At 43.9% G+C, this 72,089-nt stretch overlaps 2 protein-coding genes across 2 annotated transcripts; both read left to right on the top strand.

The window, feature by feature from the left end:
- Window positions 1–47,729: 47,729 nt before the first annotated feature.
- LOC310753805 (transmembrane protein 256 homolog) lies at window positions 47,730–48,489 on the top strand. The gene has a single exon (XM_083595144.1). The coding sequence runs from the start codon at window positions 47,831–47,833 to the stop codon at window positions 48,206–48,208; it is 378 nt and encodes a 125-aa protein (XP_083451270.1). The 5' UTR covers window positions 47,730–47,830; the 3' UTR covers window positions 48,209–48,489.
- Window positions 48,490–69,810: 21,321 nt separating this feature from the next.
- LOC310753681 (transmembrane protein 256 homolog) lies at window positions 69,811–70,408 on the top strand. The gene has a single exon (XM_083595033.1). It carries the CDS (start codon window positions 69,829–69,831, stop codon window positions 70,174–70,176), a length of 348 nt encoding a protein of 115 aa, XP_083451159.1. The 5' UTR covers window positions 69,811–69,828; the 3' UTR covers window positions 70,177–70,408.
- The last annotated feature ends 1,681 nt before the right edge of the window (window positions 70,409–72,089 follow it).

The raw sequence follows: 72,089 nt of genomic DNA, 5'->3' as shown, positions 1-72,089 counted from the left end.
TTTGCCAGTTTTCAAGAATTCCACAGCAGGAAAGTTAGCAAGGAAGGGAGCAAACTAATATATTTCTCCTTAAACAAGAAAACATTGAAATAAAAAGGAGTACTCATTAGCATGGCACGGTACAGAGCCAACAATATTCCCATTATTGCTTATTATTACTATTACCGAGACTCTTTTCAAAAATAGATTAGAGGTTTGGAAGAAACTCAGCTGACAAAGGAATTGTGAGAAGCAGAAAACTCCATCATTGTACCCATTATTTGCTTTAAAGGAAAACTAAGCACCTCTAAGTAATCATCAGGTATACTTTATTCATCAGCACTAACTATATATGAAGCATCCAAGTATGAAACTAAGGCATTAATAATGGAAAAACTAACTCTAAGAGAATGGTTTTCAGGACTTTTTTTCCCCTCAGCCCAAATTTGCCTAAGTCTGCAGCCCAACAAATTCTCAGGATCGTTTTACAAACATTTACCTTTACTGCACACTGTTTATGGTTTCTTGCTCCAGTCCTTCCCACTGTAGCCCTCACAGGAGAGGATCCTCTCGGTGTTTTTTGTGGGCTTTATCCTGCTGCATGGGTCCTCCTACCACCTCAAGAGGGCTCAGCTTTCACAATGGCAGAAGTGGCTCTTTTCAGGTGTAGCCTATCAGAAGGCAGAAGAGGCACATTTCCCAGATACACTCAGTAGAGGACCAGACCTCCTTGGACAGAGACCTTTTCCGTGGCACAGGAGCGTCCTGGATAAAGCCTATTTGCACAGACATCTTTAACGCCTGCTTGGCCTTGTCAGTTAATAGCGCAGTTTACTTTGCTACTGTTTACTTTGCTACTCCTACTCCTACTTGAAGAACTATGCCAAGGAAGCCAACGACAAACTGTTTGGTGTTGATGGGTCACTATTGGAGAGGTAGCTCAAAGCTTAGGTGGTGTACCCCCAGATTTTTGAAGAAAAATTCAGTGGTGCATCCCGGGGTATCAGCCCACGTGTAGTTCAGATTCTGCAGTTTGATTGCACCCACATGGCAGAAAATGCAGAGTGCTCTGTCTCGGAGCTGGAAAATCAATAAAAAAATTTGAAAACCCCCCAAAAACATTGAAAATCTCATTTTCTTTAGGAAAGCAAGGAGAACAGGGGATTAACCTCATGCTCTGAAAAGGCTGCAAAACAAAGATCATGCATAAATTGTGCCTAAGTGAAGTGAAGGCCCAAGAAAGGTGTTGATCATGATGTGAGCTGCGCACAGGTGGTCTGAAGCGAGCGAGCGAGCTACCACCATTCCTGTGGAGCCTCTTTTTATTAAGACAAATATGCAAGCCAGGCAAAGACATTTTTGGGCTGTGACCTTTACACATCTTCCGTCCCGATATCGTGGGGTGGTACTAAGCTATTTTGGCACCTGTTCCACAGCGTCATTTTCCCCTTGCACAGTGTATGACGTAGGAGACAAAAGTCTCGTGGAAAAGGATTACAGACAGGACACCGCAAACTGCTGAGATCGCAAAAGGTCATGCAGAGGTGGAACGATGTACCAGACAGCTGTGGCTTGTCTGCGGGGGGGGGGGGGGTTCCCTGCACCCCAGGGTCACGCGTGCAGGCAGACTGTGGCTGCCTGCTGGTGGGGAAGTGTGCTCCCTCCGGACCCCACTCCCCACTCCGCGATATCCCTACATCTAAGGAAGGTTCTAAACAGCTGAGGGGTGTAGGTTGGTCCTGCTGCTAGTACCCTTCTGGCTTTTAAGAGCCGCAAAACTGCCGCAACAACCGCAACAAACGAGGGTTGTTTAAAAGATAGGGAATATAGAATGCAAAATGGTTGACAATTCAGACTGCCTGCTCTGGTCCAGTCCTGTACTGACAGTACCTTCCCAGAGTATGATATTGTGATGTTTCCTACATCTCAGCCGTTCAAACAGTGGCTTGGGTGGGTGGCACCAGTCGCAGATAAAGTGCCTTTGCCCATGCAAGTGGGAGTTGGCCCCCTTCACACCTTTTGGACTTGGGAGCTTTTGGTGTGTTAAAAGGTCATTGTCCGCCTAGTCATAGGAGGCGATAGCAGTGGGGCAGCTACAAGAATTCTTGGAAAACAGAGATGATTTAAATCCATGCCCATCTGGGTTCAATCCTGGCCGAAGAACTGAGTCAGTCTTGGTCGCCCTGATGGATGACCTTTGCAGACAGCTGCCTATGAAAATCTAAGGGTTATGAGAATCGGAGGCAGTGTATCTTTACTTAGTTGCTTCCATTTTAAGGGGGGAAGAGAAGCATGCATGTGTGAAAAACAATGTTGTCGAATGAAATTTGATATTGTGTCACAGATGTTTGAAGAAAAATTCAGTGGTGCATCCCGGGGTATCAGCCCATGTACCCTTAGACGGCATGAACACAACATGGGGTGTGCTGAAATTGCATGACCCCAGGGAATTTGGGGGGGGCACTTCAACATTTTGGGGCCCTCAGCCGATGCCCCCTTAGATGCCACAAGAACACCATGTGGTGTGCTGAAACTGCATGACCACAGGGAATTTGAGGGGGCCCTTCAACATTTTGGGGGCCCTCAACCCATGTCCCCCTAGATGGCACAAGAACACCATGTGGTGTGCTGAAATTGCATGACATGACCCTAGGGAATTTTGAGGGGGGCCCTTCAACATTTTGGGGGCCCTCAGCCCATGTCCCCCTAGACGGCATGAGCACAACATGGGGTGTGCTGAAATTGCATGACATGACCCTAGGGAATTTTGAGGGGGGCCCTTCAACATTTTGGGGGTCCTCAGCCCATGTCCCCCTAGACGGCATGAGCACAACATGGGGTGTGCTGAAATTGTATGACCCCAGGGAATTTTGAGGGGGGCCCTTCAACATTTTGGGGGCCCTCAGCCCATGTCCCCCTAGACGGCATGAGCACAACATGGGATGTGCTGAAATTGCATGACCCCAGGGAATTTTGAGGGGGGCCCTTCAACATTTTGGGGGCCCTCAGCCCATGTCCCCTTAGATGGCATGTGCTGACATTACACCGCTCCAGGGCATTTTGAGGGGGGCACCCCCTTCAAAATTTGGAGTCCTTGGCCTCCCCATCCTGTATATGTCACAAGCACACCATGGGGGTGTGCTGACATTGTGTGATCCCAGGGAATTTTGAGGGGGCCCACGCCCATTGAAAATTTTGGGAGTACCTTGACCCCCTAGATATCTCAAGCACACCATAGGGAGTGTTAAAGTCTCACTGTCCCAGGGAATTTTGAAGGGGCCCACCCCTTCTTTAAAATTTTGGGGGTCCTCAGTCCTTGGCCACTATAGGCTGTGCAGTCATGCCACAGGGTGTGCTGATGTCAGGCCTCTGGATTTCCCTCTTGCATAGATGCTGTATTGGGTCCCTGGACAGCAGGTGGAGGATATCTGCAGGATTAGGAGCAACTGAGGAAAGACACAGTTGTTGAAAATTAGGCTTCGGGGTACTTACAGAGGAGAAGGAAGGGGTGAGGCATACAGAACTTGGCTGGGAGTGGGATTTGTGGGGCTGGCAGGGTGAGGTTTGGGGCAGGGCTGGGGCTGCAGCAAGAAACTGCTAGGGTGTTTTCCTTGGGGGAACAGTTTGCGATATAACACTGGGGAAAGAGTTTGTGGTGTAAAAATCCTTTTTTAAAAAAGTTTGTATTTATTGATTGATACTTATTCTAAGACAGACAGAAATAATATTCATTATAAATATATGTTTTATAATATACTGAGTTAAAACAGCTACTTAAGCTAAGAAAGAGCAGAAAGAAAGTCAGAAGGAAGAAAATACAAGAAAAAGAGAAAACAAAAGTAGAAGACAAAGGGAAAGAAAGAAAACAACTAAAGGGAGAGACTAGAATAAAAGGACTTCTGGGTCTCAGTAGCTACGTATGATACTGGTTGATAGAAAATAGAATGTTAAAGAGAGTATTTTTTTTTTTCAATCTTCAAATTCAGATACTGCAAGTTCATTTTCTCTTTCACACAAAAGGTCCATAGGAAACTTCCAATCCTTAACAAATGCTAGTAATGATTTTTCTCTAATTAAACATGTTAGCTTAGCCATCTAAGGCAATGTGGGGTAAAACTCCTGTGGTTGTAGATATTTTTATTTTATTTTTTGCAGCAAGGGAAGGGCTGGGAGCAAGGTCATTGAGGCTTTTCCCAGTCCATGAAATTCAGAAGCATTATAAACAAACATTACAATTCAACTTTAGCTTAAACACATTCCTACTTTCATCTCGGGTTTCCCCCACCTTAAAAAAGAAAGAAAAAAAGCTTTCAGTCAGAAACTGAAAAGACACAACTTAAGAATTACCGTCCCATCTCCCTTTTAAATGTGGATTACAAAATATTTGCAGATGTTTTGGCACGAAGATTTAAGAAAGTTTTAAGTGAGATAATCCATAAAGACCAGGCAGGCTTTCTCCCGGGCAGACATATGTTTACTAACACAAGGAACATTATAGACATATTGGAACTTTTACAAACAAACATAAACACCAAAGCAGCTTTAATTTTTATAGACGCGGAGAAAGCCTTTGACAACATTTCTTGGAAATTTATGAAGGGGAACTTAAAAGAAATGGGAGTGGGACGGGGGTTTGAGAACGGGATTGAGGCAATATATTCAGAACAAAAGGCTAAACTGATAGTTAACAATGTGGTTACAGAAGAGTTTAAAATTGAAAAAGGTACACGACAAGGCTGCCCGATTTCCCCATTACTGTTTATTTCGGTTCTGGAAGTGCTCCTGAATATGATTAGGGGGGACCGGTTGGTGGAAGGGATTCAGGTCGGAGCGAAACAATATAAACTTAAAGCTTTTGCAGATGACCTAGTTCTGACATTACAGGAGCCGGAGTCTAGTTTGAAAAGAGTACTACAACTGATTCAAAACTTTGGTCGAGTGGCAGGATTTAAGTTAAATAAGCAAAAAACTAAAGTTCTGGGGAAAAACATGACAGATATTGAGTTGGAACAGCTTCAGAAAGAGACAGAACTAAATGTGGTTAAAAAAGTTAAATACCTAGGGGTAAACATAACAGCAAAAAATCTGAGTTTATTTAAAGATAATTATGAAAAATGTTGGTCAGAGATTAAGAGAGACTTGGATAGTTGGTCAAGATTAAAACTTTCATTGCTAGGCCGAATAGCTGCCATCAAGATGAATGTATTGCCAAAAATGTTATTTTTGTTTCAGACACTGCAGATTGTAGACAAGACAGAGTGCTTCCGGAAGTGGCAGAAAGATATCTCTAAATTTGTCTGGCAGGGCAAAAAGCCCAGAATCAAATTTAAAATATTAACAGATGCGAAAGAAAGAGGGGGCTTTGCCCTGCCAGACTTAAAGTTGTATTATGAAGCTGCAGCTTTCTGCTGGTTAAAAGATTGGTTACTTCTTGAAGATACGGATGTCTTGGATTTGGAAGGTTTTAATAATGCGTTTGGATGGCATGCATATTTATGGTATGATAAAGCTAAGATAAATAAGGCCTTCAAGAACCATATTGTCAGAAAATCAGTTTTTAATGTCTGGACAAAATATAAAGACTTACTGGAGAATAAAACTCCGAGGTGGCTGTCACCCCTGGAGGCTAAGGCTCGGAAAAGAGCCAATATGGAGGCCAATTGGCCAAAATATTGGGAGATAATAGAAAAGGATGGTGACAACTGGAAATTGCAGAGTTTAGAAAAGATGAGAGACAAAGTGCGAGACTGGTTACACTATGCTCAGATTAAAGAAGTGTTTAAAAACGACAAAAAGTTAGGATTCCAAGTGGAAAAGTCAAAGTTAGAAACTGAACTGTTAGAACCTAAGACTAAGGTACTTTCAAGAATGTATAACTTGCTGCTGAAATGGAACACACATGACGAAATGGTAAAATCAACAATGATAAAATGGGCGCAGGATATTGGGTATAATATTATGTTTGAAGATTGGGAAAGGTTGTGGACCTCTGGGCTGAACTTCACTGCATGTAATGCGTTGAAGGAAAATGTGATGAAAATGATGTATAGATGGTACATGACCCCTGTCAAACTGGCTAAAATATACCATTCGTCTGATAGCAAATGTTGGAAGTGTAAGGAAAATGAAGGAACATTTTTTCACCTCTGGTGGACCTGCCCTAGAGTGAAGGCCTTTTGGGAGAAAATATATAATGAATTAAAAAAGGTGTTTAAATACACCTTTACTAAGAAAGCAGAGGCCTTTCTCCTGGGTATTGTCGGCCAGAGTGTGTTAAAAGAGGACAGAACATTCTTTTTGTACGCAACAACAGCAGCAAGAATATTAATTGCCAAGAATTGGAAAACTCAGGAGCTACCCACTGTGGAAGAATGGCAGATGCAACTGATGGACTATATGCAACTAGCCGAGATGACCGGCAGAATTCGAGACCAGGGAGAAGAAAGGATGGAAGAAGACTGGAGGAAATTTAAGACTTATTTACAAAAATATTGTAATCTGGCTGAGTGCTGAATAGGATGCCAGTGCAGACAATTGTCTACCATTAAAATAGATTTAAAGTCGAATTATATGTCAAACCAAATTAAGATTATTAATTAAGATGAGTTAAATGATAATTTGCTTGAAAATAATTTAATAATGATGTAAGTGTATGCGGGAGGTGTGGGGGAGTCCCATGTAACAATTGAAAGATGTTAAATGGACAACGATAAGTGCTTATTTGATATATGTTTTATTTGAAAACTTTAATAAATATATTATAAAAAAAAAAAGAAAAAAAGCTTTCAGACTACCCAAAAAGGATTAGCAATGAGATTGTAAACTTGAGGACGGGAACTATCTTTTTTGTTTGTGTGGGGGGGAAATTATTTACTTAGACATAATATTTGTACCTACTTAACATTTGGTTTATCAGTTTTCCTACTACATAAAAACCAAATATTAATACAACTTTTATAGTAGCAAAAAGCAAAGGCAGCTTTGCATAGCCTATTGCGTTTAGGCGTTATTCAAGCTTAAGCTTTAGGCCCGGACCAAAAATTTCAAAGCCAATGTTTCCAAAAGATTGTGCTCTTTTAATATTAAGTGTGAAAACATTTAAACAATCGTCACCTACAGTTCCCATAGTTGTTTGCTAATAGTAATGGAGAATGTGTGACTCTTTTGGATGCTATTGGGACTCTAGCTGGAAGAGAAGCTGGAAAAGGAATAGCTGGGGAAAGACACAGCTGCTGATAATGAGGCTTCAGCGTTCTTAGAGGAGAAAGGGGCGAGGCAGAAAGGCTTTTGATTTTCTTTCACCCATAGAAGCCCAGCTAATACATTTATATATATTAGAAAATTTCAGTACTTCCTAATCCATGAAATTCAGAAGCTTTATAACGAAACATCGCAGTACACCTTTAGCTTAAACACATTCCTGCTTTTCTCTCTGGTACTGAATGTGGGAAACACCCTATGTGCTTTACAGGCATTTCACACAACCTTGCCATTACTTGATAAGTGTAATTGCGTGTCAAGGTCCCCAAGCCACCCCTCAAATAACTCACAACACACACATAATTTTTGTTTATGGTTTTGGGCATAATTTTGGCCACAACTTTATTAACATACATGATTGTTAGTGGTTGCTTAGGCAGTGGCGTAGCGTGGGGGGTGCAGGGGGGGCCGGCCGCACCGGGCGCAACATCTGGGGTTAGGGCAAATCCATGGGTTAGGGGGCGCAAATCCATGGGTTAGGGGGCGCAAATCCACGGGTTAGGGGGCGCAAATTACTTGCCTTGCCCCGGGTGCTGACAACCCACGCTACGCCACTGTGCTTAGGCACTGGTTAAGACAATCTGTCCCCGCCCCCCCCCGCCTGGGGACAGAACTTACTTCCGGATTCCACCGAAAGCCAGTAAGGGAAAACAATATTGGGGAGAAATGGAGCTGAGGGACAGGTGCTCACTTCTCCCCGCATGCTCCCTAGGGCTTGCCGGTCCTAGCCCCATTCCAGGGATTCGGACGAAAACATGGCAAGCCCCTGGGTTCCTTTAACGGAATTCCCTTTCCGCAGCAGCGTTGGAGGGGCAGGCCCAGCCAATCCTTGCCCCTCTTCCAACCAATTTGATAACCAATGCCTAACCGCAACTTACAAGTTGTGACGATTTGCAGTAGGCAAAAAACAAATCAGACAGATGGACAAAATTCCTACCAGTCCCCTGCCACAACAGCAGATGACCCCATGACAGGCATAGCAAGGTCAACGCAGAAAACCCTTAAATTTAGGGCGGGCAGGCGGGTGTCCCGATGCACCCACAAAGAGAAAGTTTCCAAGCTGCGTGCACAGAATATAAAGCATTAGATCCCTCCCACTGTAGCAGGAACCCCCCCACCCCAATCATTCTGTTTGTACAAACTTCACACACACACACTCACACACTACATTCGCCACATTTCTGTTATAAATTCATAGAAAATCAACCATACATCGGATTTGCACTGTTCCATTTTATTTTACTCCATATGACAAGAACTATCAAAGGGGGGTGCCTTGGTCCTGGTCAGCCATAATCCCTTCACCGTCTCAGCACATCCACAGGAGCCCTGCCCAGTTGCTATGCCAACCCTGATGATCCCAGACAGAAGACAATCAAGATCACAAAGAAGTTGCATATGGGAGTGGATTCAGCATGGACTGAAACAATGGACAATGATCAGATCTTCCCTCAGGGGGCAGGAAACTGCAAACTCCCCTTTGTCTCCTGGAAGTGACTCATGGGGAGGGGGGAAAGGAGGAACCAGCCAGGTGACAAGACACTCAGGTTACCACCAACTCCTCCCTCAACCCCTCCTTTCTGTAATGTATGCATGATGTTTCTGGGGGTGGGCTTGACCTAGAGGAGGGGAATTTCAAAAAGTTTTATAAGACCTTGCACACTATTTTTCTGGGTCTTTCCTCTCTCTTGCAAGTGAGGGGAACACCCTGTTGCAACAGTTCAATAAAGGCCAAGCCTACAGGCTGCTGTTTTGCTCCAAGTTATCCTGGCTGGTGTCTTTACTTTTTGTCCAAGGGAGCCCTCGGATATTTCCGGCAACAGTTTGGCGACCATGCTCAGGGACACTTGGTTCTCCTGCGAAGGTGAGGAGGGAGATAGAGGGGATCGGGCGCCACTGGGCAACCTTAGCCCAGGGATCCTTCTTCCTCTCCCTGCCTCCTCTTTGTGGGCGGTAATCAATCGTCACCAAAAGCCCAGCCAGGGGGAGCAAAGGCAAGGTCAAGCCGGCTAAAGGGAAAGGATCCCGGGATCTGCGGGGGACATCTTCGAACGTGAGTATGGTTTGAAGTAAATACATTGGGAGGGGGGTGGAAGAAGCAGCGTCCCCACGACAGCCAGACTTTCCTTCTTTCATTTCTGACGATTACCCCTCGGAGTCGTCCGGGTACGTCTTAAACTCTCCCCTTTTCTCCCCCGATTTTCCCCCTCGGAGTGTGGCCAGGGAGATCGCGGAACTTTACTGTCAGACGATTACCCCTCGGAGTCGTCCGGGTACGTCTAAAACTTTCCCTTTTCTCCCCCAATTTCTTTTTCGGAACGTGGCCGGGAAATTGTGGTACTTTTACTGTTTTCCGGCGTTACCTCTCGGAGTCGTCCAGGGACGTCTTATTCTGTCCCCTTTTCTCCCCCGTTTTCCGTCTTGGAATTGAGTCCGGGAAAGCGTGGCTCTTTACTGTTTTCTCTGACGTCCCTCTCTCGGAGTCGTCCAGAGGCGTCTTTTCAAAAGTATTTAACGCAAGGTCATTTGCTTCCTTTCAAACCTTGGGTGTTTTCTCGGACCCCGATCTGGCACGGCATTGCGCAGGCGTTCAGTAGGGGTCCGAACTTAGTCTCAAAGGCTAGGCAGGAGGCTGTCGTGGGTGGTAGAGGGGGAATTGGGGCCCCACACTAGGACTAGTTGTGTAAGCAGTACTGAGGCAGAATTTCAGGATCCGTGGTTGTGTAGCGGGTAGAGAGAGAGACCCGTGGTTTTAAGGCTGATGTTTGAGGTTTTATAGATGATAAGTTATTTGCGGTTCGTTGATAGGCAGGAATTGAGTTAAAGAGATAATCAAAGGTACCTTAAATACTGAAAGAATACTATTTTCTTCTTTCTACCCTTTCCCCCCTCTTTGTCTTCCCCTTGTGTGTCCATTCTTTCTGTCCTTTTCTGTCCTTTATACTAGAGGGAAATGGGAGCTCACTAAAACACCCTAGCTGGACTCCTCCTGGCAACAAAGCTTCCATGAAGCCTTTTTGCCCCAGAGAGGATTCTAATACGCCCCTCCAGCTTGTCATCTCCAGTTGGAAAAAAAAATAAAATAAAGGGGCAAAATGGTCTTTCAAGTACAAAGTACGAGACCGTTGCAACTTTTAGTGGGTAGCTTAGGCCCACCACCTGGGCCACCTCAGGGATCCTTCAACACAATCAGGGTGTGAACCCTTAGGGAGAGCTGAACATATCAAATTTGTGTTGTTAAACTATAACCTAAAACTAAACATGAAACCGTAAACTTAATGGTGCTCAGAAGGTAGTAGATATAATAACAGCCCAGCCTGAGAGCCCACACATTAGAGAACTTAGTTTCTTTAAAAAAAAAAAAAATGAATAAGAGATGTACTCAAAGATTTAGAAATATTTAAAGGGTTTGTGTTTACATTGGCTTCGGCATCCACAGACTGTTCTTAAATGCACATAGTTTTTAAAATTGCAAGCTTGCTTCAAAATTTTAAATCTAAGGAAGCCATGTTGGGCCTTGTCAACCTGAAACAAGACAAAATGGAGAATGAAGTGTGCAAATGTTTGTTCTTTGAGAGAAGCTCTAAAAGAGAGTTTTCCTCCCAAGTGGTAAAATCCTGTATACGTGCTACTTGTGTTCTGGAAGGAGGATTACCCCACCTCCTTCCTCTAGTTTAAGTGAGGAGGGTGATTTTAAGTCTAATGGTAAATGATGTTTTGTTGTAACTTTTGAGTTTGTGAGTACACCTGTGTTCCAGTCTATTTTGGAATGTGAAGTTAACCTAATGTTTCTGCTGCAAAAGCCTAGTTGAGCACAATTGCTCTCTCAAGCTAAAATGCAGTGTATGTATTTCATCAAGCATATGCCTATGAAAGTATGGTGTTCCTTCTAAGAAAAATATGTGAGTCCAGTTTTAACTTTGATTTGATTGGACAGAAGAGTTATTGTAAGGCTCCTGATATCAGTCTCTATAAGACTTCCTGGCCTCTTTTCTCAGAAAATGCCCCCCCTTGTTTCATTCTGTCTCAGTTTTTTTTTCCCTCCCTTCTTACTTCTGTGCCAGGTAAATTTACTCCCGAGCAAGCTTCCTTTAAAGGAAACTGCAAAGGGGGGGGGGGAGCTATCTTTCCTAAGGTACCCTGCATCTCACTTTCCTATGTGTGGTTATTTAAAAAAAAAAAAAAAAAATCTAAATTAGGCTTACTATTCCTCTGCAAGTTCAAAAAAAAAAAAATTGTTCACTTTTGTATTCCCTTTAAATCAAATCTATGGCTGTTTTAACTATGCTTAATAAAAGATCCTCTCCCTATCATAGAAAAAAAAAATACAAAAAACTGTTCACTTCAATCTTCCTTTAAATATCATTTCACTAGGAACTTGCATTCTTTAGTCTAAGGAAGTAAACTCCCTCAAATTATCTCAAGATCTGCTAAAAGGGTTCTGTGTAAAGTTGGGTACTTTTATTTTCCTCTTCCTTAGTACATGATAGGAGCATAGATGTTTCCTTTCTCAGTTGTAAAATCTGTACTTAAATGGGTATGTCTCTTTGATAGTACAAATCTTGCTGTGAAATCTTGCTGTAAACCCTATATTTTGGAGGGTTGGACTAGATGACCCCAGGGTCTCTTTCAACTCTCCCAATTTGTGGCTGTGTGGAAGGGACATGTGTCTGCAAGCATTGGAGGGTAATTCTTAAATTCTGGTGTGGTGATGTAGTTGAAATTCAGCCTAGCTTTGTTCTTTAGTTTTAAAAGGTGAGAGGGGAAGCCTTGATGTTTTTGAAGCACAACTGGTAATATCAAGCATTTGAGTGATTACAGTGTTTATCATTTTGTCTACTATTTAAAAATCAGACTTCAAAGTCAATTCAAAGTTTAAGCACATAAAAATACATATGCGCCTTGACCAATCCTGTAAATAAAGGGCAGAAAATATATATATATATATATTGTCTGCAAATGGTAAGGCTGAAATGACTGAGAATATTAAAAAAATAAAATAAAAATAAAATAAATCCTATGAATTTTGACTCTCTGGCCATTTTCCCCCATATATAAGGGCGTGGCATTGTTCCGCGAATGGCCAGAGGGATATTAGCCCTTTCCTGTACATAAAGGAAGCAGTCCCTTTGCTTGGGCTACAATTGCTAGCTTTGGTGAATACTTGAATTGCTGAGTTTCTCTTTTTTGTTTTAAAATCTAACCCTATTTTAAAATCTACTCCTTACCCTCACCTTCCCTTATTCAAATGGTAATTTAGCCAAAAGATTCAACATTTTCAATAGTATAAAAGGTTTACTGAGACATGAACTCTGTACATGCACAGAGGCTAGATCAGCTTAAAAAAAAACACACACACACACACAAAAGAGAGAGAGGAAGAAGGGGGGAACTGTAAGGGGGAAGAGGAGGTTTCGAGAGCTTGGGCTGCAGGGAGAAACTTATCCAAATTTCCTTATGTAAAACTTGGAACCATTGAGGGAAATTACCCTTAATGTGTCTTTTGCTCCAGGGGCTACGGAAGACAAAAGGGTAAAAAAAAAAAAAAAAAAAAAAACAACAACAACAAAACAAAAACCTAGCCCATCAAAAGTCAAGAGCTTTCCAGGTTCCAAATCTTAACATGCCAAATTCTTTTCACAGGTAAACATCAAAACGCTCCCACTGTGAGTTCCACTCTTGACTAGTCCCCCCCCCACAGGATTTAACTTTTACAACAGGCTTTGTGTGCATTATAGGAACAGCATTCCTGACAGAGATTTTCAAAGAAAGAAAGAAAAAAATTTGTTTCCCCCTTTAAAACAGGATACGTGAACTCGGACCCACATAAGCAAAAAGTTTAACAACTTGCCAATTGTGTTCAAATTAACAAAGGTTTTGTCCCTTCGTTTCTTCCACAGCCAAACTAAGTGAAGGAAAGCAAACAAACTTGGCAGATAATAACAGTAATTATATGGAAATGTGATAATAATATTGGAATGAATAAAATGCTTAATCCGCTAAGATTTTTATTATTTGCAGCTTCCCACGTAAATTGAAGGACATCCTTTTTTGCCTTTTTGCCCCTTCTAACTCTGTCTTTAAGTCTTGCCCCTTACAGGATATCACTTCTACAGATGTGTTACTACAGATCCAATGAAAAGCTTCGCCACCACAAGACTATTACCTGCAGCAACAACAACAGACACCAAAGTTTTCAAAGTGGCCACAGCAAATCCTTTCAAAGGGGAAGTGGGGCTGACAAAGGGGGGTGGAGTAGAATTCTAAGGACATCTTCTCACTTTTGAACCTCAAGACCGTGCTCCAGGATTCTAAAGATACATACATAAAATATCACAATTGTCTCAAGATATGCAACTGATACTTAATTAGTTTGTTTTGTATTATGTGTTATTATGTAGGAATGTTGAAATGTGTCTGACAAGTGTGTTATTTCCACAAATGGGAAGGGGGGGCTATTTTTGTGGCTATTTTTGTGTGTAATTGTTTTTATGTTTAATGTCTTATTCCTTACAACCCAGTGGAGGATTCTCATACATTTTATGCTTTTTAACAGACCAGGCTATTATGTAGTCCAATGTTTAGAACTAGATAAATTTATAACCACATTTAGTTGTTTCACCTGGCACTCTGTCAACTTCCCTACCCATTTTAAAATGTGCCAAAAACTCGCTTAACCAAAGAGAAGCTGATAAGATACATGAAAGTGCATATGCTTTGGTTTAGCAGGAATAATCCCTTATAGAGTTAAATTGACTTATTTGGACAAATGCCCTCTAAGTAACAGATTGGTTTGAGAAATTGGGAACCATGGGGCAAGATAAATTCAAATTGGACTCATTTTGAATCGGGCAAGTGTATCCAGGCTGCAATTAGCTTTTTGGTCCTTAAAGTGCAAGTGAGCAACTTCCCATGACTGCAAGACCAGAGCCTATAATAATAAAATCCCATAGAATGGCCAAGGCAAGGACATTTCCCTCATGACGTGCCCAAACCTGTGCCAGCTGGGGTGAGTGCCAGGCAACATGGTTAATATGAAAGCCCTAAGTGGATTCACCAGGGATTGCCACTACTGTGACACCAGGCCGGTGTGAGACCACAGAAGAGCTACCTTGACACCTGAGAACACAAAAATGGCGGGGGACAAAGCAAACTGCATTTTTCAGTCATTAGTGGACCTTCCTGCTAAATGTAAAGCATACGCCACTATTGAAAAAAATATTTCTTCCAAGGTACTAGAATGCCACAAGTAACTGAGCAACAAAATATTAATGTTACGTGATATCCTAAGTCTACTGTTACACCATTATATTTCTATGCAAATATCCTTAAGAAGCATGACATCCGAGTCCCTTTCAGGTACACATGGAAACACGCATCTGGGACGGAGAATAGCAGGTTAATATTTACCACCTTAAATTGTGCGGAGAAAAGGATTGCAAAGTAGCCACCTTTGCAATCTTATCTCCGAAGGGGGGAACTGTAGCAGGAACCCCCCCACCCCAATCATTCTGTTTGTACAAACTTCACACACACACTCTCACACACTACATTCGCCACATTTCTGTTATAAATTCATAGAAAATCAACCATACATCGGATTTGCACTGTTCCATTTTATTTTACTCCATATGACAAGAACTATCAAAGGGGGGTGCCTTGGTCCTGGTCAGCCATAATCCCTTCACCGTCTCAGCACATCCACAGGAGCCCTGCCCAGTTGCTATGCCAACCCTGATGATCCCAGACAGAAGACAATCAAGATCACAAAGAAGTTGCATATGGGAGTGGATTCAGCATGGACTGAAACAATGGACAATGATCAGATCTTCCCTCAGGGGGCAGGAAACTGCAAACTCCCCTTTGTCTCCTGGAAGTGACTCATGGGGAGGGGGGAAAGGAGGAACCAGCCAGGTGACAAGACACTCAGGTTACCACCAACTCCTCCCTCAACCCCTCCTTTCTGTAATGTATGCATGATGTTTCTGGGGGTGGGCTTGACCTAGAGGAGGGGAATTTCAAAAAGTTTTATAAGACCTTGCACACTATTTTTCTGGGTCTTTCCTCTCTCTTGCAAGTGAGGGGAACACCCTGTTGCAACAGTTCAATAAAGGCCAAGCCTACAGGCTGCTGTTTTGCTCCAAGTTATCCTGGCTGGTGTCTTTACTTTTTGTCCAAGGGAGCCCTCGGATATTTCCGGCAACACCACCAAATTGCAACACATAAATTGCCCCAGCAACTCAACCAACTAATCATTGCCACAGGCCAACTTTCCAATCCTGCCTGGCAACCAAGGGGGGGGGGTGGCCTGATAGACCCCACCGCAACCAGCGCTCTCCATTAAGGAGAACACTCTTTGTCACATGAAAGTGGTGGGGCGTGGGTGAGAAGGCAAAACCTGTTTACATCCCAGGGGAAAGAAATGACTTGGGTATCAATCATCTGTGTCCACAGAAATGCCTGCCAGTGTTTCAGTCAGTAGTTCAGTTCATGCTTACATGCCCACATGTGATTTCAGCTGAAGTCTGCTTATGTGCTAGGGAAATCAAGCAGGCAAACATTTGGCAGCAACTCGCCATGCACTCGTAATGTACAGTACTTCCAGTCCGCAGGATGGTTCAGTTAAGAGAGATGTGATGTTTCGTTTCTCTGTGCCAAGTAACTGCAGCATCACAAGCAAGTTCCCCAGAGGTTGCAAAACTTGACACAAACATTCCATAAGCCCCTCTGCTTCTCAAAAGGCTAAACTGTGCTCTCGCCTCTTTTTTTTGCTCATTCTTAGTGCCCTCGCGTATGCATCTTGCTTTGTTGGGTTGCCAGGCTCCATAGCATGCTATATTTTTCCATTTTCAGCTAGCTGGCACTTATCACTTTATTGATTGCCCTCCCCCCCCCCAACTTTGAAACGTGTCGTTCATTTAATAAATGAGGGAGATGGGAGGGGTGTGTGTAGGAAGCTAGCACAAAACTGCAGACAAACTTAGCAGGTCTGACAGCAAAAACCCTCAGTCTTGTCAAGTTTGTTTCAGAAATTCATCTCTGCTGCTACCATTGATAACCTGGATTACTAGACTATGCCAATCCAGAGAACACCAGGCTGTTTCAAAGTGAGTTTTAGGAACATAGGAAGCTGTTTTATACCAGGTCAGCTGGTTTGTCCATCAAGCACAGTGTTGTCTATTCTGACTGGCAGCACCTCTCCAAGGTGTCAAGCAGAAGTCTTTTCAATCACTTGCTATCTGATCTTCTTAACAGGAAATGCCAAGATTTCAGTCTGGGACCTTAAACGTGCAGTGTATGTGCTGTGCCTCTAAGATTATGGTCTCTTCTTAGAAAGCAGATACCTTGTGTAGCAGCTCTAGACCCTTGGTTAGGGGTACTTAAAGGGTTAAGATGTTCTACATGAGCAGAGGCTTGGGCTCACAGGGCTCAAGTTGATTATTTCTTCAATACCAAGCTGCAATCTCCTCTGAATTTTAGAGGCAAATGGCAAGTTGTCTTTTTTGAAGATTTCATTTAACTGGTGATACTGTAACAAGTTTTCTTATCCATTCTTGAATGTCTTTTGGAAGAGCATACATGAAAGAATGGTGCATGCACACACACGCGTGCACACACAAAAATGGCAGTGTAGTCCATACTTATTTAGCACCATGTAGTTAATCAGTTCCCTTTTCCTATTTGCAACCAGAACTTGAGGCATCTGGGGTTGACTTCTCTCCTGTTTGGAAGGTTAACCTTTGAAACCCTCAGAGATAGAACACTTAAAGCAAACGAATAAGAGAGTGTGGTTTCACTCATGGCCTACCGGTCCCAAGAATGTGGCCTCCAAACTACATCTCTTCCTTAAACCGGCAGGATGGCTATTATTTGGAAGAAGGGGGTAGTTCATCCCAATTCTGAGTTCTTATCTCTGCTTTGCTTTGTTGGTGGTCTGAACGAATTAGTGCCGAAAGCAGTCCTTGTTACCACATATGAGACTCTGGATAAGTGACAGGTCTTTGTGCAGATGTGAATCCTTTCTTTTTTGTAACTCACTGTCTGCATTCGGCATCCCACAGAACAAGCGTCTAACAAACCTCACCCATGCTGTGCAAAATCTATTGGAAACTGTCCCTATCTTCAAACATACAAAGACATCTTATCCTGATTTCTCCCTCTCTCTTTCCATAGACTATGATCAGGCATTCCTGAGCTAGCTTGTCTGCAACCTATTTCCTTCACTGAAACAATGCCTGAATTATATTATTGAAAGCAGGAGAGAATCATTCCCCCCCCTTTGTTTTCTTTTGAAAAGAACAACAACAAACAAGGTAGAGCAGAAATGGAGATCAAGGCAACAGATCTGGAAAGGTGCTTTGAAAGTCAGAATACGAACTATTCTAGGCGAAAGGGTGGACAATAGAAGAAAATATACAGATTGACAGGGACTGGCCTCAGGCCTGCTGACTGGGAAGTGGCATTTATTGACTCCTGCTCGCAGGGCTGAGAACTGGGAAAGGTGGTAATTCCATCATCTTGTTTCATTGATTTCCATAGGATTTAAATATGACTAAAGGAGTGGTATAACGGTTAATTCTGCAGTGCTAGAGCTAACCATGACAGTCCCAAGTCATGTCCTCAATGCAAGTAAATAGCACAAGGCCCAGTTTATTAGGATCAGTATGCTCCTACATAAAGTTTCTTGGTGCAAAGCCGCATTGAGTGCAATGAAATTTATTTCTTTTTTTTATATAAATATTTATTCGATTTTTCAATTTTATACAAACAAAAAAGAAAAAGAAAAAGAAAAATATTAAAAACAAATCAATTTCAATATCAATTTTCAATAACATATTTCCTTGACTTCCTCATGCCTCCCCTTCTTGTTTTCTAGTTCAAATTGTTTATCCAGCAAATCCTAATCTCTTAACATTCCATTTAACTAACACCTTATTTTCCAATCAACTTCTTAAATTTTGTAACTTAAACAATATTTATACCAATTCTTTTTACCATAACAGCTAGAGACCACATAAATTCAATCCAGCATCTTTCAAGGTTCATTAATTTTGCAATGTTTCTGTAAATAGTCCTTAAATTTCTTCCAATCTTCTTCTGCCGACTCTTCTCCCTGGTCACGGATTCTGTCAGTCATTTCTGCCAGTCCCATACAGTCAATCAACTTCATCTGCCATTCTTCCAGAGTGGGTAAATCTTGCGTCTTCCAGTGCTTTGCTATAAGTATTCTTGCTGCGGTTGTAGCATACATGAAGAAAGTTCTATCCTTCTTTGGCACCAATTGGCCGACTATGCCCAAGAGAAAAGCCTCTGGTTTCTTCAGGAAGGTATATTTAAATACCTTTTTCATTTCATTATAAATCATCTCCCAGAAGGCCTTAATCTTTGGGCACGTCCACCAAAGGTGAAAGAATGTACCTTCAACCTCCTTGCATTTCCAACATTTATTATCAGGCAAATGATATATTTTTGCGAGCTTGACTGGTGTCATGTACCACCTGTATATCATTTTCATAATATTCTCTCTTAGGGCATTACATGCCGTAAATTTCATACCGGTGGTCCATAACTGTTCCCAGTCAGCAAACATAATGTTATGTCCAACATCTTGTGCCCATTTAATCATAACTGACTTAACCGTTTCATCCTGTGTATTCCATTTCAACAGCAAGTTATACATTTTTGACATGATCTTAGTTTTGGGTTCTAGCACTTCTGTTTCTAATTTAGATTTTTCCACCTGGAAGCCAATTTTCTTGTCCAAATTATAAGCCTCCATTATCTGGAAATAATGAAGCCAGTCCTGCACTTTATTTTTTAGTTTCTCAAAGCTCTGCAATTTCAGTCTGTCTCCTTCTTGTTCCAAAATTTCCCAATATTTCGGCCATTTGGCCTCCATATTGAGCTTTTTCTGGGCTTTCGCTTCCATTGGTGACAACCACCTTGGGGTCTTATTTTCCAATAAATCCTTATATCTGATCCAAACATTATACAAAGATCTCCTAACAATATGATTTTTGAATGCTTTATGTGCTTTAACCTTGTCATACCACAAATATGCATGCCATCCAAAAACGTTGTTAAAACCTTCTAAGTCCAAAATGTCTGTGTTTTCAAGAAGCAGCCAGTCTTTCAACCAGCAGAATGCTGCTGATTCATAGTAAAGTTTGAAGTCTGGCAGGGCAAAACCACCCCTTTCTTTTACATCAGTTAAAATCTTATATTTTATCCTGGGCTACTTGCCCTGCCAGACAAATTTAGAAATGTCTTTCTGCCACTTCTTAAAACAATCCATCTTGTCCACAATTTGCAATGTTTGAAACAAAAACAACATTTTAGGCAATACATTCATCTTTATAGCTGCAATTCGACCCATCAAGGAAAGCTTCAAATTTGACCATATTTCAAGATCTTTTTTCACTTCTAACCAGCATTTCTCATAGTTATTTTTAAATAAATTCCCATTTTTAGCTGTCATATTAATCCCCAGATATTTCACTTTCTTCACCACAGTCAAACCTGTTTCATTCTGAAATTTCTCTTTTTCAAACAATGTTAAGTTTTTCTCTAAAACCTTAGTTTTGGACTTGTTCAGTTTAAATCCTGCCACCTGACCAAATTCTTGAATTAATTCTAAAACTCTTTTGGTACTAGATTCTGGCTCCTGTAACGTCAAAACTAGGTCATCTGCAAATGCTCTCAATTTATACTGTTTGGCTCCGACCTGTATGCCTTTAACCAACCGGTCCCTTCTAATCATATTCAGCAAAACCTCCAGGACCGATATAAAAAGTAAAGGGGAAATTGGGCACCCTTCTCGTGTCCCTTTTTCTATCTTAAATTGTTCCATAACCACATTATTTACAATTAGTTTAGCCTTTTGTTCAGAGTATATTGCACTTATACCATTTTCAAAGCCTTGGCCTACCCCCATACCCTGTAAGTTCTTTTTCATAAAACTCCAAGAAATGTTGTCAAAGGCTTTCTCCGCGTCCACAAATACAGCTTTAGTATTTATGTTCACATCTAACTTTTCCAAGATGTCAATTACATTCCTCAAGTTATCAGATATATGTCTTCCCGGTAGAAAGCCCGCTTGGTCCTTATGTATCTCTTCAATCAATACTCTTTCAATGAAATTTATTTCTGGCTGCATAAGTACAACTTGCAAAACACACTGAGCTTTAACAAAATCTTCAGCCAGTGCAAATGCAGCTTTAGTTTTAATTAGAAATGCAAACAATATTGCACAGGAGTGTCACCATTCAAATTACTAATGTGCAGTAGGAACCCCATCAAAGTAATGAAATGTGTGGCCTTCCTTGGTTACTTCCCTTGTTCTCTTGACCTCCTCCATTCTAACGTTACGAAGAAACTTGAATGAGGCAAGAATAAGGGTGTAAATTAACTGGACACCCCTGCAGATAATATCAACACTCTGGTTCTGCAAAACGTCCAGGAATTAGATGTTTCTCTACATTCTCCTTTCAGCACACCACAGGGCTAAAGTTTAACCAGTTCCATGTGTTTGTGATTTGCTCTGGTTAGCATATGTAACAACACCCAGAACTTAATCGTGTGCTTTTAAGTGGCATATTTCAAGTCTCCACCTCTCCTCAATTGCTGCTGAAAATAATGCATACCTTTTTTTTTCAAAAAAACTGCCTGATAGAGCCATTTCCTTTTCTCTCACTTTTGTTTTGTTACACACACACACACACGTAAGACAGAATTAAATGACATGGGTAAGGATATAAGGGGAACAGTTGAAGTTCTAACGAGGTCCTTGTGGATGGCATAATGACCCGCAGAGAATCGTGGTAGATAATGAGGTATGAAAAACAATAAATCACATTTTCTGCTACATTGTTAAGCATCAGGTCACCACAATTCTTGACAATTTCCTGCAATGATGGGTGCTTAGAAAGCCTATGATTCAGTTCCAGGAGATATTGGTGACAGGCGCTGTAAGGCAAATACTGCTTCAGCCTACCAAGAAATTCCTCTTGAAAGAAATTTGTCTCTCACCTGAGGGATAATTACCTCCTGTACCTGGAAATGCTTCATTTCAAATTACTGTGGACTTGACTGTTCACATAATTTCACTCTCTGTGCTTATGTGCACATTCCACATGTACTAATCCAGGGATTCAAAGGTGAAAAGTAGGCAAATAGGTAAGCAGTGGCGGTGGTGGGGGGAGAATGGTGGGGCCAGAATGCACAAACTTTTCAAGGCTAACTTTACTGAAGCTGCATAGGCAGACCAAGCAGCTACTCACAGGCAGGAGAAGGGATGGCGGGCACAATTCAAGAGGCAGCTGCTATTCTGTAATCAGCTTTTTGCCAAATTGCAGTCAAATTCCTCGGATGTGACCCAGGTGTGTCCATCCACGTCCATCGCATGTCCTACTTGGCTACCTACATCCCATGCCTCCTGTGGCTGCTCAAGACGGCCACTTGCAGTCCCATAACAACCCAGCGGTGGCCGGTGGCGGCCCCTTCGGTATCGGAGGGACTGATCCCCCTGCCTAGAAATATTGAGGGGGCTGAAGCCCCATATACCCGTTACCCCTGCTTTCTTGTATCTTTTGGTTTAGAAAGGGGTCCTTACTGTCACAGTTGCTTCTCTCATAGGAGATAGATGGTGAAGACTCCACCTGTTCTGATTCTCTCATGTCCCACTCGGCTACCTATGGTGTGTGCCTCCTGCAGCTGTAGGTGACTGTCATTTGCAGCCCCATAACTACAACCTGGCAATGGGGGATGGGGGGGGCGGGCTGAGCCCCCATGGCCAGGATTTAATCCAGCTGGGAATGGATTTAATAATCTTGTGTTTTCCGAGAATGCATGTAGCTGCCCCACCAGTTTGCCTGAGATGGGTGGGAGGAGTTATTAACATTCCAAATTCTCCTTCATCTTTCACTCACTGGCCCGTCTGTGTGGTCAAATTCCTCAATGTGACCTAGATGTCTTCATCCACATCTGTCGTACGTCCCACTCAGGTACCTACGCCCGGCGCCAAATGAATCGTTTGGTCCCGTAGGCTGCATTAAGATGGGGTGAAAAACTAAGGATTTTGCTCTAGTTTGAGTTGCCAATCATTCTGGTTCCTTCCTCTTGGTTAAAAGTTGTTTATTTGTTTGGAAACCTGTTATGATACCCTGCAGTATGCAAATGGATTAAATCAAATTTTCCCCCTCCCCTCTCCTCCATCTTCGCCTCCCCTGCCAGGCGTGGCCAGTCATATTTGTCGCATGTCCCTCGTGGCTAACAGGGCCCTTGGCCTCCCACGGCTGCTGGTGACAGTCATTTGTGGCCACAGCAACAGCCTGGTGGTGGGGGATGGCGGTCCCCTCAATACTGGGGGGACTGAGCACCCTTCCTAGAAATATTGAGGGGGCTACGAGGTCTGCCCTGCCTTGTACCTGCAGTCAGTCATTCCGGCCAACTGAGGCAACAAGTCCTCAGTAGAGAATCAGCTCTGCTGGGATCATTGGAATTCTGCAAATAGCAGGGGCATCAGTGCCTTGGTACTTCATCCTCTGTTGGGTTCCTCATCGTCTTTTACAAAGGAAATGGGGCTGCTGCAGTTGGACAGTTGCCTTATTTGGTCATATGGCACAAATGGTTGGAGGCCCATGGTCTTAAAGCTTAAGACATGCCTGCAAGGAGGTGTGGGCCAGCTCTGACACAGAGCACTCTGCACCCAAATGGCAGGAAATGCAATCAAACTTCTGAATCTGAACTACACACAGGCTAACACCAGGCAGGCCCCAGAAGAAGGATCTTTCTTGTATCTTTTTGTTTACAAGGGGTCCTTGCACAAGCTATTTCCGATGCTCCTCTGACCCGGAAATAGCATGTGCGCACGCATATGGGCAAGCACTCCCCCGCACTCTGGCCTGCTGCGCGATCGGCGCTGGAGACACTGGACCGAGGCACAGTAAGTTTGCTGACCCCTGTCCTAGACCAGTCACGGGGGAGTGGCAGGTTTGCCACCATCTTTTTACTTGAATTGTGGCCAATCCAAACAGGCCAAGTTGACAGGCCTTTAGACCCGATAAAGGTTGTCTGTATCTGAACCCAGGCTCCACAGTTGGTTGCAGAAAAACCCTCCTTATTCCCCCCCCCCATTTAATGATGCTGTGTGTTTATGTAAGCTAACATTGTCCTTCTAGGGCACTGCATTCCTTGGCTTTGTTGTGGTCCAATAATGGTTGCCATTTTCAGAGCCAGGAAGGAATTTTCCTCCAAACAGATTGACCCCGTTTGGAGGTTTTGTCTTCACCATAGCAAGAGTCATCATCATCATCAAACCTTTATTGCATTAGCATACAGCCATAGCAGGATAAGACAAAAATGCTAGAGAGAAGCAACCTAACAAGATTCAAACGATATTACTGGCATTGTGACATTTAAAATTACCCTAAAACAATAATGTAAAAATTTAGTTGCCAGCGCCGGGAATCTAAAATGCGGATGTATATAAAACATATAATGGCCCCAAAATAAGCTCGGCACATTAGGTTAAAAAGGTAATACAAAGAATTAAAACAGGTCCAGGTCTGGGACACACTACCCAGTCAGTGTAGCCCTGAGTTTCAAAGCCTGCACTATAAAGATTGCAACCCCATGTGAAATTTGGGGATTTGCATCCACAAGAAGCGATTTCAAACAGTCTTCCTTAGATGTGATGGTGGGCGGGATCAAGAGGAAGAGCTTAGTTCTTATTAGCTCATAAATAGGGCAGTAGAAAAAGAAATGTATGAAGTCATCTACTTCATTCATTGTGCATGGACATAAATGCTGAGTAATGGGGGTCTTAAAGTAAATCCCCTGCAAGAAGGCCGTGGGAATGGAAACGGGCCATGGTAAACGCTCTTCTCAAATTGGGCTCCGTCAAGTCTATCAAGTAGTTGGCCAGTGATCTTACCACTTTCACTTTAGGGGAGCCACTTGGAGAGGCGAGCTGTGGCGGACTGTGCCCGGTCCATGGCCTCGTCTCTTGTAAGAATCCAGGCCCGGATATTATGATAGTCCCAAGATGACAGCGTGTCAAGATCTGGGAGGGAGTAGCGTGCCGTGATAAACTCCATGGCCTTGGACCATTTGTTGTTATGAGCACAAGTTAAAAAGGCTTGCCTGGCTAGTAGGGAGCCTGGGGCATTGATTAATTTGCAATAAAAACTGATTATTCTAATGTGGGCTCTCGCAACAATAGAGGGGAGGCCCAGTTCTGTTCTTAACTGTGCAGCAACCGAGCCCTTGGGGAGGCCCAGTAACTTTCGTGCAAAAGAGTTTTGTAGAATCTCGAGCCGTTGTAGTGTTTTTAAATTCCACCCCCAGATTTCAACCCCATACAGTAACATCGGGAGGACTTTGCTGATAAATGCTTTTCTGATTGGAGGAACCAACTGGCCGCCTTTTGCATAGAAGAATTTCTCCAAGGCTTTGATGGTTCTACGGGCAGCCAGGATGGTCATATTTAGGTGAGCTGACCAACTAAGCCCATGCTGAAAAGTGATGCCCAAATACTTGAATGCTGAGCAATATTCAATAGAGTGGCCCTCAAATTTCCAGAATGGCTTCCGAGTTTTCGTGCCAAAAGTAAGAATTTTGGTTTTGGCGAAATTGATTTTGAGGGAGTTGGTATCACAATATGTCATGAGCCCTCTGAGCATGTTGTTTAAGCCCTGCTTGGTTAAAGACAGTATCACCATGTCGTCCGCATAGAGTAATATGGGGATCTTGCGCTGTTGTAAAGAGGGGGCAGATTGGTTTAGGGCCATCATGGTTGTAACGATGTCATTAATGTAGAAATTAAATAGAAAAGGGGCCAAGAGGCAGCCCTGTTTGACCCCTTTATTCAGAGGGAAAGAATCAGAAAGAGCTCCCAGAGGGCCAAATTTTACTCTGGCCGATATGTCATTATGAATTTCCATAAGAAGGTGGAGGAGTCTCTTATCTATGTTGGTGTAACTAAGCTTCTGCCATAGCCTATCTCTAGGGATGGAGTCAAAAGCGGAGGTCAAGTCCACAAAAGCCACGTGTAGTTTGCAGTTGAACCTGTTTAGGTATTTATCAATCAGTGTAAATAGAACAAGACATTGGCCAGATGTACTATGACCTTTACGGAAGCCAGCCTGTTCCGGATGGAATAACTTTGTTTCTTCTGCCCACTCGATTAATTTCTCTAACAAGAATCTAGAGTAAACCTTGTATGATATGTCCAGCAGGCTAATAGGTCGATAGTTACGCGGATCTTGTGGGTCCCCCTTTTTATATATTGGGATGACTATGCTCTGTTTCCAGTTATGTGGAATCTTAAGAGTAGCATTAATAGTCGTAAAGAGAGATGCTAAAATAGGGGCCCACCACGTCTGGTTCGATATAAATACCTCAGGTGGTATCATATCCTCCCCCGGGGATTTATCCCCTGATAGCATGCTAATTAGTTGTAAACATCTCTCTGGGGAAACTGGTTCCCAGGTGGGCAAGGCAGATGCTGGAAGAGAAGAGACTACGTTTACTTCAGGATCTGGGGCGGAATACAGCTGAGCAAAGTGAGAGTGCCAACTGGCTGCTGTGATATTATTAACGATGAATGAGTGGGGTCTTAAACCTGCATTAATTAAATTCCAGAATTTCTTGTCGTCACGGGTTTTAATGGCCACTGACAGGGCCGTCCAGCGTTCTTTCGCAAAGAGCAATTTCTTATGTTGAAGCAACTTCTTGTAGTATAAACGGAATTGGGCTAACTCCCTGATTTTGCTCTGAGAGCTGTCTGATTTCATATCAGACTGAAGAAATCTAAGCCAACTTCTGCACTGTTTGCATTCTTGGTCGAACCAAGTTTGATTCTTCCAGGTTAGAATCGCACGGGGAGATTTTGTGAGTGAAGGAAGCAAGTAGGCTAGAATTTGCTGGAAAGTTGAGAAATGATTCACATTCGTTGTTAACAGCTGAGCTTTCAAGGCTAGGATCTCAGGGGAATTTAGGAGGACTTTTATGTCTTGCTCCAGATAGATATCCCACTTCTTACGACCGGGGGCTAAGATCAGTGGGTCCTGGAGGTGGAATGAGCTGGGAAGCCCCAGCTGTGTGGGGGGGGGGGAAGGAGATGGCGATTGGAAGGTGGTCACTTTTGGTTCTGTTGAACACATTGAAACAATATGCCGAAGAGGACCAGATGTAGTCTATAACGCTTGCCCCTCTCGAACCTAGAAAAGTATAGAATCCCCCGGACCAGTCTTTGGGAGTGCCATGCAAGCTGTGCAGCCCGCAGTTTATGGTAAGCTCCAGTAGTATGATGCCAGCCCTATTGATGGTCTTATCATGTGAATTCCACGTAGGAAACCACTCCTCCTCTATGAATAATTGCAACTTATGGGTGAATGAGCTTATGTCTGCTCCGATTCTGGCATTAAAGTCCCCCATTATAAAGATCTCTGACTTTGGAAATTCAGCCACCGATTTATCAAGGATAAATCTTAAATCCTCCCAAAACTGATTTGAATGAGAAGGGGAGGAGGTAGATGGATTGTACAAGTTTACACATATGAAGTCCCCAACCAAGCTGTTAGTGATATGTAAAGTTTGAATGGAATTACTCTCTAACCAAAAGAGAGGAGAGATATTAAGTTGAAGCTCCTGCGAAACAAATGTTACCAGGCCACCACTAGGGCGCCCATACAAATGTGTTTTGGTCGCAGGAATCACATAAGCGTCATAGCCCAGTAGGGATGGGGGGGGGGAGAGACGATTCTAGGCACCAGGTCTCTTGTATACCCATTATCTGGAATTTCGCTAAAAACTCTTTCATATCCCCGCCATCCTGTTTGGACGTCCATCCTGCCACATTCCAGGATAGCACATTAAAGCAGTTTGGAGAGGGACTATGTGCTAGTCAGTTACTCTGGTTACTGGTGGGAGAGGCATTGCCAAGGGTCTGAGACAGCACCAGGCGTGAAGTTACCGAAGGTAACGAAGGGGTGGTAATTCGATTGATATGTCCAACAGGGTCCTCAATAAGACCTGAGCTGTCTCTTTGCACCGTGGCTTCCTCAACGTTTATGTATTGGCTTGAAGAGGTTATGGGTAAATGAGATTCTGCCAAAAGAGGTTGACTGGCAAAGGATGAGGATGTACAGTCATCTGAGTGGGCCGCACTGATTGAAGACTCCAGGTCAGGCATAGAAGAATAGGACATTGACAGATTTCCAAGATGAGGGGTGTTTGGCGCATTGCTCTTTAAGACGAAGGGCGAAGTAGTTGATTGCAGATCTATTAGTAGAGGTGAAGGGAGACTGCATTGCGACGGAGTATGAGGAGCTTCCGCCAGGCAGACTGCCATATCATCCGTTAATGGAGTCCCAATATTTGGCAGGGATTTCTGAGGTGTTAGCCCCTTCATGACTGCGTTCCTTTGATTTAGTAGGTTACTATGACCAGATTTTGAGGAGATTTTTTTCTCTTGAAGTACATGTGTAAGTTGCTGCTTGAGTATATCAAGCCTATTTATAACTTCCTGCTGTTCTTCTAATGGCAACTCACCATAGGATGAGATAAGGTCCCTCTCCTCTAAAGCAGCCAGAAGGCTGGGCCCGCTTTGGTCATGCTTCTCTGTTGCTGGAGTAGATAAACCAGGTAGCTTGGGCTGAGAGGGAGGGTGAGGTTCCCGGGGTGGCAGCTTGAGTTTCAAGACTATGTCGCGCCAGTCTGGTGAGCGGATACCTTTTTGTACGATGTTACGGAAAAGAGGTTTAATCCTGGTGTCATGAAAGACTCTCGTTGGAAAGATGCCCCAGGTGGCAAGAGTCATAACATTGGTGGAGAAGGCATTGAAGGAGCATGTGATATGATGAGAGTGTAGCTGTCGCGAATTCCTCACGGCGCTTTTAGCAGAAACGCTCAGAGTCCCAGGTTTTTCGCAGTGCAGTCTTTTTAATGTGAGCTATATACAGGTATTTACAAAAACAGTCCATACAGAGTACCTGCTCCTTAAGGCAAACGAATACTCTCCACCACAGCATCACCACACCACAGCACAACCACCATTAGTTACTGTTGAACAGGCTTTCCTTTTTAGAACAGGTGATAGCCAATCACATTAATCACACTCCTGCTGAGTCACTGTGACCCAGCACTTCACAGAGTATTGCATCATCCTGTTGAAGCCTGCAGACTTACTCAGTATCCTGCGAATCCCAACAGTAGCACCCTGCTTGTGGTTAACGCTTAGCTGGAATGAAATATTCAACGCAGCAATAGAGAAATTAAAATAATAATTTATTTGTCAGACAAATAAATGAGAGACACAGTGGTATATGGTTACCAAAGCTCTGCCCACTCCAGCCCTGATGGCCAGCACTTATATTTCCTCAGCCCAGCCCCCTTGCTCCTCCTTTGGCTGCCTCTGTCCAATCAGCCTGGTTGAAATTCCTATTGGCTGTTTGCTAGAACCAATCATAAAAGATACACCCATTTCCTATTACCTTTTATGGGAGACAAAGAGCTATATTTCCTTCTATCTATAAATGGCAAACAAGTAGCCATATATCTTACATTTGCCTCAACAAGGCACCTTAATGTTAGGATATTTCCGTTCCACCTTAAAAGGGAGCAGGATGTTTGTGTCACAGCCTGCGTATTTCCTGTTCACAGGATGTTTATGTTTGTCTGTTCCTTTCGTTTTCTGCCTGTCTTGCCTGAGCAGTCGGAGCAGACGGTCATGTTTTCTTTGTTCTGACCAACGCCAAATAAACTGTAAATATGCTGTCCTGCTGTGCAACTTTTGCTGTGTGAATTCTGCTGTTAGAGTGTGCACTAAGCCAGAGGCTTAGTGTCACTAAATTGCTGATACTGCGTGACTACGGGAGGTCGATGGATCGTCCGGCACTGAGCTTGGGGCCTCAGATGGACTTTTATCTCCCTGGCAGTATCCCAACAACATGGTTTCGGGCCCAGATTCACGGCACTTGCAGGAGAGTAAGACAGCGACAGACTGCTAAGGTATGTTGGAAAAGCGAAAGCAGAGGCTTTTCTGTTTGCCGCGGCAAGAGCTTTTGATGTCCGGCTGGCCTAATTGGCCTGGGAGCCGAGCCAAGCAGGCTTCGTGATTTATGGGTGCCAAGATAAGGAGTCTCTGAAGTGAAGAAGGCTCACGGCTGACGTTAAGAGCTGGAATGGAGTTTTTCCAAGCCTCTGAAGCTGCTGAGTGCCCAAAGTTAAATCGGAACAATTATGAGACCTGGGCAAAATGGTGTGAGAGTTTGCTGCGTCAGTTTGGAGTGTGGCAAACTGTGATTGAAGCCCCTCCAGTTCCTCTGACAGGGAGATGGGAGGCTCAGAATTCGAGAGCCATAGACGTAATAGTCTTGTCCGTCTCTCTGGAGGAAATTGCTACGCTAGCTGGCAACACGACTGCACGTCAGATGTGGAATGCTTTGAAGATAGCCCATCTGCCAGTCATCCCAGCCCAGAGTTTGACTGCATCGGAGGTCCTGGCTGTTTCCCAGAATGCGAGTGAATGCAGGGATGCCGAGGGCACCGGTTGCAAGCTGCAGGGGGAGCTGACTGTGATGTCATCCCAGGCAGCATTCCAGCCTCCAGGGGGAGCCAAGGAGTCGGCAGCTGAGAGCTCTGTTTCCCATGGGAGCCAAGGTCAACTTTGCAGAGGCCGGAAGGCCAGAAGTAAACAGAGACGGGTGCCTGCAGATGGCCCGAAGCAGAAGGGGGGTGAAAGGCCCACGCCAGTGGAAAACAAGGCTTTGTTTGCTGGCACAGCTTCACCAAAGGCTAAAGGCACGTCTGATGGCCAGGAGCAGGGGGGCAAGTTGCAAAAGCCCACGCCAGTGGAAAACAAGGTTATGTTTGCTGGCACAGCTCCACCAAAGGCTAAAGGCACGTCTGATGGCCAGGAGCAGGGGGGCAAGCTGCAAAAGCCCACGCCAGTGGAAAACAAGGTTTTGTTTGCTGGCACTGCTTCACCAAAGGCAAAAGCCAAAGCCAGGTTTATTGTGGATTCAGGGTGCACGCGCCATATCGCCAAAGACCGCCATCTGTTCATCTCCTTCACACCTCAAGATGGAGAGATCCACCTGGCTGATGGAAGGACTTTGCAAGTTGCAGGAGTTGGGACTGTGAAACTTGCAAGTCTGCATACTACCATCAGAGATGTACTCTTTGTTCCAGGAGCTGCGGACAATTTGCTTAGTGTCCCACAGCTGAATGGGCGTGGTTTTGAAATTACATTCAAGAGGACTGTCTGTGTCATCAGAAAAGGCAAAGAGGACTTTTTGCATGCAAAGTTGTTGGATGGTTTGTTCTGTCTAACTTATGATGACAATGCTGTTATACCTAATGCTGATTCTTGTTGTGTTGCACAAACTAACAAGGTTCTTCATGCAGGATGCATTCACGATGCACATAGAAGATTTTGTCACCTCTCTTGGCAAGCGCTAGCCAAGATGCCTGAGTTGGTTGAAGGTTTGGACATCAAACCTTGTAAATTTCACATGAAATGTGTATCTTGTGCAGAGAACAAGGTGAAGGTTGCTCCAAAAGGCAAGGAGTCTAGCAGGCAGGCTTCCAAACCCTACCAGCTAGTTCACGCAGACCTGGTTGGGCCTCTAGCGCCCTCTTTGGGAGGGGCAAGGTACTTCATGGTTCTAATTGATTCTTTTTCCAGGTACATTCATGTGTTTGTGCTCGAGCAGAAATCGCAAGCATTTCCTAGGTTCAAGGCATTCTGTGCTTGGTTGGAGAATGCTCATGGTAAACGTATTGGCTGTCTGTTTACTGATCGGGGCGGGGAGTTCACTTCTCAGCAGTTTGAAGCTTTCCTGACTGAGAAGGGAATCCAGCATGACTTGTCAACGCCTAGATCGCCATGGATGAATGGGCTTGCGGAGAGAGCAAATCAAACGTTGCTGCAAGGAATAAAAACCTTGTTGCATGATGCCAACCTCCCTGAGAAGTTTTGGGGGGAGGCTCTCTCGAATTTTGTTTACACTTTTAATCGCAGACTGTCATCACCTATTGGCTGCACTCCCTATGAGAAAATGTTTGGTAAGAAACCTAACACCAAGCACTTGAGAATCTTTGGTTCTGACATGTGGGTACACACCCCACAAAGCAACAAGCTTTGGAAGCGTGGGGCACATGGTTTGTTCATGGGGTACGACAAAGGTGCATACAGAGTATGGATGACTAACTCTAAATCCATAAAGTTCACAAGGAGTGTTGAGTACAATCCTAAGTGGGGGGAAAATGTGGGAATTTTCCAGAGTTACCCAGAGGAGGATGAAGGTGATGTGAAGAAAGCAGATCATGCTGAGAAAGCTGAGGAAACTGAGGATGATGATGATGATGATGGTGGTGGTGATGATCAGAGTTCGGATTACAGTTCAGTGGGCGGCGCTGCTGCTGCTGTCAGCGACAGTGATGACACAGCAGACTACAAGAGCGCAAAGGCCTCAGTCAGACCATCTGATGCGTCTGACAATGAACTGGAAGAGCCACTGTTCACCATTGGTCACTTTTCTCCTAAGAAGGAGGAGATGAGTCCTGAAGACTTGCGTCTGGTTCGCAGGTCTGAAAGGGCGACCAAAGGCAAACCTCCAAAGAGATTTGCTGATGAGTTTGCTAAGACGGCAACTGCTGTTCTTAGTAGCTCAGAGAAGGTGTGGGAACCTTCAAGCTTCAAAGAGGTCCAGGAGTTAACCTCTAAAGATGCTGAGCCTTGGCTTAATGCCATGAAGGCTGAAGTTGATTCCTTGAACAGGAACCAGACTTGGGAGCTGGTACCGGTAGTCCCAGGGATGAGACTGGTTGGCAGCAAATGGGTCTTCAAGGCCAAGACAGACCAAAATGGCAAAGTTGTCAGACACAAAGCCAGATTGGTTGCCAGAGGTTTTTCACAGGTACCAGGGCAGGATTACCACGAGACCTACTCACCCACGGTCAAATATGAGAGCATTCGGCTAATGCTCAAGATCGCTGCGGAGGAGAAACTGCATGTTTCCCATCATGACATAAATACAGCTTTTTTGTACGGGATTTTGGGGGAGGAGCTGTACATGCTTCCACCTGACGGGATGCAGATACAGAAGGGAATGGTCTGTAAACTGCGGAAATCCTTATATGGTCTCAAGCAGAGTGCCAGGTGTTGGAACACAAAACTCACTGAAACGTTGCTTTCTCTAGGTTTTCACCAGGGCAAAGCTGATCCGTGTGTGTTTGTCAAGGAGGAGGGGCAAAACAAACTGTATTGTTTATGTTTTGTTGATGATCTTCTGATGTTTTGGAAGAATCAGGCTTTCTACCAAAGCACCCTAGCTCAGCTGAAGGAGCACTTTGACATGAAGGATCTTGGTGAGGTATCCAACTATCTTTCTCTGCAGGTGGAGAGGGACCAAGCAGGTAATTTTCTGGTACACCAAACACAGAAAATTGCTGATGTATTAACCAGGTTGAATTTGGTTGATGCAAACCCAGCAGACACACCGATGGTGACAGGTTACCAGGTAGACAGTACTGCTGAAGCGTTTTCTGACACAACGCTGTACAGATGCATTCTAGGCAAGTTGAATTTCATTGCTAGATGTTCAAGACCTGACATTGCTGTGAGCACTAACCTGCTTAGCAGACATGCTAACAATCCTACTGTTCAGGATTGGAAAGCTCTGAAGCGCATAGCCCGGTATTTGAAAGGGACTATGCACTACAGGCTGAGGTTCACCAGTCAGAAGACTGGAGGTCTTGAAATCTTTGCAGATGCAAGTTTTGGAAGTGACACCACGGATGGTACAAGCACTTCTGGAGTATGCTACATGTACAACCACTGCCTGTTTGACTGGTTGTGCAAAAAGCAGACGACAGTTAGCCTAAGTTCCTGTGAAGCAGAACTCAATGCTCTGTCATTTTCACTCATGGATTGTGAATGGTTGATGCAACTGTTTAAGGACATTGGGGTTTCTGTGAAATGTCCTATACAAGTGTATCAAGACAATAGATCTTGTTTGGCTTTGTTGAACTCGGAGAGTTGCAAGCAAAGGACCAAGTACTTGCAGATTAAGCTACATCGTGCAAGAGAGTGTATTCAGAAAGAACTCATTCAGGTGTCCTACATGCCAGGAAATGAAATTCCTGCTGATCTGTTGTCTAAGGTTGTTAACAGAGAACAACTTAAGGTTTACGTACAAAGGTTGCAATTGGGTTGAACCACAGGTACTACAGGTTACACGGAAAGGGGGAGGATGTTAGGATATTTCCGTTCCACCTTAAAAGGGAGCAGGATGTTTGTGTCACAGCCTGCGTATTTCCTGTTCACAGGATGTTTATGTTTGTCTGTTCCTTTCATTTTCTGCCTGTCTTGCCTGAGCAGTCGGAGCAGACGGTCATGTTTTCTTTGTTCTGACCAACGCCAAATAAACTGTAAATATGCTGTCCTGCTGTGCAACTTTTGCTGTGTGAATTCTGCTGTTAGAGTGTGCACTAAGCCAGAAGCTTAGTGTCGCTAAATTGCTGATACTGCGTGACTACGGGAGGTCGATGGATCGTCCGGCACTGAGCTTGGGGCCTCAGATGGACTTTTATCTCCCTGGCAGTATCCCAACACTTTTGCCCTTATTACCCTATTGCCCTATTGCCCTATTCACTCCAAAACAGATGGCTCATTCTGTCTTAAACAGATCTTGGGTTCACATTCTCACACACCATCAATGAAATAAGAATCTAACATTTCTTACTTTCTAAATCCTTTGCATAATTACATTTAAGCCAATATATTTCATACATAACATATATAGATTTTTAGAAGCAAAGGCCTTTTCAAAGTAAAAAGGAACTTAGTAAAAACACTTTCCAAAAGCAACCCCTTAAATTTACACACACACCCCTTTCAAGCCAGCTGCTGTTTCTATTAGCTCTTGCCCTTTAACCTTAGGAAAATGTGGCTTAAGCCTAATGGGAGGCACATGGTATTATTTTCTGTTAAACAATAAATCCTACTATTTACTAACTCTTAATTAGTGTTTTTGCAGCTTGATTGTATTCTGTAATATGTGGGGTCAGTGTAACCTTTTTGCTCCCAGCCTATAATTCCCTTTTACAACTTTGAGAATTTTGGCTCCTGCTATAAATCAGGGGGGCCCTTGTCCAGGAGGATAAACATCTGCCAAAATCCTTAGCCAGCTGGTCTTCTGCCTGGCATAAAAACACACAAGCATCTGCAAATATATTTTTAAGCTCATTTTAAAATACAGGCCTTGATCATATGCCTCAAGAGAAGCCCATCCTTAAGTTGCACTGGTTAAACTGCTTGAAATCCACATTGTAGATGTGATCTTGCAAAGAGAAGGCATGGTTCCACATGCCCTGCTCAAAAGCTGCAATGAGTGAAAAAGGCTCTTCATACTCCATCCATTTCCTTCCAGTAAGCCTACCATTGTTGACTCTGTGTCAGCACTCTGCACTCAAATGGCAGGAAATGCAATCAAACTTCCGAATCTGAACTACACACAGGCTAACACCAGGCAGGCCCCAGAAGAAGGATCTTTCTTGAATCTTTTACTTTAAAACATATTAAAAGGACATTAAAACATGGGCATTAAAACTCTGGGCGGCTTCCAACAAAATCTTAAAATACAATAGTTCGCCAAACATTAAAAGCTTCCCTAAATTTAATGTTTTCCCTTGCTGGTTTGTTGCATTGAATTTGATTCAGAGCAATGGGCCTGTTGTGACATATTATCAAATAACATTGGACAACATTGCTTTTCACATATTTCTGTTCCCTCATTAAAATGGAAGCAAAGAACTAAAGGTAAAGGTAAAGGACTCCTGGATGGTTAAGTCTAATAAAATTCGACTATGTTTCTAATAAAATTCGACTTCAATTTCTTGTCCACAAAGAACACTGGGCTCCCCCCCTGCCGCCTTGGATTCCCTGATGAATCCTCTCTTTAGATTTTTCTCGATAAAGTCCTTCAGTTCCTTGATCTCTCGCTCCGACATGGAATAGAGCTTGCCCACCGGCAGCGTGGCCCCCAGGATCCGGTTGATCTGGCAATCATACGGTCGATGCGGTGGCAACGTGTCAGCCTCCCTCTCGCTGAACACCTCCTGTAGGTCCCGATAATACGGAGGAATTTCGGTCGTCCCTGCTTTGCATGCTGCTGCCATCCCGGCCTCCAACCGTCGAGGTAGCTCTAGGCCCAGGCAGTTCTCCATGCAGTGCGCCGACCCAAAAATCAGTGACCGTTGATGCCAGGAGACCACCGGATCGTGCAAGGCCAACCAGCTCATGCCCAGTATGATAGGCAGACCCGCCAACGTGGCCACGTGAAAGGCGATGACCTCGGAGTGGGTAGACACCCGCATCCTCATGGGAGGCGTTTGATGGGTCACTTCACCTCCCAACAGTTCTCTCCCATCAATTGTAGTGACTTGCAGCGGAAAATCCAAAGGCCTCAGGTTCAGTTGGGAATCTCCTTTCCCTTCCTCCCCCACAACAAACACTCTGTGAGGTGAGTGGGGCTGGCCCAAGGTCACCCAGTAGCTGCATGTGGAGGAGCGGAGACACAAACCCGGTTCCCCAGATTACGTGACTTAACCACTACACCACACTGGCTCTCCAAAAATGACGCCGAAGCTCCGGAATCAACCAAAGCCAACTCCTCCACCGCGTGGCCATTCGGGAGCTCTAGGACCACCTTCAACATTATGCTTGCTTTGGGGTGTCCGAGCCGAGGACTTTCGCTGTTGCTCCCGCCTGGCTGTTGCCTCGGTTCACCACCAGCCAGGCTTCCCCGTTTCCTGAAGTCTGGGTTTCCTCTGCCTCTGCCTGCTGGGTGGCCCCAACCATTCCCTGTGTGCTGGTCCCGGGGGGTGGTTACAGTGAGGCGTGGTCAGAGTCCGGTCCTGGGTCGAGGGTCTGGAGACTGTCCACCCAAGGGCAAAGCGGGGTCCAAAGCGAGGGGCCGGGCAAGGTCGGGAACTCTGAAAGAACAGGTCTGGGTGCTGGCAGAAACAGGTTTCCAACGACGTTGCTCCCGAACCTGGGACCGGGCTGACTGGCCTTTATCTTCTCTGAGGCCAGGGGTGGTCCCGGCCCACAGGTGACCCGCCTCTCCTGGCCTTAAGGCGAGCACTCCTGAGAGAACCCAGTTCCCTCCGCCTCTCTGCCCTGAGCCTCTGCAGCTCAGGAGAGGCTGGAGGGTTACTGGACCCAGGGGGAGGCTCGCCTTCCCCTGACAGGGCTGGGAGAGGCGCACCTGTAGGCACTGTGTCCTCAATCACCTCCGGAGCCAGAGTGGATTCATCTGGTGTCTGCTCCTGAGGATCCGGCACAGGTGCAGGCGCTTCAGATTCAAGGCCCTGCCCCGGCTCAGCCGGCCCTGGAGGCGGGGACTCCTGTGCAGGCTGGGATTCCTCCGGTTCAGTCTCTGAATCAGATTCCCAGGCCATCACACCCTGCCAGTTACGACGCTCCGGACACACTCTGGCAAAGTTCCCCGTTTTCTGACAGAAAAAACATCTCTTGGCAGCTTGCCAGTCTTTCTTCTCTTTGCCACCCGGCCGTTGAGCTTTCGAACCTTCCCCCAACAGGCCCATCTCCGCAGTGCACGCCTCCTGCTTCCTCTGTTCTGTGAGTAGCTAGTTCCGGGCACTGGCTCTCCCCCCTCCCTATTTCCTCCTCGGAGTCGGATGAGAGACTGCTGATGAGCTCTTTAGGCTCTCTGTAATTGCCTCTCTCCCCCCTCGGCTCTTTGGCAGCTTCCAATTCCCTGACAGGCGGCTTCCAACAAAATCTTAAAATACAATAGTTCGTCAAACATTAAAAGCTTCCCTAAACTTAATGTTTTCCCTGGCTGGTATGTTGCATTGAATTTGATTGATAGCAATGGGCCTGGTGTGACATATTATCAAATAACATTGGACAACATTGCTTTTCACATATTTCTGTTCCCTCATTAAAATGGAAGCAAAGAACTAAAGGTAAAGGTAAAGGACTCCTGGATGGTTCAGTCTAATAAAATTTGATTATGGGGTGCTCATCTCCGTTTTTAGGCCTTCCACTGAAGGAACTCCATCCCTTCCCACTGTAGCCTTTGCAGGAGAGGATCCTCTCGGTGTTTTTTGTGGGCTTTATCCTGCTGCATGGGTCCTCCTACCACCTCAAGAGGGCTCAGCTTTCACAATGGCAGAAGTGGCTCTTTTCAGGTGTAGCCTATCAGAAGGCAGAAGAGGCACATTTCCCAGATACACTCAGTAGAGGACCAGACCTCCTTGGACAGAGACCTTTTCCGTGGCACAGGAGCGTCCTGGATAAAGCCTATTTGCACAGACATCTTTAACGCCTGCTTGGCCTTGTCAGTTAATAGCGCAGTTTACTTTGCTACTGTTTACTTTGCTAAGGAAGCCTCCTACTTGAAGAACTATGCCAAGGAAGCCAACGACAAACTGTTTGGTGTTGATGGGTCACTATTGGAGAGGTAGCTCAAAGCTTAGGTGGTGTACCCCCAGATTTTTGAAGAAAAATTCAGTGGTGCATCCCGGGGTATCAGCCCACGTGTAGTTCAGATTCTGCAGTTTGATTGCACCCACATGGCAGAAAATGCATCGTGCTCTACATCTCACCCTTTTCATTTATTTATTATTTGTGTACAGGAAGGCTTAAGAGAAGAGAGGCATTGCGTCCTCATAATCTTCCGGCATGTGTTTCTGTATCACATGAAGATCTCTAGCAGACAGTCCTGAAGGAGGGCGTGGAAAAAAGGTAGTGCAAAGAGAGAACAAGGAAGGGATACTAAAAAGTCTCTGGTGCTTCTGGAACATCATGATGCTAAAATTGTGTCCTGGCATCAGAGGTCAAGGTCTTCAGCATTCACCTCAAATAACTACTGATTTACAAGATTCCAATTCGGTTTTGAAACTTTTTAACCTTCTTATAACAAACCTTACCACTTTTTTTACATCACCTCCTCAAAAGGCGAAAGTGGCGCATTGCAGTGCTGGGGCCCCTTGGTTTAACACCTCTTGCAAACAAGCAAGATCCCTTCTTCGTTCCATCTATAATGAATACAAAAACTCTAACGCCCAGGCTCTACCATCTTCCTATTTACAAGCCAAAAGAGCATACAAACAGACTTTAAAGCTGGCCAAACGCGAGTGGTATCAAAAACGTTGGCGAGCCTTGATTGCGGCCTCGAGATCCCGCAGACCACAGGAATTTTGGGCTCTGATAAACAAAAGAGGAAGGAAGTACCCACTGGGGAACAATTCTTGAGTAAATATTTCTCCTTGGCAGAGGAATCCAACTCATCCACGGAACTCCGAGCCGACCATCTACCTTTGTGGCCCTCCACTGACCCAGACCTGATAATGGACTTGATATTAGATCTGAAAACGGGCAAAGCCCCCGGGCCGGATCTAGTCCCTGCTGAGGCTATTGTTGCGCAACCGAGGTGGTGGGCTGAAATTCTGGCCAAAGTCTTTGATGCAATTAATTCTACGGGGCTTATCCCTAGGTCATGGAAGGAGGCCGTGATCGTGCCAGTCCATAAAAAGGGTCCCCCTGCTGACCCGGAGAACTATCGGAACATCAGCCTTTTGTCTATCATCGGGAAAATCTATGCAAAATTTTTGCTGTCCAAGCTGTCCCATTGGGCAAACGACTCAAATTTGATTGGCCATGAGCAAGCGGGCTTTAGGAACAATTACTCGACCTCTGACCATATGGTAATCATGTATCATCTTGCCAGAAAATATTCTGCCCTGAGTCGGGGACGCCTATGTGTCGCTTTTATAGACCTAAAGGCTGCCTTCGACAGTATCCCAAGAAATTGCCTATGGAAGAAATTAGAGAGATGGGGCATAGATAGAAGGCTGTTATGGCTTATAACCCAATTACACCATGGGTCGTCGGCTAGAGTGAGACTCACACCGGCGGGAAACCTATCCAACGAGGTCCCAATAAATAGAGGTGTGCGCCAAGGCTGCATTTTGGCCCCACTCCTCTTCAACCTGTTTATTAGCGATATGAAGCTCTTTCTGAACGAGTCTCAAGCCAACATTCATGCCCCCCGCCTAGCTGATTTTCGCTGCCCTTTGCTCCTATATGCCGACGATGCAGCGATCCTTTCCTACTCTAGAGTTGGTTTATGCAGAGCTCTAAAGATTTTTGCGGCTTATTGCAAACTTAACCATCTGACAATTAATCATGGGAAATCTAAAGTCCTGGTCTTTACCAGGTCTCGGAAAACTTACAACTGGAAGTTAGATGGAGTCCAATTAGAACAGGTTTTCAAATTTAAATACCTGGGAGTCTTTTTTCATCACAATCTAAGCTGGAAGCCACAGATACAGTATTTACTAAACAAAGGGAAAACAATACTTTATACTCTACTCCAATTTTTTGCGGCCGACGGAGCCTCTCACATCCCTTCTGCATTGAAGGTATACCACGCAAAAGTGGTTTCCACCCTCTGTTATGCTGCCCCGCTCTGGGCCCCAGGGTCCAATTTAACATCACTGGGGACATTGCAGAATCAGTTTCTCCGTCGCCTTCTGAAACTCCCCATGTGTGAGAGCAACGCAGCCATACGTCTGGAGTTAGGGATTGCATCATTGGAGACTGTCATCTGGAAGCGAGTCTTTGGCTATTGGCTGTCCAGCTGGCATAGGCTTCCCGACCATTACCTTTTTCAGTGCCTCTGGCGGGACGTCTTTGTCAATCCGTGGGTAGGAAAAATCCATGCCAAACTTCTGAGCATCGGAATTTCCCCAGCGGACTCCTTAAAGATGAACTTACGCTCAGCCAAAAGCCTTATTGAGCAAAGATTAGCGGACATTGAAAATCAACACAACCTCGCCAGGGGTGGGGGTGTCTGCTCCCCCAGGTATCACGGAATAACCCCTCCACTTGGCCTTCCATCATACATGTCATCTCTTTCATCAGTACCACACCGACTTGCATTTATTCGTGCAAGGTTCAATGTCTTTCCATCGAACCTGCTGAACCACAGATTTTCCAAGGGTTTGGTGTCTCCGCTATGCGTGTGTGACGGGGAAACTGTTGAATCTCTTTCACATATAATGTTCAACTGTCCCCTACATAGCATAGCCAGGGCTAAATTCCTGGGTCCTACTTTACTGCGCTTGGTTGGCAGGCCTGTTGAGTCACACGCCGCACTGCTTTTGCAGGATACAGATCCTTCTGTAACTCTGCAGGTGGCGAGATTTCTGAATGCGGTTATCTCACACTCAAAAACCACCAAAAAACAACAACAACATCAAAACTAATCGGACTGTTATGATGAGAGTGCATGTCGGAGTTCGTCTTCAGTTTTCCGTTTCTGTGATCCGTCCCTTGGAGCTCTCCTGGCCCCAAGCTGTCACTTGGCTCTGCTCAATGACCCACCCTTGCATCGTGGTGTTCACCTTCTGTTGTTGGATATATCTGTTTTTATGTCTCTGTGTTTTTATGTTTGTACATATTTTATGGGCTAATAGCCGTAAATAAATAAATAAATAAATAAATCTTCAGCATTCCCCATGTCACCTTTGGGCATCCCTCAGCCTTTCGAGGATGAGGATGGACACGATGGACTTTTGCACGGGGCTGCTGAGCCTGTAGAAGCGAAGTCAGGGTCATGATCCTTGCAAAGTCTGGAATGGGATTCTGCAGGCCTTGGTGCAAGCGCATGTCTTAGCCCATAGGGATGGATACAGCGACCTGGAATCCACACAGGACCTGAGGAAGTAAGAACAGTAGGGCATCCTGCCCCTAGGTAATTAAAGGAACAGGTCCCTCTCACTGCAGGTTGGGGAGCTGCTGTTACGTCACTAGAGGGCGTTCCAGAGGTACTTCCAGAGATACCTCTTTCCTACAATGGCATTTCATAGGAGAAAATTTATTAGGAAAGGAAAAAATTGATTTAAGGTAAAGTTAGCAGAAGTTAAAGCGCAGGAAGGACATCCATCAACAATATCCTTAGCTTGTGTCAGAGGAATGAAAAAAATATTTTATCAGCTGCATAGTTCCCTGATGAAAAAATGCATGGCTGTCAATTACATTAGAAAATAATGGACAGAAAGATTTCAGAGCAGAATCAGTATGTTGATTTCCTTCTGAAATTACATCTTGGAAATCCTGTATGGGAGCAAACGTGAGAGTAAACATGAGCAGCATAGAAAGGCATAGTTCTATTTGTCAAGAGATATTTCAGTGTCAAGAACAAAGAGAGTAGATTAAAATCTAGCATAGGAGAAAGAGAGGAATTAGCCAAAGGTGATAAAAAAAATCCCACTTCACACAAAAATCACAAAATGCAGTGGAAGTGTAGACTGGTCTCTGTCAGTTTCCTGATTAGCTGCAATATATATAAAATGCCAGTTATTTTCAGAATCCTTATACGTTAATCACTCTAGAGTTGTTGAATAGGAACCTGTTTTTGGACAGAAACCAAATTAAAACTAGGTGTGAATCTTTAGGAGGGTTAAAATAAACTATCCCAAGTTAGTCAGTAAATGCAAACTAATAGAAAAGAGAAGAACTCATTAGGGACTCATGCTCCTGTTTTAGAAAAAAGCAAATAACAAACAGCAATATCAAATCCAGTGTTAGGCAAATCAGAGAGTAGCCACTCTAAAATCACTATTCTGTCAGCAGCGTCGGGGGGGGGGGAGTAGTTCTGTAGGATGTATTAAGGAAAATCACGCGTATGAAGTGACCCCAAAACTCTGCAACTGCTGTAAAGTAAATTCATTAGGAATTTTAAGTTCAGGGAGGAAAGGAGAAAAAACAGTCTGCAATAGCGATGAAGAATGAGTCTCACTGTCTGAGGTGGAAATCAGACCTGTATGCTATGTCTTAATTTTATAAACCACCATAGGGAACTGGAACTGAAAAGTAGCAAGTTCTGCTGTCAGTAGATTCAAACCAGCACTGCCCTTAGCGGCATGGCGCAGATTTGTCACAGGAGACTGTGTGTTAAAAGCAAGTGTGTTAGAAGAGCCAGCTATTGCTTCTAATTTAGCTTCAGTAAAAGACTGACAATCAGCTGGCACAACAGACTTTGTTCTCCCATTTAGAGTCAGGCTGGAAGGCCACCGGTCGTGGCATTGCCTGTCTTTAGCAGGATGAGCTGAAGGAGACAAAGCTGCTGCTAGGAGGGCAGATTTGTGAGTCTCGGTGTCAATATTCTGGCAAGGCTTACTCATTTGAGCAATCTCTGTTTCTGACTTCTGGTACATCACTTTAAGAGCAGTCTTGCAATCAGCATTTTCATAAGCCAATTGTTTCATTGAAACTTCAGAGGCTTCAAGGTTTGGAAGTAAAGTACTGGCTGCTCTTAGCCCATCAAGAATGCCATGCAAGCCATTTTCTGTCACACTTCGCTTCAATTTGTTAAAAACTGCAAAGGGCAATGATTCATGGGCTCTCTGTTCCTGTGCATTCTGAACAACAGGACAGACTGCTAATAATGGTAAGGTGTCAGCTGTTTTTTCTTCACTGCTTCCTTCTGCCATATTTTGAATAACCAATTTTTGCACTGTGGTCTGAGCCCCTTGCGGGCATTGGTCCATGGAATTTACATTCGACCCAGGCAAATCTTTGGCAAAGGAAGGTGCCAGTGGAATTACCTTTGGCATGACCTCAGAGTCCTCAGAGAGAGGCTGGAAATCTAGAGGCTGAGATGGAGGGAAGAATATTATAGTATTTTTAAAAGCAGCTAGGGGTTGCAACAATGCTGCATTCACAGAGACAACTGGTGGTTGGAGCAAAGGGTTAGAAAGCTTTCCAACTGCGTCTCTACACAAATGCCAGGGGTGCAAGACTTGTACAGATGTCTCAGGATGTCTATGGGGTGCATCTCCCAGCTCATTCCATTTCTTAATGTCATAAGTACCCCCCTCTGGAAACCAGGGGCACAGTCTAGCAATCTCTAACAACAATTTCTCTACTAAGGGTGCTAAATGCTTATCATGCCCTGCCTGAGCTAGCAAAAATAACAAATTATTCCTATGCTTTTCCTGCTCATGTGAAAGCTTGCTTCCCATGATCTCACCTGAAGGGTAATAGACGCGCGTCTTTGGGGCTCGTTCCGAGCGAATGAGATCCTAAGTCCGGGAATCGTTTTGCAGGAGATGATCCACCGCGACCGAGGGACAGCACGGTGCTAGCTCCGAGGGGAGTTCAATCCTGGGGGTTTCCTTTTGCTGTGCCTCAAACGCTGAGGTTTTCTTTTTAGCTTAGCCTCACACGTTTCCCTTTTTTAAGTTTGCCTCACACGCTGAGGTACCTTTAGGTTAGCCTCACACGGTTTCCTTGAAGTTAGCCTCACACGGGGCACCACTATGTTGCGTTCTCAAAGAAAAGGAAGGATATTTACTTGAGGCGTTCCCAAAGTAAAGGAAGGATTGAATTCTGATTAATAAGAATACACACAGAGACTTGAACCAGCAAGACTCTGGGAAGGGTGCGTATAATCGTGTCTCTCTGTGCCTGTCCGTGTGCAGCCCCTGGCCCAGGTAGTTTTTATTCACAAAAGAACTTTTTACAGAGTGTTCGTAAGAACCAATCAGATTTTTTCTGAGCATTTCCACAAACCCACGTGGGGAGAAAGTTAAACCACCATAACTAATTAAGCACAGGGTAAACAAAGAACAGAACTACAAAGAAGAGCATTTGGCAACCCCGGAGGTGATAAACAAGCAATATATATGATAAGAAGGATGGCCAGGAGGACAAGGATCATTATCACCTTCATGTGAGATCTGTTTCCTGGCCCTAAGATTAACATCCTACATCAAAGAAACTTGCCCACTGTCTTTGATGACCCAGGAGCCTGCCTGGCGACAACTGGGCTGTGTACGTGACTTGTCAGGCAAGGAGAAATGGGCAGCAGAGGCAAAAGGGCATGAATGTAGAATCTTATGGGATTTAAGAAGAAATTATCGTCAATATATCAAACCCAGTCAACACAATGCTTTCATCGTGGGCACGATGGCTTGATGTATATTTTATAATTCCTCATGGTAATCCCATCTGATCCCTATAGTCGCCCAGATGGATGACCTTTGCAGACAGGTGCCTATGACAAACTAAGGGATATGGGAATCGGAGGCAGTGTATCTTTACTTACTTGCTTCCATTTTAAGGGGGGAAGAGAAGCATGCATGTGTGGAAAACAATGTGGTCCAATGAAATTTGATATTGTGTCACACCAGGCCCACAGATGTTTGAAGAAAAATTCAGTGGGTATCAGCCCACGTGTAGTTCAGAGTCTGCAGTTTGATTGCACCCAAATGGCAGAAGATGCAGAGTGCTCTGTGTCAGAGCTGGCCCACACCTCCTTGCAGGCATGTCTTAAGCTTTAAGACCATGGGCCTCCAACCATTTGTGCCATATGACCAAATAAGGCAACTGTCCAACTGCAGCAGCCCCATTTCCTTTGTAAAAGACGATGAGGAACCCAACAGAGGATGAAGTACCAAGGCACTGATGCCCCTGCTATTTGCAGAATTCCAATGATCCCAGCAGAGCTGATTCTCTACTGAGGACTTGTTGCCTCAGTTGGCCGGAATGACTGACTGCAGGTACAAGGCAGGGCAGACCTCGTAGACACCCAGGGCTTTAGCCCCCTCAATATTTCTAGGAAGGGTGCTCAGTCCCCCCAGTATTGAGGGGACCGCCATCCCCCACCACCAGGCTGTTGCTGTGGCCACCAGCAGCCGTGGGAGGCCAAGGGCCCTGTTAGCCACGAGGGACATGCGACTAATATGAATGCCCATAGCCACAAGTGTGCTCACTTCCTTGCGGCGAATCAGGAAGTATGGATGCTACTGGCAGCTCCTGAAGATAACAAAAATGCTTACGTCACAGATGCAATCTGTGAAGGAGTTTAACTGGGGGTAGTGTATATCATTGCCCTTCTGGTATCTTGAGAATTTCCCCCTGTTCCACTGAACGAACTCCATCCCTTCGCACTGTAGCCCTCGCAGGAGAGGATCCTCTCGGTGTTTTTTGTGGGCTTTATCCTGCTGCATGGGTCCTCCTACCACCTCAAGAGGGCTCAGCTTTCACAATGGCAGAAGTGGCTCTTTTCAGGTGTAGCCTATCAGAAGGCAGAAGAGGCACATTTCCCAGATACACTCAGTAGAGGACCAGACCTCCTTGGACAGAGACCTTTTCCGTGGCACAGGAGCGTCCTGGATAAAGCCTATTTGCACAGACATCTTTAACGCCTGCTTGGCCTTGTCAGTTAATAGCGCAGTTTACTTTGCTACTCCTACTCCTACTTGAAGAACTATGCCAAGGAAGCCAACGACAAACTGTTTGGTGTTGATGGGTCACTATTGGAGAGGTAGCTCAAAGCTTAGGTGGTGTACCTCCCAGTTTTTTGAAGAAAAAATCAGTGGTGCATCCCGGGGTATCAGCCCATGTGTAGTTCAGAATCTGCAGTTTGATTGCACCCAAATGGCAGAAAATGCAGAGTGCTCTGTCTCGGAGCTGGAAAATCAATAAAAAATTTTGAAAACCCCCCAAAAACATTGAATATCACATTTTCTTTAGGAAAACAAGGAGAACAGGGGATTAACCTCATGCTCTGAAAAGGCTGCAAAACAAAGATCACGCTGAGGTTTTTTTCTGTCTGATATGACTGGCATTCCTATCAAAGCCCTGGCCAGCCTCTGGAACATCTGAATGGCTCAGGCTTTTGACATGATCACTTCTGAGCATCCTCTCCCACTTGACTCCTTGGTCTACTGCAGAACTTAGGGAAAGGAAACAAGTTGAAAGATGGAGGAAAGATCTGGCTGCATACAACTGAACAGTGGTGTGGGCTCATCATTAAGCATACATAGTGGTATTGAAGATAGCAGTATACTCAGCTACAAGTGATCGCTAATGAAGAAGAAAGACAGTCCGACTCAAGGAGGTGGTGGAACCAATGGTAGCTATGTGTAAGCACTGTGACTTGTTTGCAAAGCATTTTGAGGATAAAACCACTTGCATCCGCTGGGATCTTGACTCTGCTGTTATAGCAGATGAGTCTCATGGGTGTCCAGAGCACTGTCTAGTCCTGTTGTGTTGGATAATTTTCAGATAGTAAGGCTTGAGGATGTGGACAAGGTGTTTGTATTAGTCAGGGCAACGACTTGTGCTTCGGACTCTTGCCCTTCTTGGCTGATAAAAAGTAGCGGGGGTGGTGGTAATTGACTGGGCCAGGAAGAGTGTTCCTATTTCCATCTGAAATGCAGGAGGGCATAACATTCTGATCCAAGTTTCATTCAGAAAACATTATCCATAATATCAGCAGCAGGCTGCTGCAGTCAAATTGGCCAGTCAGAATGGAAAATCCTATTTTAACAAAACCAATAAAAGAGAGCGGCAATACTATTTTCTTGTTTCCCTTGTTCAACTACAATTCCATAAAACAGTGGATTTGTAGGTTCTCATTAATAAAAAATAAATAAAGGGTGTGAGGGGTGGGTGGGATCGATGTGCCTATACTTCTTAATTCCACCCCTGGGCCTTTTCTAGACTGAAAATAGTGTTAATTTGTTCCCCTTCCACTGCTGTAAATATTGCTCCCTTAGAAAATAAGTGATTTATTTGACTGGAACAAAATCCATCTTGTGTCTCCAAGTGGTTTAGGGTTGTATGATCTATGTCTGGATTGGCCCACTTAATGCTATTTATTGCTCTATGAATGATATTAAGATGGATTTCTTAACTCTGGTGGAATTACTTTTTCTTCTTTTGTGCAATTTTTACTTGCCATAGCAAACAAGACTTTGTCCATGTACCCATATAAAATAACTATTATCGTTCTTTTCCTCTGCATTTTTAAAGCATAAATATTATTGGCTCTGAGGCAACAATGACAGAATGTGCTGACATCAGAAAAATGCCAGAAGTAAAATGTATAGGGCATATTGAGAGATGGGTGGCAAAGCTGTGCATATGCTTTGTCCTCCCCAGCAGTATATATTGTGGGAGAGTAGCTAGAGGAAGCAGAGAAAAGCTCCAACCAGTATTATTTTTTCTATTATTTTTTTTTAATTTTGGAGTTTGCTTGTTTATTTTAAATTCAGTTTGTAAAGGTCCCTTTAGAAACGAAAAGATACAAACACAAGTTAAGCACACAGTTTGCTTTTAGTTCAACACTTTCTTCATCCATCAATTTTACCCAAAATCACAAAAGTAATATTACAAAGCTTTCACAGTGCACGTTTACATATTCTGCATATACATCTAGTCACTCTTCAAACAATGCATTTCCATTGAATTTGGCTTAAAAAACAACAACACAGCCCCTACAGCAGGCTGGAAATATATAACGTTTTAAACCAATGTGTTTTTCCTCTTAAAAAAAGAAAATATATTACTTGGAAAGAAGCCCATATTGCACTAATTCCCAAACAAGACACGGACATAAGGCAGGTGAAAAGTTATAGGCCAATCTCGCTCCTAAATAATGATTACAAATTATTTGCCAGTCTATTGGCCAATAGACTTAAAAATGTATTTGGAGAGGAGATTGGAAAGAACCAAACTGGATTTCTACCTGGCAGACAGATGAAGGACAGTGTTAGAAATATAATTGATATGGCGGGCGCCGGGGCGTTTTACCGACGGCTCGTTGCGCTGAGCGGGGCTGCGGCCGTCGGGGCGGGCGCCTACGGGGCTCACGATTTCCGCCGCAGCGACCGAGATGACGACTTGAAAGAGCTCTACGAGATGGCCAACAAATACCACTTCCTCCACAGCCTGGCCCTCCTGGCTGTGCCCCACTGCCGCTATCCCATGATGGCCGGCAGCATCCTGTCTCTGGGCATGGGGATGTTCTCTGGCGCCCTGTATTACCACGCCGTGACAGGGGACCCGATCCTGACCAAGGCAGCCCCGTATGGTGGTTCCCTCCTCATCCTCGGCTGGATCGCCATGGCCCCTTGACACCCCGTTCTGTCCCCATGTGGCCCCCATCTCCCAACGCCAGGGTAGCCAGCCCTGCCCCTCCCTCCTCCCTTAGGCTAGCCAGAAGGGAGCCCTAGGAGAGGAGAGATTTCCAAATGTCAGAGTGGGATCCCTTGAGGTCTTTAGGCCGCCCCGAATGCGTCTCTATCCTGCATCTTGGAATTCCCCGAATGCCGAATCCCTTTTAAAAAAGCCAAGATCCTTCCCCCCCCCAAAAAAAAAAAATTGCAACCAGATTTGAGTTTGCGATGGAGGCCTCGAAATGCAATGTCTGATCGGTGCTTTTCATTTTTTTTTTAAATAATATTTATTACTTTTATAGATTACAAAAAGGGAAAAGGAAAAAAAATAAAAGAAGACGACAAAGGAGAAAAAGCAAAAGAGAAAAAAACAATACAAAACAGTACATAGACAATGCAAAACACAACCTAAACTCAAAACTAAACACATTAAACTAAACTAAACTAAACCCACTCCCTAACCTTAACCCTAAATAAAACAAAACAAAAACAATTTAAAAACATACATCCTCCCTTTTCCGTACTCTATCTTTCATTCCCTTGTTTCCTCGACCTCCTCTCACCTCCCTTTTTGTATTCCACTTCTATTAATTGTTTCAGCAAATCCTTTCCATCTTTCTCCATTTTCTATCATATTGTAAATAACATATTTTTTAACCTTATTTTTCATTAAAACTAAAATACTTCTATTTATTCTAAGGAGTTAATCCTTATAACATTTCTGCTAAGCCCATAAAAAAATCATTCCACCATTTTTCTATCACTCATTAGTTTTACCATATGTCTATACATAAACTTTAAATTTTTCAATCTTCTTCCACCATCTCCTCTCCCTGGTTTCGGATTCTGCCAGTCCTTTCCGTCAACTCCATAAAGTCCATCAACCTGGTGATCTTATGTCCGAGGCTCTTAACTCTTTTCCAAGACCCTTCTGCAGGTCTTCTTCATTTTCTTTAATGCTAAAGAGCAATTCTCGGGGAAACGCCAACCTATCAATACTTTTCTTCCTTCTGAACAGGTCAGCCAAATTTCCATAGTTGAAGCTAAAGTCCGTAAAGTATTTCAGGACATATTTCAAGATTCCTCCAAATCCAAAGGCCCCCAAAACTTCAATCTCCTCCACGCCCAAGTCCATGTCCCAAAAGTCCGTTAATCCCTGCATAGAGGGATCTTTCCAACTTTCCTTCTTCAGTCCAAGCCGGGATCCAATCCTCAAAGTCTGACTTTTCCTAGATTCAGTCATAAAAGGCCTCAACTTATAGTCCTCAATTTGCTTCTGTAAAGCCACGGATCCCGCTTGTATTACTTTATGTTCAACAACAGCAGCTTTCTCCTTCTCCTCCTTCTCCTCCACCATTTGTCCTGCCAAAGTGGGTTCCTGTACCAAGTCCTGAATTATTTCTGTGTTGGTGTTCGCTTTTTGACTCAAATTAGTCACTTTCTGTTCCAAATTATCAACTTTAAAAGTCATGTCATCCATCTTCTTGTGAAGCTGTCCCAGCGAACAGCTTATCTTACATAAAAGAGTCACAATGGCCTCTCCTGTCAACATTTTTAAATGTTCCAAGGTCAATCTCTGGTTCTCAGAATCCTTATCTGCAGCTGGAAATCCCCCGGTTACACTCCTGTAACAGTTTCAAAAGCTCCCTCTAGAGGGAAACAGTCTCCACTTGTATCAGTTCTTTCAGGCACAACTCAAACATTACTGATCGGTGCTTTTCGGTTGCTGTTTTTTAACTTAATAAATGATGAGAGTGATTTCACTTTTTTAAAAACCCACGCACCTTTTTTTCCTGTGGATAAATTTATTCCGTGGGGGGAGCGGGAAGAAAGAAATATAATTGATATAATGGAATATCTGGACTCCAGGAGAGACAAACAAGCCGCCCTAATGTTTCTGGATGCTGAAAAAGAATTTGATAATGTGTCTTGGCATTTTATGAAAAGAAATTTAGAATTTATGGATATCGGTGAAAAACGTTTAAATGGTATTTGGGCTATTTATTCGGAACAATATGCTAAATTGATAGTTCATAATAACTTCACAGACAAAATTGAGATAACAAAGGGAACCAGACAGGGGTGCCCGCTATCGCCATTGTTATTTATAACAATACTAGAGGTCTTGTTGAGGAAAATAGAAGCAACAAAAGAAATAAAGGGGATTGGTGTAGGCTCAAAAGAATATAAGTATAAGGCCTTTGCCGACGACGTTGTCTTGAATTTAGAACAACCTATGTCCAGTGCAATAGAAGCTTTGAAAAAGATTGACGAGTATGGGCAATTAGCAGGCTTTAAGCTCAACAAAAATAGGACAAAAATATTAACTAAAAATTTGGACAGTAAAGAAATAGGAGAACTACAACAAAAGACAGGTATGTCGATAGAAAAAAAGGTAAAATACCTAGAGTCTGGCTCACATCTAAGAACATAAACCTCTTTAAAGACAACTATGAAAAGGTGTGGAATGAAGTGAAGAGAGATCAGGAGATATGGACTAGAATGAAATTATCAATGATGGGTAGAATCTCAACTATCAAAATGAACGTGTTACTGAGACTGTTGTTTAGATTTCAGACAATTCCGGTTATCAGTGGAACAAAACAATTTAATGTATGGCAAAGAAGATTGTCTAAATTTATCTAGCAGGTTAAAAAGCCAAGAATTGAGTATAAAATATGGACAGATGCAAAAGAAGGAGGCGGTTTTTCCCTGCCAGATCTAAAAATTTACTATGAGGCGGCGTGTTTTTGTTGGTTGAGAGAATGTCCTAGGCGCTGAGGTTTTACCCACAGCGCCACCCAGGATAACCTTAGATAATTCAGATGTATTGGATTTGACAACAGATTCGCGTGGCATGCCTACCTGTGGTCAGAATGGTCAGAATGCACAGAGGGTTTTTGAACCATACTATTAGAAAATCATTGTATGAGGTGTGGAGCAGACATAAAACATTATTGGAATGCAAAACTCTGAGGTGGCTCTCACCTCTGGAGGCTTTTGCAGTCAAATAAATAAATAAATATGGGAACTGAATGGGCGACATACAAAGACTTGCTGATGGAAGTGATAATAAAATAAAGTTAAAGACATTCGAAGAACTAAGAGGAAAGGTAACCGATTGTTACAAGATGTGTTTAGAGAGGATAATAAAAGAAACGGATTTGGAAGTAACAAATCTAAATTGGAGACAGAATTGCTGGGTAGTAAAATGAAAATACTATCGAAAATGTATCAGTTACTACTGGAGTGGCACACAAAGGATGAAGAGGTAAAAAGTGTTATGATTAGGTGGGCCCAGGATTTGGGGCACAATATTGATTTTAAAAGGTGGGGAAAACTGTGGACCGAAACAATTCACAGCATGTGTGTCACTCAAAGAAAATATATTTAAGATGATGTATCGATGGTATATTAGACATGCCAAACTTGCTAAGATGTATAGAAATCAAGACAAAAATTGTTGGAAGTGTAAGGAGAAGGAGGGGAACTTCCTCCATCTGTGGTGGACTTGTTCTAAAGTGAAAGCCTTCTGGGACATAATATACGAGTTAAAAAAGGTTTTGAAATATAATTTTAATAAAAACCAGAGGCATTTCTATTAGGCTTAATTGGTGAGGAAATACATAAAAGTGATGTAAACATGTTTATGTATGCCACAATGGCTGCAAGGACACTTCTGGCTCAGAAATGGAAGCAGCAGGAACTTCCAACACTGGAAGACTGGCAGGTCAAGATGATGGAGTTCGAAGACATAATCCGGAATCAGCGTGACGAACTTTCCAAAGGACTGGAACACATTTATGAAAGAAAATTGTAAACATTTGAAAACGTTTGTAGGCTTGAATTGAAATGTTTTGTAATGTAACTATAAGGAACTGATTTACCGATAATAAGGTGAAATATTATAATTTGACAAAGGGTAAATAAGTGCTTATAGAAATGCGAAGAATATGGAAAGTTATGTGGAAGTCAGAAAGAGGGAGGGCAGGAGGTCGATGCTCTTACAGAGTAATATATTAAGTCATAGAATTATGTAACAAAATGTGAATATGATTTAATGGAAAACTCAATAAAAATTACTTTAAAAACATAAAAAGGGAAAATATATTAGGAGTGGCTTTTCTTTTAATAAGTTAATAAATGAACTACTTCATTGGCACAGCATCCGAATGAGGTGTAGTGGTTGTATAGTTCTTGATACGTTTTGTTTCATAGTTATATTTGGGTTGCTGCTTAAAAAAAATGGTTAGCTTTTTGTATCATAAAGTTCACAAAACTGATTCCTAGTATACAACTGAAAGCAGAAATGGGGCACTTTTCCCTTTTGCTTTGCTGCAGATATGCATGCTATTTTACCATAGCTCACAGAATGGCATGATGGCACCTTTTTACTACATATGTGAATTATTTAAAAAACCTGTTACTCGTTGAAATGTTGTCTGGTCAATATATTTCAGCTTCATGTTTTGTTACACGTTTAATATTTTTTCTATTTTTAAAAAAGTGCCAGAATTCACGAACACTTCCCTTGTTCTCTAATGGTGCCCACCTGAGAGGTGCTGGATCTGTTCAAGCAAGTTCCAGCTGAGAAAAAGCCCTGGTTCTAACTTGCCTAAGTGGGGAAAGTTGGCATTACTACAGTGAGTGAACAGATGCAAGAAGCAGCATCCTTTGGCCATAGAGCACCAATGCCAGGGAAATTGAAGAGAGTCAGGGCAAACTTAGTTGCCTGACAGCATGAGTGAAACTAACTCTGCAGACAGGCATATAGGACTGGGGAGTGTGCTAGGAACTAAGAAATACAAAACACAACCTTTTTTGTGCTTAGGAAATATGCGCAAAAATCAACGGTAGCTCCTCTGGTGAATTTCCTGAATTAAAATCTCTTTCTGTCTCTTTTAAATTCTTTCCAAACCCATCTCCTATTTGGGAGTGAGCCTGGATCATTAATGTTCCAGGTAATGAGAGGCCTTGGTGAGTGCGTTAAAGGAAGATTGGGACTCGTATCATATAATGATATCATATAACATTGGACAACATTACTTTTTACCAATATGAAATTCAGTGCAACATACCATCCGCTTGGCCAGAAAAGTCAACAAATGTGTCATTGGCACAGCGTCCAATCGGAAGTGAGGGCGGTGGAGGCGTCTGGTCTTTCTGCTTCTCTTTGGTCTTAAGAAGCGGCCATGGATAGCAACCCAATTCTTATACTCTTGCTTTTTGAATCTTGAAAAATATGTACATTAGGGGGGAAAGTATCAATTTCTTTTCTGAAATTTCAAACCGCTGCTGCTGCTGCTGCTGCTGCTGCCCAGGACTGACCTGCTGATAGCTTGAAGGGCCCTGCCCTGCTTCTCTTTACCTGGGTTGTGGTGGGGCCTGACAGGCTCAGTAAAGGACTGCTGCTCGACAACTCTGACCCCTCTCCTGCAAAATGGGTAGATCACTGCCAGCCCCTGCCAAAGGATTTTATGCAGTGATCATTACAGACCCCATACATAATTCCTGTATACGTCTACCCCTGTAAAATCAACAATCTTCCTCAATACAATTTCATCCTCTTCATATTAATTTGGGGTCAGTCAAGCAAATCTTTCAAACATCACCACCACCATCTAATTGGGGTTTGTGTGACCCCAGCATCAGACTGGTAAAGCAGCTTCTACTTAAATAAAAGTAAAATTATCACACAATATCTTGAACGGGAAAGGTACCTGCATCCTTTTCAGATCCAAATAATAAAGCTGCATATGGTGTCATACAAAGGACCCCAAATCAAAAGGTTAGTTAAAGAGCCATTGAGAGGCGGGAGACAAACTATATAGAGAGTCTTGCTGTTTGCATTATTAGCTGCTTGTGTGCTTGTTCATGGCAGTCATGTTTTCAAGGTGCTCTTCAATCTGACGGATAGAAACGTTATTTTAAAAACAAATTTAAAAGCTGGGCATTCGATCCATTTTCACTATGAAGTCTCCCAATTTTTGCCTTCAACCATCCTCTAAAATTGAAACGCTCTCAAAAGCTTCACTAAGAGTTGACATCCTTGTGTGTGACATCTCGTTACACTGGCAGTTTCTTGAGCATCCAGCAAGACTAGAAAAGAACTCAGCTTATGTTGACACAAAACAGCATGATGAATTGTGACACACAAACACACACACATCTGTATCCCCCCCCCACCCACACACTATGTATTATTTTTCCCTGTGGTGGAATAATTACAATTCTTCTACCTGCACCAGGAATGGAGAATCTTTGGTCCTCTGGAAGCCAGTCCCCATCCAGTTCCCATCATCCTTGACCACTGGCCATGCTGCCTAGGGAAGATTGGGGATATTGTTTAGCAACATCTAGATGGGCCTACAGGTCCCCCATCCCTACAGTAGACATTTCCATTCTTCACCCAATGATAGGTATATTCACTGCTTCACTGTCACTAGTGAACCCACCGTGAAAAAAATGTTTTATGCTAAAGGCATCCTTAGCATTCTTTCACTACAAAATGCAAGTCATATAAAGGAGCTTGTTTTTCAGGCAAGGAAAGAGCACCGAAAAGAACATACCTATGGAGTGCATTACCAAAATACATCCCAGCAGGTATAAACTGAATGGAGAAATTTAAAAAGATCACTTTGTTTGGATCACAGAAGCAAATACATGCTTTCTATTCAAAGTTCCTGTTTAATGGCTAAAATTTGCCAGTTTTCAAGAATTCCACAGCAGGAAAGTTAGCAAGGAAGGGAGCAAACTAATATATTTCTCCTTAAACAAGAAAACATTAAAATAAAAAGGAGTACTCATTAGCATGGCACGGTACAGAGCCAACAATATTCCCATTATTGCTTATTATTACTATTACCAAGACTCTTTTCAAAAATAGATTAGAGGTTTGGAAGAAACTCAGCTGACAAAGGAATTGTGAGAAGCAGAAAACTCCATCATTGTACCCATTATTTGCTTTAAAGGAAAATTAAGCACCTCTAAGTAATCATCAGGTATACTTTATTCATCAGCACTAACTATATATGAAGCATCCAAGTATGAAACTAAGGCATTAATAATGGAAAAACTAACTCTAAGAGAATGGTTTTCAGGACTTTTTTTTCCCTCAGCCCAAATTTGCCTAAGTCTGCAGCCCAACAAATTCTCAGGATCGTTTTACAAACATTTACCTTTCCTGCACACTGTTTATGGTTTCTTGCTCCAGTCCTTCCCACTGTAGCCCTCACAGGAGAGGATCCTCTCGGTGTTTTTTGTGGGCTTTATCCTGCTGCATGGGTCCTCCTACCACCTCAAGAGGGCTCAGCTTTCACAATGGCAGAAGTGGCTCTTTTCAGGTGTAGCCTATCAGAAGGCAGAAGAGGCACATTTCCCAGATACACTCAGTAGAGGACCAGACCTCCTTGGACAGAGACCTTTTCCGTGGCACAGGAGCGTCCTGGATAAAGCCTATTTGCACAGACATCTTTAACGCCTGCTTGGCCTTGTCAGTTAATAGCACAGTTTACTTTGCTACTGTTTACTTTGCTAAGGAAGCCTCCTACTTGAAGAACTATGCCAAGGAAGCCAACGACAAACTGTTTGGTGTTGATGGGTCACTATTGGAGAGGTAGCTCAAAGCTTAGGTGGTGTACCCCCAGATTTTTGAAGAAAAATTCAGTGGTGCATCCCGGGGTATCAGCCAACGTGTAGTTCAGATTCTGCAGTTTGATTGCACCCAAATGGCAGAAAATGCAGAGTGCTCTGTCTCGGAGCTGGAAAATCAATAAAAATTTTTGAAAACCCCCCAAAAACATTGAAAATCTCATTTTCTTTAGGAAAGCAAGGAGAACAGGGGATTAACCTCATGCTCTGAAAAGGCTGCAAAACAAAGATCATGCATAAATTGTGCCTAAGTGAAGTGAAGGCCCAAGAAAGGTGTTGATCATGATGTGAGCTGCGCACAGGTGGTCTGAAGCGAGCGAGCGAGCTACCACCATTCCTGTGGAGCCTCTTTTTATTAAGACAAATATGCAAGCCAGGCAAAGACATTTTTGGGCTGTGACCTTTACACATCTTCCGTCCCGAAATCGTGGGGTGGTACTAAGCTATTTTGGCACCTGTTCCACAGCGTCATTTTCCCCTTGCACAGTGTATGACGCTGGGAGAGGCGCACCTGTAGGCACTGTGTCCTCAATCACCTCCGGAGCCAGAGTGGATTCATCTGGTGTCTGCTCCTAAGGATCCTAAGCAGGCGCTTCAGATTCAAGGCCCTGCCCCGGCTCAGCCGGCCCTGGAGGCGGGGACTCCTGTGCAGGCTGGGATTCCTCCGGTTCAGTCTCTGAATCAGATTCCCAGGCCATCACACCCTGCCAGTTACGATGCTCCGGACACACTCTGGCAAAGTTCCCCGTTTTCTGACAGAAAAAACATCTCTTGGCAGCTTGCCAGTCTTTCTTCTCTTTGCCACCCGGCCGTTGAGCTTTCGAACCTTCCCCCAACAGGCCCATCTCCGCAGTGCACGCCTCCTGCTTCCTCTGTTCTGTGAGTAGCTAGTTCCGGGCACTGGCTCTCCCCCCTCCCTATTTCCTCCTCGGAGTCGGATGAGAGACTGCTGATGAGCTCTTTAGGCTCTCTGTAATTGCCTCTCTCCCCCCTCGGCTCTTTGGCAGCTTCCAATTCCCTGACAGGCGGCTTCCAACAAAATCTTAAAATACAATAGTTCGTCAAACATTAAAAGCTTCCCTAAACTTAATGTTTTCCCTGGCTGGTATGTTGCATTGAATTTGATTGATAGCAATGGGCCTGGTGTGACATATTATCAAATAACATTGGACAACATTGCTTTTCACATATTTCTGTTCCCTCATTAAAATGGAAGCAAAGAACTAAAGGTAAAGGTAAAGGACTCCTGGATGGTTCAGTCTAATAAAATTTGATTATGGGGTGCTCATCTCCGTTTTTAGGCCTTCCACTGAAGGAACTCCATCCCTTCCCACTGTAGCCTTTGCAGGAGAGGATCCTCTCGGTGTTTTTTGTGGGCTTTATCCTGCTGCATGGGTCCTCCTACCACCTCAAGAGGGCTCAGCTTTCACAATGGCAGAAGTGGCTCTTTTCAGGTGTAGCCTATCAGAAGGCAGAAGAGGCACATTTCCCAGATACACTCAGTAGAGGACCAGACCTCCTTGGACAGAGACCTTTTCCGTGGCACAGGAGCGTCCTGGATAAAGCCTATTTGCACAGACATCTTTAACGCCTGCTTGGCCTTGTCAGTTAATAGCGCAGTTTACTTTGCTACTGTTTACTTTGCTAAGGAAGCCTCCTACTTGAAGAACTATGCCAAGGAAGCCAACGACAAACTGTTTGGTGTTGATGGGTCACTATTGGAGAGGTAGCTCAAAGCTTAGGTGGTGTACCCCCAGATTTTTGAAGAAAAATTCAGTGGTGCATCCCGGGGTATCAGCCCACGTGTAGTTCAGATTCTGCAGTTTGATTGCACCCACATGGCAGAAAATGCATCGTGCTCTACATCTCACCCTTTTCATTTATTTATTATTTGTGTACAGGAAGGCTTAAGAGAAGAGAGGCATTGCGTCCTCATAATCTTCCGGCATGTGTTTCTGTATCACATGAAGATCTCTAGCAGACGGTCCTGAAGGAGGGCGTGGAAAAAAGGTAGTGCAGAGAGAGAACAAGGAAGGGATACATTTAAAAAAACAACAAGTTCCAATTAAGGCAACAATGATTAGCACACCATACATGAGCCAGGTTCAAAACCACCCAATCTGTGGTAACCAAGACCACAGAGCGTCCCACCAGGAGGGAAGAACATCCTGTGTGATGTTGTGTGCTAGTGCTTGCAATTGATCAATTTGATTTTGCACATGTCAAATTAAAACAGCAAAGATTAGACACAACTTGACATCCTAGATGCTGGCGTAGCAAGAGATAGTCTACAGAAGCTTTCAGTGCAATAACAGCTTCTCTTAAAATCTTCTGTTCTTGATTTAAAAGAGCTAAAGCACATGAGGTATGATTTATAGATTTTGTCAAAGAACAGGCCAGGTGAGCACCCATGCGAGCATTGTATATAGCCAAAGCAGGAACTCCCACTAAGGAAACAGCCAAGGAAGTATACTCTGCTTTGGAAAAAAGCTGTAGATTGGAGTCACACATGGCTGTTAATCTTTCGGCATGACGTTGAGGGCGCTTTGAGTGCTGCCGCCTGTTTTGTTCTAAAAGTGAGCAACTAGGCATAACTAACGTCAATCGGCTAAGGCAGCATTGAGCATCAGATAAATTGGCGGGAATGTAGTTATAACTTCTTTGATTACACGTTAAAAACCAGCCATCTGATAAGCGCACATGAGCATAATTAAAAGTTCTCTGCTGAACACGTGAACAATTCCAAGTTGGCCTTCCTGTGTCCAGACAGCGAGTTGCTTTCTTACTGCAATTCACAATCTGAGCACAAGAGGCGTCTGGCGGTGCTGCAACTCTAGGTGTGTATAATGAGATTGCACTGAGGGGTAACTTTGCGTCACCGTTCCCCAATCATGGAGATTGGTATAACCAATGATACCTTTAGAAATCCATTAAAAAACCCACTTTCCCACGTGTGTGGCATGTGCCATATGAAAAGCTGCTTACAAACTGGAATCATACAATTTTCTAAGGCAGTGTGCATATCATATGTTTCACTCAAACAAAAATGAGAGACATTAGTAATTTTAGTTAAACGCACCCACAAATTATAGGTATGACTAGAAGAAGTTTCAGGAGAAGATACATACATTAAGTACTAGGTAGCAAAAAACCAAATAGTATACAGGTAAAAATCAGCATAGAGTTCATATGTAGCTGAGTTATTAAAGCTACTAAAAAGTCTCTGGTGCTTCTGGAACATCATGATGCTAAAATTGTGTCCTGGCATCAGAGGTCAAGGTCTTCAGCATTCACCTCAAATAACTACTGATTTACAAGATTCCAATTCGGTTTTGAAACTTTTTAACCTTCTTATAACAAACCTTACCACTTTTTTTACATCACCTCCTCAAAAGGCGAAAGTGGCGCATTGCAGTGCTGGGGCCCCTTGGTTTAACACCTCTTGCAAACAAGCAAGATCCCTTCTTCGTTCCATCTATAATGAATACAAAAACTCTAACGCCCAGGCTCTACCATCTTCCTATTTACAAGCCAAAAGAGCATACAAACAGACTTTAAAGCTGGCCAAACGCGAGTGGTATCAAAAACGTTGGCGAGCCTTGATTGCGGCCTCGAGATCCCGCAGACCACAGGAATTTTGGGCTCTGATAAACAAAAGAGGAAGGAAGTACCCACTGACGATTATCCCTGCGCCCACATGGGAACAATTCTTGAGTAAATATTTCTCCTTGGCAGAGGAATCCAACTCATCCACGGAACTCCGAGCCGACCATCTACCTTTGTGGCCCTCCACTGACCCAGACCTGATAATGGACTTGATATTAGATCTGAAAACGGGCAAAGCCCCCGGGCCGGATCTAGTCCCTGCTGAGGCTATTGTTGCGCAACCGAGGTGGTGGGCTGAAATTCTGGCCAAAGTCTTTGATGCAATTAATTCTACGGGGCTTATCCCTAGGTCATGGAAGGAGGCCGTGATCGTGCCAGTCCATAAAAAGGGTCCCCCTGCTGACCCGGAGAACTATCGGAACATCAGCCTTTTGTCTATCATCGGGAAAATCTATGCAAAATTTTTGCTGTCCAAGCTGTCCCATTGGGCAAACGACTCAATTTTGATTGGCCATGAGCAAGCGGGCTTTAGGAACAATTACTCGACCTCTGACCATATGGTAATCATGTATCATCTTGCCAGAAAATATTCTGCCCTGAGTCGGGGACGCCTATGTGTCGCTTTTATAGACCTAAAGGCTGCCTTCGACAGTATCTCAAGAAATTGCCTATGGAAGAAATTAGAGAGATGGGGCATAGATAGAAGGCTGTTATGGCTTATAACCCAATTACACCATGGGTCGTCGGCTAGAGTGAGACTCACACCGGCGGGAAACCTATCCAACGAGGTCCCAATAAATAGAGGTGTGCGCCAAGGCTGCATTTTGGCCCCACTCCTCTTCAACCTGTTTATTAGCGATATGAAGCTCTTTCTGAACGAGTCTCAAGCCAACATTCATGCCCCCCGCCTAGCTGATTTTCGCTGCCCTTTGCTCCTATATGCCGACGATGCAGCGATCCTTTCCTACTCTAGAGTTGGTTTATGCAGAGCTCTAAAGATTTTTGCGGCTTATTGCAAACTTAACCATCTGACAATTAATCATGGGAAATCTAAAGTCCTGGTCTTTACCAGGTCTCGGAAAACTTACAGCTGGAAGTTAGATGGAGTCCAATTAGAACAGGTTTTCAAATTTAAATACCTGGGAGTCTTTTTTCATCACAATCTAAGCTGGAAGCCACAGATACAGTATTTACTAAACAAAGGGAAAACAATACTTTATACTCTACTCCAATTTTTTGCGGCCGACGGAGCCTCTCACATCCCTTCTGCATTGAAGGTATACCACGCAAAAGTGGTTTCCACCCTCTGTTATGCTGCCCGCTCTGGGCCTCAGGGTCCAATTTAACATCACTGGGGACATTGCAGAATCAGTTTCTCCGTCGCCTTCTGAAACTCCCCATGTGTGAGAGCAACGCAGCCATACGTCTGTAGTTAGGGATTGCATCATTGGAGACTGTCATCTGGAAGCGAGTCTTTGGCTATTGGCTGTCCAGCTGGCATAGGCTTCCCGACCATTACCTTTTTCAGTGCCTCTGGCGGGACGTCTTTGTCAATCCGTGGGTAGGAAAAATCCATGCCAAACTTCTGAGCATCGGAATTTCCCCAGCGGACTCCTTAAAGATGAACGTACGCTCAGCCAAAAGCCTTATTGAGCAAAGATTAGCGGACATTGAAAATCAACACAACCTCGCCAGGGGTGGGGGTGTCTGCTCCCCCAGGTATCACGGAATAACCCCTCCACTTGGCCTTCCATCATACATGTCATCTCTTTCATCAGTACCACACCGACTTGCATTTATTCGTGCAAGGTTCAATGTCTTTCCATCGAACCTGCTGAACCACAGATTTTCCAAGGGTTTGGTGTCTCCGCTATGCGTGTGTGACGGGGAAACTGTTGAATCTCTTTCACATATAATGTTCAACTGTCCCCTACATAGCATAGCCAGGGCTAAATTCCTGGGTCCTACTTTACTGCGCTTGGTTGGCAGGCCTGTTGAGTCACACGCCGCACTGCTTTTGCAGGATACAGATCCTTCTGTAACTCTGCAGGTGGCGAGATTTCTGAATGCGGTTATCTCACACTCAAAAACCACCAAAAAACAACAACAACATCAAAACTAATCGGACTGTTATGATGAGAGTGCATGTCGGAGTTCGTCTTCAGTTTTCCGTTTCTGTGATCCGTCCCTTGGAGCTCTCCTGGCCCCAAGCTGTCACTTGGCTCTGCTCAATGACCCACCCTTGCATCGTGGTGTTCACCTTCTGTTGTTGGATATATCTGTTTTTATGTCTCTGTGTTTTTATGTTTGTACATATTTTATGGGCTAATAGCCGTAAATAAATAAATAAATAAATAAATCTTCAGCATTCCCCATGTCACCTTTGGGCATCCCTCAGCCTTTCGAGGATGAGGATGGACACGATGGACTTTTGCACGGGGCTGCTGAGCCTGTAGAAGCGAAGTCAGGGTCATGATCCTTGCAAAGTCTGGAATGGGATTCTGCAGGCCTTGGTGCAAGCGCATGTCTTAGCCCATAGGGATGGATACAGCGACCTGGAATCCACACAGGACCTGAGGAAGTAAGAACAGTAGGGCATCCTGCCCCTAGGTAATTAAAGGAACAGGTCCCTCTCACTGCAGGTTGGGGAGCTGCTGTTACGTCACTAGAGGGCGTTCCAGAGGTACTTCCAGAGATACCTCTTTCCTACAATGGCATTTCATAGGAGAAAATTTATTAGGAAAGGAAAAAATTGATTTAAGGTAAAGTTAGCAGAAGTTAAAGCGCAGGAAGGACATCCATCAACAATATCCTTAGCTTGTGTCAGAGGAATGAAAAAAATATTTTATCAGCTGCATAGTTCCCTGATGAAAAAATGCATGGCTGTCAATTACATTAGAAAATAATGGACAGAAAGATTTCAGAGAAGAATCAGTATGTTGATTTCCTTCTGAAATTACATCTTGGAAATCCTGTATGGGAGCAAACGTGAGAGTAAACATGAGCAGCATAGAAAGGCATAGTTCTATTTGTCAAGAGATATTTCAGTGTCAAGAACAAAGAGAGTAGATTAAAATCTAGCATAGGAGAAAGAGAGGAATTAGCCAAAGGTGATAAAAAAAATCCCACTTCACACAAAAATCACAAAATGCAGTGGAAGTGTAGACTGGTCTCTGTCAGTTTCCTGATTAGCTGCAATATATATAAAATGCCAGTTATTTTCAGAATCCTTATACGTTAAAACACTCTAGAGTTGTTGAATAGGAACCTGTTTTTGGACAGAAACCAAATTAAAACTAGGCGTGAATCTTTAGGAGGGTTAAAATAAACTATCCCAAGTTAGTCAGTAAATGCAAACTAATAGAAAAGAGAAGAACTCATTAGGGACTCATGCTCCTGTTTTAGAAAAAAGCAAATAACAAACAGCAATATCAAATCCAGTGTTAGGCAAATCAGAGAGTAGCCACTCTAAAATCACTATTCTGTCAGCAGCGTCTGGGGGGGGGGGGAGTAGTTCTGTAGGATGTATTAAGGAAAATCACGCGTATGAAGTGACCCCAAAACTCTGCAACTGCTGTAAAGTAAATTCATTAGGAATTTTAAGTTCAGGGAGGAAAGGAGAAAAAACAGTCTGCAATAGCGATGAAGAATGAGTCTCACTGTCTGAGGTGGAAATCAGACCTGTATGCTATGTCTTAATTTTATAAACCACCATAGGGAACTGGAACTGAAAAGTAGCAAGTTCTGCTGTCAGTAGATTCAAACCAGCACTGCCCTTAGCGGCATGGCGCAGATTTGTCACAGGAGACTGTGTGTTAAAAGCAAGTGTGTTAGAAGAGCCAGCTATTGCTTCTAATTTAGCTTCAGTAAAAGACTGACAATCAGCTGGCACAACAGACTTTGTTCTCCCATTTAGAGTCAGGCTGGAAGGCCACCGGTCGTGGCATTGCCTGTCTTTAGCAGGATGAGCTGAAGGAGACAAAGCTGCTGCTAGGAGGGCAGATTTGTGAGTCTCGGTGTCAATATTCTGGCAAGGCTTACTCATTTGAGCAATCTCTGTTTCTGACTTCTGGTACATCACTTTAAGAGCAGTCTTGCAATCAGCATTTTCATAAGCCAATTGTTTCATTGAAACTTCAGAGGCTTCAAGGTTTGGAAGTAAAGTACTGGCTGCTCTTAGCCCATCAAGAATGCCATGCAAGCCATTTTCTGTCACACTTCGCTTCAATTTGTTAAAAACTGCAAAGGGCAATGATTCATGGGCTCTCTGTTCCTGTGCATTCTGAACAACAGGACAGACTGCTAATAATGGTAAGGTGTCAGCTGTTTTTTCTTCACTGCTTCCTTCTGCCATATTTTGAATAACCAATTTTTGCACTGTGGTCTGAGCCCCTTGCGGGCATTGGTCCATGGAATTTACCTTCGACCCAGGCAAATCTTTGGCAAAGGAAGGTGCCAGTGGAATTACCTTTGGCATGACCTCAGAGTCCTCAGAGAGAGGCTGGAAATCTAGAGGCTGAGATGGAGGGAAGAATATTATAGTATTTTTAAAAGCAGCTAGGGGTTGCAACAATGCTGCATTCACAGAGACAACTGGTGGTTGGAGCAAAGGGTTAGAAAGCTTTCCAACTGCGTCTCTACACAAATGCCAGGGGTGCAAGACTTGTACAGATGTCTCAGGATGTCTATGGGGTGCATCTCCCAGCTCATTCCATTTCTTAATGTCATAAGTACCCCCCTCTGGAAACCAGGGGCACAGTCTAGCAATCTCTAACAACAATTTCTCTACTAAGGGTGCTAAATGCTTATCATGCCCTGCCTGAGCTAGCAAAAATAACAAATTATTCCTATGCTTTTCCTGCTCATGTGAAAGCTTGCTTCCCATGATCTCACCTGAAGGGTAATAGACGCGCGTCTTTGGGGCTCGTTCCGAGCGAATGAGATCCTAAGTCCGGGAATCGTTTTGCAGGAGATGATCCACCGCGACCGAGGGACAGCACGGTGCTAGCTCCGAGGGGAGTTCAATCCTGGGGGTTTCCTTTTGCTGTGCCTCAAACGCTGAGGTTTTCTTTTTAGCTTAGCCTCACACGTTTCCCTTTTTTAAGTTTGCCTCACACGCTGAGGTACCTTTAGGTTAGCCTCACACGGTTTCCTTGAAGTTAGCCTCACACGGGGCACCACTATGTTGCGTTCTCAAAGAAAAGGAAGGATATTTACTTGAGGCGTTCCCAAAGTAAAGGAAGGATTGAATTCTGATTAATAAGAATACACACAGAGACTTGAACCAGCAAGACTCTGGGAAGGGTGCGTATAATCGTGTCTCTCTGTGCCTGTCCGTGTGCAGCCCCTGGCCCAGGTAGTTTTTATTCACAAAAGAACTTTTTACAGAGTGTTCGTAAGAACCAATCAGATTTTTTCTGAGCATTTCCACAAACCCACGTGGGGAGAAAGTTAAACCACCATAACTAATTAAGCACAGGGTAAACAAAGAACAGAACTACAAAGAAGAGCATTTGGCAACCCCGGAGGTGATAAACAAGCAATATATATGATAAGAAGGATGGCCAGGAGGACAACGATCATTATCACCTTCATGTGAGATCTGTTTCCTGGCCCTAAGATTAACATCCTACATCAAAGAAACTTGCCCACTGTCTTTGATGACCCAGGAGCCTGCCTGGCGACAACTGGGCTGTGTACGTGACTTGTCAGGCAAGGAGAAATGGGCAGCAGAGGCAAAAGGGCATGAATGTAGAATCTTATGGGATTTAAGAAGAAATTATCGTCAATATATCAAACCCAGTCAACACAATGCTTTCATCGTGGGCACGATGGCTTGATGTATATTTTATAATTCCTCATGGTAATCCCATCTGATCCCTATAGTCGCCCAGATGGATGACCTTTGCAGACAGGTGCCTATGACAAACTAAGGGATATGGGAATCGGAGGCAGTGTATCTTTACTTACTTGCTTCCATTTTAAGGGGGGAAGAGAAGCATGCATGTGTGGAAAACAATGTGGTCCAATGAAATTTGATATTGTGTCACACCAGGCCCACAGATGTTTGAAGAAAAATTCAGTGGGTATCAGCCCACGTGTAGTTCAGAGTCTGCAGTTTGATTGCACCCAAATGGCAGAAGATGCAGAGTGCTCTGTGTCAGAGCTGGCCCACACCTCCTTGCAGGCATGTCTTAAGCTTTAAGACCATGGGCCTCCAACCATTTGTGCCATATGACCAAATAAGGCAACTGTCCAACTGCAGCAGCCCCATTTCCTTTGTAAAAGACGATGAGGAACCCAACAGAGGATGAAGTACCAAGGCACTGATGCCCCTGCTATTTGCAGAATTCCAATGATCCCAGCAGAGCTGATTCTCTACTGAGGACTTGTTGCCTCAGTTGGCCGGAATGACTGACTGCAGGTACAAGGCAGGGCAGACCTCGTAGACACCCAGGGCTTTAGCCCCCTCAATATTTCTAGGAAGGGTGCTCAGTCCCCCCAGTATTGAGGGGACCGCCATCCCCCACCACCAGGCTGTTGCTGTGGCCACCAGCAGCCGTGGGAGGCCAAGGGCCCTGTTAGCCACGAGGGACATGCGACTAATATGAATGCCCATAGCCACAAGTGTGCTCACTTCCTTGCGGCGAATCAGGAAGTATGGATGCTACTGGCAGCTCCTGAAGATAACAAAAATGCTTACGTCACAGATGCAATCTGTGAAGGAGTTTAACTGGGGGTAGTGTATATCATTGCCCTTCTGGTATCTTGAGAATTTCCCCCTGTTCCACTGAACGAACTCCATCCCTTCGCACTGTAGCCCTCGCAGGAGAGGATCCTCTCGGTGTTTTTTGTGGGCTTTATCCTGCTGCATGGGTCCTCCTACCACCTCAAGAGGGCTCAGCTTTCACAATGGCAGAAGTGGCTCTTTTCAGGTGTAGCCTATCAGAAGGCAGAAGAGGCACATTTCCCAGATACACTCAGTAGAGGACCAGACCTCCTTGGACAGAGACCTTTTCCGTGGCACAGGAGCGTCCTGGATAAAGCCTATTTGCACAGACATCTTTAACGCCTGCTTGGCCTTGTCAGTTAATAGCGCAGTTTACTTTGCTACTCCTACTCCTACTTGAAGAACTATGCCAAGGAAGCCAACGACAAACTGTTTGGTGTTGATGGGTCACTATTGGAGAGGTAGCTCAAAGCTTAGGTGGTGTACCTCCCAGTTTTTTGAAGAAAAATTCAGTGGTGCATCCCGGGGTATCAGCCCATGTGTAGTTCAGAATCTGCAGTTTGATTGCACCCAAATGGCAGAAAATGCAGAGTGCTCTGTCTCGGAGCTGGAAAATCAATAAAAAATTTTGAAAACCCCCCAAAAACATTGAATATCACATTTTCTTTAGGAAAACAAGGAGAACAGGGGATTAACCTCATGCTCTGAAAAGGCTGCAAAACAAAGATCATGCATAAATTGTGCCTAAGGAAGGTTCTAAACAGCTGAGGGGTGTAGCTTGGTCCTGCTGCTAGTACCCTTCTGGCTTTTAAGAGCCGCAAAACTGCCGCAACAACCGCAACAAACGAGGGTTGTTTAAAAGATAGGGAATATAGAATGCAAAATGGTTGACAATTCAGACTGCCTGCTCTGGTCCAGTCCTGTACGGACAGTACCTTCCCAGAGTATGATATTGTGATGTTTCCTACATCTCAGCCGTTCAAACAGTGGCTTGGGTGGGTGGCACCAGTCGCAGATAAAGTGCCTTTGCCCGTGCAAGTGGGAGTTGGCCCCCTTCACACCTTTTGGACTTGGGAGCTTTCAGTGTGTTAAAAAGTCATTGTCCGCCTAGTCATAGGAGGAAGGCTGGAGGGAGTATTAAGGTTCTGCTTGCCCTCTGATGGTCAGATGACTTTCTGTTGAGATTTAGACTTTCAACCCACTTGAAATATACTCAGAGTCGAGAGTGGATTTCATGCTCTTTATTCAGCTCATGGTGGTGAGGAGGGAATGGAAGTCCCCTCAAAGTATCTGCTTTATATACATTATTTACACAATGGGCTGCACGTGATTGGCTAATTCCGGAATTCTCCTGTAGGCCAATCAGGTTGTGGATTCACTTCTATCTGGAGCTGGATTGGGTGGCTCCTGCCAACCAATCATACTGCTGCATTGTTCTAGGACCAATCAGACTGCTGCAGTTTGGAGCCTATTGTTCTAGGACCAATCAGACTGCTGCAGTTTGGATCCTATTCAACTCAGTACATAACACCACTTTTTCCCTTTCTAGAGGCAAGGGACCTATTAGGATTATCCGCCTCTGGAGGCTGATGTATTTAATGGGTTTCCAGGTAACGCTGAGGTTTTTTTCTGTCTGATATGACTGGCACTCCTATCAAAGCCCTGGCCAGCCTCTGGAACATCTGAATGGCTCAGGCTTTTGACATGATCACTTCTGAGCATCCTCTCCCACTTGACTCCTTGGTATACTGCAGAACTTAGGGAAAGGAAACAAGTTGAAAGATGGAGGAAAGATCTGGCTGCATACAACTGAACAGTGGTGTGGGCTCATCATTAAGCATACATAGTGGTATTGAAGATAGCAGTATACTCAGCTACAAGTGATCGCTAATGAAGAAGAAAGACAGTCCGACTCAAGGAGGTGGTGGAACCAATGGTAGCTATGTGTAAGCACTGTGACTTGTTTGCAAAGCATTTTGAGGATAAAACCACTTGCATCCGCTGGGATCTTGACTCTGCTGTTATAGCAGATGAGTCTCATGGGTGTCCAGAGCACTGTCTAGTCCTGTTGTGTTGGATAATTTTCAGATAGTAAGGCTTGAGGATGTGGACAAGGTGTTTGCATTAGTCAGGGCAACGACTTGTGCTTCGGACTCTTGCCCTTCTTGGCTGATAAAAAGTAGCGGGGGTGGTGGTAATTGACTGGGCCAGGAAGAGTGTTCCTATTTCCATCTGAAATGCAGGAGGGCATAACATTCTGATCCAAGTTTCATTCAGAAAACATTATCCATAATATCAGCAGCAGGCTGCTGCAGTCAAATTGGCCAGTCAGAATGGAAAATCCTATTTTAACAAAACCAATAAAAGAGAGCGGCAATACTATTTTCTTGTTTCCCTTGTTCAACTACAATTCCATAAAACAGTGGATTTGTAGGTTCTCATTAATAAAAAATAAATAAAGGGTGTGAGGGGTGGGTGGGATCGATGTGCCTATACTTCTTAATTCCACCCCTGGGCCTTTTCTAGACTGAAAATAGTGTTAATTTGTTCCCCTTCCACTGCTGTAAATATTGCTCCCTTAGAAAATAGGTGATTTATTTGACTGGAACAAAATCCATCTTGTGTCTCCAAGTGGTTTAGGGTTGTATGATCTATGTCTGGATTGGCCCACTTAATGCTATTTATTGCTCTATGAATGATATTAAGATGGATTTCTTAACTCTGGTGGAATTACTTTTTCTTCTTTTGTGCAATTTTTACTTGCCATAGCAAACAAGACTTTGTCCATGTACCCATATAAAATAACTATTATCGTTCTTTTCCTCTGCATTTTTAAAGCATAAATATTATTGGCTCTGAGGCAACAATGACAGAATGTGCTGACATCAGAAAAATGCCAGAAGTAAAATGTATAGGGCATATTGAGAGATGGGTGGCAAAGCTGTGCATATGCTTTGTCCTCCCCAGCAGTATATATTGTGGGAGAGTAGCTAGAGGAAGCAGAGAAAAGCTCCAACCAGTATTATTTTTTCTATTTTTTTTTTTAATTTTGGAGTTTGCTTGTTTATTTTAAATTCAGTTTGTAAAGGTCCCTTTAGAAACGAAAAGATACAAACACAAGTTAAGCACACAGTTTGCTTTTAGTTCAACACTTTCTTCATCCATCAATTTTACCCAAAATCACAAAAGTAATATTACAAAGCTTTCACAGTGCACGTTTACATATTCTGCATATACATCTAGTCACTCTTCAAACAATGCATTTCCATTGAATTTGGCTTAAAAAACAACAACACAGCCCCTACAGCAGGCTGGAAATATATAACGTTTTAAACCAATGTGTTTTTCCTCTTAAAAAAAGAAAATATATTACTTGGAAAGAAGCCCATATTGCACTAATTCCCAAACAAGACACGGACATAAGGCAGGTGAAAAATTATAGGCCAATCTCGCTCCTAAATAATGATTACAAATTATTTGCCAGTCTATTGGCCAATAAACTTAAAAATGTATTTGGAGAGGAGATTGGAAAGAACCAAACTGGATTTCTACCTGGCAGACAGATGAAGGACAGTGTTAGAAATATAATTGATATGGCGGGCGCCGGGGCGTTTTACCGACGGCTCGTTGCGCTGAGCGGGGCTGCGGCCGTCGGGGCGGGCGCCTACGGGGCTCACGATTTCCGCCGCAGCGACCGAGATGACGACTTGAAAGAGCTCTACGAGATGGCCAACAAATACCACTTCCTCCACAGCCTGGCCCTCCTGGCTGTGCCCCACTGCCGCTATCCCATGATGGCCGGCAGCATCCTGTCTCTGGGCATGGGGATGTTCTCTGGCGCCCTGTATTACCACGCCGTGACAGGGGACCCGATCCTGACCAAGGCAGCCCCGTATGGTGGTTCCCTCCTCATCCTCGGCTGGATCGCCATGGCCCCTTGACACCCCGTTCTGTCCCCATGTGCCCCCCATCTCCCAACGCCAGGGTAGCCAGCCCTGCCCCTCCCTCCTCCCTTAGGCTAGCCAGAAGGGAGCCCTAGGAGAGGAGAGATTTCCAAATGTCAGAGTGGGATCCCTTGAGGTCTTTAGGCCGCCCCGAATGCATCTCTATCCTGCATCTTGGAATTCCCCGAATGCCGAATCCCTTTTAAAAAAGCCAAGATCCTTCCCCCCCCCCCCAAAAAAAAAAATTGCAACCAGATTTGAGTTTGCGATGGAGGCCTCGAAATGCAATGTCTGATCGGTGCTTTTCATTTTTTTTTTTAAATAATATTTATTACTTTTATAGATTACAAAAAGGGAAAAGGAAAAAAAAATAAAAGAAGACGACAAAGGAGAAAAAGCAAAAGAGAAAAAAACAATACAAAACAGTACATAGACAATGCAAAACACAACCTAAACTCAAAACTAAACACATTAAACTAAACTAAACTAAACCCACTCCCTAACCTTAACCCTAAATAAAACAAAACAAAAACAATTTAAAAACATACATCCTCCCTTTTCCGTACTCTATCTTTCATTCCCTTGTTTCCTCGACCTCCTCTCACCTCCCTTTTTGTATTCCACTTCTATTAATTGTTTCAGCAAATCCTTTCCATCTTTCTCCATTTTCTATCATATTGTAAATAACATATTTTTTAACCTTATTTTTCATTAAAACTAAAATACTTCTATACGCTTAACTCCTTATAACATTTCTGCTAAGCCCATAAAAAAATCATTCCACCATTTTTCTATCACTCATTAGTTTTACCATATGTCTATACATAAACTTTAAATTTTTCAATCTTCTTCCACCATCTCCTCTCCCTGGTTTCGGATTCTGCCAGCCCTTTCCGTCAACTCCATAAAGTCCATCAACCTGGTGATCTTATGTCCGAGGCTCTTAACTCTTTTCCAAGACCCTTCTGCAGGTCTTCTTCATTTTCTTTAATGCTAAAGAGCAATTCTCGGGGAAACGCCAACCTATCAATACTTTTCTTCCTTCTGAACAGGTCAGCCAAATTTCCATAGTTGAAGCTAAAGTCCGTAAAGTATTTCAGGACATATTTCAAGATTCCTCCAAATCCAAAGGCCCCCAAAACTTCAATCTCCTCCACGCCCAAGTCCATGTCCCAAAAGTCCGTTAATCCCTGCATAGAGGGATCTTTCCAACTTTCCTTCTTCAGTCCAAGCCGGGATCCAATCCTCAAAGTCTGACTTTTCCTAGATTCAGTCATAAAAGGCCTCAACTTATAGTCCTCAATTTGCTTCTGTAAAGCCACGGATCCCGCTTGTATTACTTTATGTTCAACAACAGCAGCTTTCTCCTTCTCCTCCTTCTCCTCCACCATTTGTCCTGCCAAAGTGGGTTCCTGTACCAAGTCCTGAATTATTTCTGTGTTGGTGTTCGCTTTTTGACTCAAATTAGTCACTTTCTGTTCCAAATTATCAACTTTAAAAGTCATGTCATCCATCTTCTTGTGAAGCTGTCCCAGCGAACAGCTTATCTTACATAAAAGAGTCACAATGGCCTCTCCTGTCAACATTTTTAAATGTTCCAAGGTCAATCTCTGGTTCTCAGAATCCTTATCTGCAGCTGGAAATCCCCCGGTTACACTCCTGTAACAGTTTCAAAAGCTCCCTCTAGAGGGAAACAGTCTCCACTTGTATCAGTTCTTTCAGGCACAACTCAAACATTACTGATCGGTGCTTTTCGGTTGCTGTTTTTTAACTTAATAAATGATGAGAGTGATTTCACTTTTTTAAAAACCCACGCACCTTTTTTTCCTGTGGATAAATTTATTCCGTGGGGGGAGCGGGAAGAAAGAAATATAATTGATATAATGGAATATCTGGACTCCAGGAGAGAC

This window comes from Podarcis filfolensis (assembly GCF_964270895.1).
Source record: "Podarcis filfolensis genome assembly, chromosome: W".
NCBI classification, from domain to species: Eukaryota; Metazoa; Chordata; class Lepidosauria; order Squamata; family Lacertidae; genus Podarcis; species Podarcis filfolensis.
The sequence above is the reverse complement of the archived record's forward strand: the minus strand, read 5'-3'. Positions and strand labels throughout refer to the sequence as shown.

Excerpts from the sequence above, each read along its gene's own strand:
- LOC310753805 (XM_083595144.1), top strand. The coding sequence starts at position 47,831 with ATGAAGGACAGTGTTAGAAATATAATTGATATGGCGGGCGCCGGGGCG.
- LOC310753681 (XM_083595033.1), top strand. The coding sequence starts at position 69,829 with ATGGCGGGCGCCGGGGCGTTTTACCGACGGCTCGTTGCGCTGAGCGGG.